The 72,089-nt window shown below is 28.1% G+C and overlaps 1 protein-coding gene across 1 annotated transcript; it reads right to left on the minus strand.

Moving 5' to 3' along the window:
* Positions 1 to 27,947: 27,947 nt before the first annotated feature.
* On the minus strand, positions 27,948 to 52,723 carry LOC107437853 (uncharacterized). The gene is made up of 22 exons (XM_071180385.1): positions 52,588 to 52,723; positions 47,854 to 47,927; positions 44,214 to 44,272; positions 42,922 to 42,986; positions 42,512 to 42,529; positions 42,312 to 42,403; positions 41,411 to 41,464; positions 40,920 to 40,998; positions 40,733 to 40,814; positions 39,282 to 39,485; positions 39,130 to 39,193; positions 38,065 to 38,238; positions 37,129 to 37,232; positions 36,889 to 36,925; positions 36,459 to 36,772; positions 36,307 to 36,370; positions 35,242 to 35,415; positions 34,273 to 34,363; positions 33,825 to 33,966; positions 32,212 to 32,356; positions 30,823 to 30,906; positions 27,948 to 28,353 (listed from the first exon to the last, which is right to left on the minus strand). The coding sequence occupies exons 1-22, from the start codon at positions 52,721 to 52,723 to the stop codon at positions 28,207 to 28,209; spliced, it is 2,403 nt and encodes an 800-aa protein (XP_071036486.1). The 3' UTR covers positions 27,948 to 28,206.
* Between the last annotated feature and the right edge of the window lie 19,366 nt (positions 52,724 to 72,089).

Here is a 72,089-nt window from a genome sequence, read left to right on the forward strand (position 1 = left end):
TAATTAAATGTTTAGAAGAAAGAAGTTTAAACTTTGTTATTGTTAGATATGAATCAGGTATTATATTTTTCTTTTTTCAAAAATAATCTTTTCCTTTTATTCATACTTTAGCAATAAAGGAAGCTTATTGTGAAAAATGTTACACTCTTAAACACTGAACTAGTAACAAAAAGAGTGCTTTTCATAACTATTTGATATATGTTCTAAATTGTTGTTACTAATAAATGCTTTAAATCAAATTTAATTCAATTTTTAAAATTCCATAAGTTTTTTTAATAAAATATAAATAGTTTTTTGAATTTTGCGTTAAATTTGATATATTAATATTAACTAATTTGTTGTCATTTCAGATGATTTATGTAATTCGTTATTTGAAGCGTACGTTTTCATCACATTTAATAATAAAGAAATTTTATCGTAGAAATGTTTCTCGCTCGACTGCTAACAGAAAAAGTACTTTTCATTACTGTTAGGTAAAAAATCAAAAACAAATTTAATTGAAATTTAAAAATTCTATGAGTTTTTAGGCAAATAATAAATTGCTTTTCACGTTTATTGTTTACTAATATAAATAGTTATTAATAAATAGTTACTATAAATAGTTACTAATGTAAATAGTGATTTTTATTACTTTTTAGTAAATGTTTCAAAATAAATTTAATTTAATTTTAAAAATTCAATATTTTTTTAGGTAAAATATAAATTGCATTTTGAGCTTGTTGTTTATTGCTACATAAATGTTAGCTTAATATATTAGGTGCTATTTTATTATTGTAAATGAACTATGTAATTCTTGTTTTGACGCGTTCCTTTTGATCACAATTCAATAAATAGAAATTTGATATTGAAAAATGTTTTACGCTTGACTACGAACAGAAATAGGGCTTTTTATTATTTTTTAGTAATGTTCGAAAATATATTTAATTGAATTTTAAAAATTCAATGAATTTGTAAATAAGATATAAATTGTAATTTGCGTTTGTTGTCTAATTTGCTACATAAATATTAGCTGATAATATTACTACTTTATTGTTACAACTGAATTACGTAATTTTTGTTTCGACGCGTTCCTTTTGATCACATTTCAAAAATGTTTTTCGCTTGACTACTAACAGAAATTGGCTTTTTATTACTATTTAGTAAATGCTTGAAAATGAATCTAATTGAATTTTAAAAATTTAATAAGTTTGTAAGTAAGATATAAATTGTAATTTGTGTTTGTTGTCTTCTTTGCTACAGAAATGTTAGTTCATAATATTACTACTTTATTTGAATATTTACTACTTTATTTGAATTTTGAGAATTCTGTGAATTTTTAGGTAAAATATAAACTAAATTTCAAGTTTATAGATTGATGGAGCTTTAATTGAGTTTGTTTAGCTGATATTATCCCTAACCTAATTGTTATACAAATGTAATTCTCGTTTAGACGCGTATCTTTTGATTAAATATCAATAAAAAGGATATTTGATGGAAAAAACTCTTTCATGCTTGACAACTAAGAGAAAAAGTGCTTTTTATTGCTAGTTTGCGTTCAAAACCAAATTTAATTTAATTGTAAAATTACGTAAGCTTGTATGTAGAATAATAGATGCCTTTTGAATTCATTGTTTAATTTGCTACATAAGTATTAGCTTAAAAATATTTTAACTTTATAGCAAATAAATTGTGTGATTCTTGTTTTGATCGCAATGAAGTAATTTGATGAGGAAAACTATTTCATGTTTGTTATTATCAGAAAAAATGCTGTTATTATTTAGTAAAACGTTAGAAAACATAGAGATTAAAAAAATTCTAAAAGTGTTCTACATTAAATACTAGCTGATAATACTATAATCTTGTTATTGTTATAAATGGATTGTAGATTGTGTATTGTTTTCATGCGTATTTATTAATCATATTTCGATAATAAAAAAAAACTGACAGTGGAAAATGCTTCACACTTTTCTCTTAATAAAAAAAATTTTTATTACTAATTAGCAAGATTTTAAAAAAAATGAATCGAAATCAAATTTTAAAATCTCTTATCGAAAAAAAAAGCCGATGATAATGTGAATATCATATTAAATATTATTCGAATTTCACATTTAATAAATGTACGATGAATTTATTTTTGCCAGACAAAATTTTATTTCAATTTATTTCTCCATATGCAGAATTCATCAATTTTACAATCAGTTCCGGAATTATTAAACTTTAGGATTGCACAAAACTTTTTTTTAATTCATCGTTTTTAAAAGCATCTTAACGAAAGCGTAACTAACGATTTAAAAATCCCATGCAAATATTGTAATTCCATTTTAGAATTAAGGAATAACTAAGAAGATATAAAATGGTTATTGTGAAGGATTAAATTTGTTCTTTTCATTTCCGGATATCCTACATACTTTTGCATGGCTTTTGGAGTATTTATTTAAATTACTTCAAAATAAACGAAGTTCTATTTATCCATCAAGATAAAATAAAAGTAAATAAATGATGTAAACATTATTTATCTGATCAAATACCTAGATATGGTCGATCTAATCGCAGATTCGTACATAAAGTAATTCATAAAGTAAGTCATAAAAAAAACGAGTATCAATTGCGTTTCGGGAGGTTATTTTATGCGATGATTGAATTTTCCGAATAACTGTCCAATATTTGTTTTTAGAAATAAATATATTTATAATGATCTACCGTTATTGGGTTTAAATAATACACTTTCTATTTAACGATTTCTGATAATTCAGATACAATTACTTTAGAGATTAATTAATTGTTTCAATTGACGAAAGTGGTCATCTCCAACAAAACTAATTTTATTGGAGAGACAAAAAACTAAATAATTGAGTATCAACTTGATAAATAGAGATTTTTTTTTATATCTATAATAATGGTAGGTTACAAAATATTTTATTGCAATTGTGAGATAACAACACTTAATCTAAGCTCAACAATAAATAATAAAGTTTTTAAAGATTCCTTATAAAAGTTTCTCTTTGGTTCCCTTTTCAAGAGCTCTTATGTCAGACCAAAAACCAGTTTGTGGAAAAAGTTTACTTGCTTTTGCCACCTCAGACAGGAAATAAATATGCTGGCATTTGTTACCTCATACAGGAAACAAAAATGAATTAAATAATATTGAAAGTGTCAAAATGGAGATATAAACAAAGTTGTTTGTTGTATCTAAGGACAAGTGGACAAGCCAAACTCACCAGCCAATGACTCGCGAGTTTAGTTAGGAAGGAGCGTCTAACAAAAGAGCACCGCTAGAGTGCGACTTAGCATAGAATTCCCCAGATAAATGGCAGCACTACGCATTCGAGAAGCCACTTCCACAAGACCTGAAACGGAAGAAAGGCATAGATCTGAAAGGGAAGAAAATTTTCACCCGATCCCTGTACCCATGGTACTTCTTAGCGACCGACCAAAGCTCTTTCAATTGAACTTAAACTGTATAAAACATCAGGGCACCTGAGGCCGCTTGGGGCCCTTTTCCCATTCATCTTCAGCTTGATCATTGTGGTACTTTGATGAGGTTGTGGAATGCAAATGAAGTAAAAGAGTATTCATGGGATTATTGAGGATCTGGCTGAGTAATTATATGCAGTAGGGTGAAAAGACTATATTGTAAAAGTATGAACTTTAGCTAAGCTGATATGATGAAAATGAGGTTATATATATGCTATTGATATCGGGAATATGATGCATCAGTGCAATAGTATGCTGCTATTGGTCTGATGTTCTGCTCCTTCAATTGCTCAGATCTCACGAGCAGATATATCGCATGGAATTGGTAGGTCTTAAAGGATCAAACCAGGGTCCTTACAACCAAAGTCCAATATTCTAACCATTGAGCTACCATGACCTGAAGTAAACAAATAATAAAAGTTCGCTTTGAGATTATGCTTAAAAATGTATGGAATAATTTTTACTTCAAAAAGGGAATTAAGTGATTTTGAAATGTATAAATGTATCATAAAATTATCTTTTTTCTCTTCTAATGAAATAATCTTACCTGTAAATTACATAGATATATATTCCAAAGCTAAACTAGAAATATACTTATAGAATGAAAATTAACAATCAAACAAAAAATAGTGTTACTAAAATAAACATAAGACACATAAAATTTGGTATCATTTGAAGTAGATAGGAGAATAATCAGTCCCATTTAATCAAAATACGAGTAACCAACAAAGCTAAATATAACCGACACAGAAAACTATTTGCTTTTACAGAAAATTTGCCCTCATTCTAATGAATTAGTATAAGGAAATAATCAGTCTGAATTAATCGAAATATGAGTAACCAAATATGCTGAATGTAAACATCACAGAAAACTTTTGCGCTTACAGAAAATTTGGTGTCATTCGAATTCGAATTAGGGAATTATCAGCCCTAATTAACCAATATGTGAGTAATCAAATGAGGTGAATATAACCAGCACTGAAAACTGTTGCGCTCACAGAGAATTTCGTACCATTCGAATTCGATTAAAGGATTATACTCAGGGTTAAAAAGAGTTGTTTGCAATATTTAGAATAAAACAATAGACGAACATGTCTGAAAAATGAGCCGAATAAAAAATAAAGCGTCTGACCTTAAATAAAACCTTGAAGAACAAAACGGAAATTCTTAACCCAGAATAAAATATTCATTGGAAAGAACTTTTTAAAAATTACATATTTGTAATACTAGGTCGTTTTATTACTGGTTTAAATTTTTTTAAATACATAGAAGAATCGGGCTGGAGTTCGATATTAGTTTTTCATTTTTTTTTTTTTGTCTGGTTCCAGGCTAGAAAATTTAAAATTAAGTGCGTAGAATCTTTCTACTACAGTTTTATCCTTTTATTAACTCAGTTTTGAAACTGAAAATAGAAACTTTTGAGAGATTTTCTGTTTTATTTGGATAAAAAGTAAGGAAAATGCAATAAATTTTAGTTTTCTTTCAATTTTTATTTTATCCATTCAATCCATTTTTATTTTATCCACCCCATTCCTTCTCATGTTTTCCAAATGGGCATGATTTTGTTTTCTGTTCTAGAGATTTTCCCCAATTATTATTTAAAAAAAAAAAAAACAAGTATAGACTTAATTTCTGTTTTAGTAAATAATCTACTTATAAACAACTATTACTTAAAGAATTTGTTTGGTAACAAACTATCTACTAACTCTTGACGAAAGCAAAAATGTGATTCACAAGCTTATGCAATAAGATGTCAGTTAAAAAATAATTTCTCCAACCAAAAAAAAAAAAACTTAAGTTGTGTTGCTTAAAGGGACCCCAAACCGCGAGAGAAACTTTTCATCTCAAATTCTGTTTCACCTTCGTAACCAATTTAAAATTTTAAGTATTGAGAAAGTGAGTTGAGGCAAACCTAGAATAAGCAATGAGTATAAATTGCTGAAAAAAATTTGAAAATATTGAAATACAAACAAATAATTGAAAGAGAACTTTTCCATTGCGTAATTTTAAGTTATTCTATCATAATTCGTTTGCTGCTGTTTTTGTTGTTGTAGTTTACTTACGTCACACTAGAGCTGCACAATGGGCTATTCGCGACAGTCTTAGAAACACCCCTGAGGATTATCCGAAGACATGCCATCACAATTTTGATCCTCTGCAGAGGGGATCCTCTTGGCAACCTCGCTCGATAGCCTGATGACCTGCGCGTGAAATCGAGCACTATACGATAGAACAGTTTAACTAGGACTAATACCGCACACCCTTGGTCCCTTCGTTGACTGATCCAAGTGGTCATCCACCTGCACACTGACCACAGCCAGTGATGCTTGACTTCGGTATTCAACTGAGAACCGTGTCATAACGATCAGTCCACTGCGGGACATAATTCGTTTGCATTTAAATATATTCAGAGTGGTCCGTTTCTTTTTTTTTTCTCCTACTTAAAGTTGACAATGATTTATAAGACACATATTAAGAGTGGTGGTTACAGAATTCCCTGCTATAAACGATATTTGGCAAAAAATTTTAAATTAATTTTTTTTTCCGCTTCAGCATAAAATCTTTTTTTTTTTTTTTTTTTTTTTTTTTTTTTTTTTTTTTTTTTTTTTTTTTTTTTTGTAAATTTTTCTTTCAAGTGTCTCACAAGCACTGTGAGATTTAGATTTAAATGGATTTGTTTTTTAAGAACAAACACTGAGCACACACTTTCGTTGCACTCAATTAAAGAAAGTGTGCGAAATAACTGTAAAACAAATCGATAAATAAAACCGACCACGCATTCAAGTCACGCGATTTACCTTAGCACAAGCTAAAATTATTCTCACGCCCTTCAAAATTTTGGAGTAAAACTGAAATAGGATGTAAACAACAACGGCGTGCTTGAATGAAAGAGCATAAAATTTTATTATGAAAAATAACATTTTAAATAGAAAGTATTTACGTGTAGATTTTTTTAAATTGTGAGAATGACATCTTCAGAACATACTTCGTGAAAGAGAACAGCGTCACATTTGATTTACCATAAATCATTCTCAATAAGGTGAGCAATCAAGCAATAAGATCTAAATAATAATTTTAAATCAACACACTAAATCAAAATCAATGTCTCATTTTATTTCTCATTTTATTTTTCCAAGTAAAAAAAAAAAACAAAAAACTATTGAATATTTCTTTCAATAAATTAAAACTTAATCACAAACGTTTTTCGTTTTCAGAAAACTTTTTTTTCTTCCTAACATTTATTTATATTTACCAATTTTATAAAAAGCATGTAGTTCACTGAATAGAGATTAGACGAAATTTAATTTTAACTGTTAGGAATAACTGTTACCAACTTAAAAAAGCTTTAAAAATGACATATTGTTAGCTAATAATGTTTTTCATAAGACTTAAAAACCTTCGTAAAACTGCATTAATTTTAAAGATTTCCTTTTTGTTTCAAAAAAATACCAACCATATCTGAAACAGTCATATCTTACATTGATTAACTTTAAGAAAATTAGGAAATTTTAAAGAAATTCTTAAAAACTAGATCCAAAAATATTGGCTATACATACAACACTAAGAGAAAAGTATGGTCAAAACTATCAGAATATGGTAAAATTTACCCTGTTTCTAGCTGTATGGGAGCGCCAAAAATCCCGGTAATTTTTATCGAAAAGCGTTGGCAATAATTATGGTAAAATTACCAATAAAATAAGGCTTTATAATGTATGATAAAATTTGGTAAATTTGGAAAAATTTAATAATTTCCTCTTGTTGCCTTAGAGTATGGCATAAAAACCATTTTTTGGTTAAATTTACTTTTCAGTTTTGCGTTTTAAACTTAAATTTATGCTAAAAAATAACTATGATTTTGAAAATCTGATTTTTCGGTAAACCGTAAATCATACGAACGGAAAAATTACCAAATGATTGGTTTAGATACCGTATATTTTGGTTTTATTAATCAAAATTATGATTTTTTCCTTTCTTTCTTTTAACCTGAAATATCCTTAGTATAATGTACGGTAATGGCTGGTTTTTCATAACCCGCACCTGGCAAAAGAATTTAACAAACCAGTACCGGGCTCCCAGAGCCCGTTTTTAGTCTCAAAACCCGGTTCCGGGTAACACAACCATATCGAACAACCTTTTCGATGCAACCATATTCACAATTATACTAACCTTAAAATAATTTATTTATGTAGTTTTGAGATCCATGTACTCAATATTTAATAATCAAGCTGAAATAACTGTTTAACATACTTTGCTTTTGTGCAGAATTTTAATTCAATAAAATCTTGATAAAGTGGACTCATCTTGAACAGTTTTCCAAAGAGAAGTCTCCGTTTAGAAGGACATTAAAATTCCGAAATCAAATACGGAAAACCATTTTATTTAAATTAACATGATAATTATATAAATAAAAATAAGGAACAACGTTGATATATTTTTAAAATTAATAAAATCATAATGAATAAAATTGAAATATTACGGTAAAAAAATACGATACATATATTCTCATATATACGATATTCTCATACTAGACTTTCCTTCAGAAAATTAGTAAATACAGTAATATATATTTATTTTTTGTACTTGCAAACTTATAATTTTATCGAAGTGTAATAAAGAACAGTTGCAAAAAGAATATTAATATTTTCTTACAAATAACAAATTAATCATTCTAATGCTATTATTAATTTTAGCATTATTAAAGATCAGTTTCATAACAAATCAAAGAATTTTTTTAAACCGAAGCAGCTGTTTCAGCAGAAAAGGCTACTTAAATATTTGAAGGTAGTTTTTTATTTTAAAAACAAGAAACAACTTTTTATCTTTACGTAATTCAAAAGCAAAAAAGAAAAAAAGAAGGAAAAAAACTCATTTTGAAATATTTTATTACATTTTTAGTAACAGTTAATTTACGTTTAATATTGAAAAGAAGCAGGTATAAATAAAATTGGTCATCGGTAACTTCAAACTAAATTTTTAGTAGAAATCGCGTTCCTTACTCGTTATAGTTTAATATTCAATTCAATCTTTCAATATAGTTTAATGTTCAATTCAATTTGCTGTTCTTTCAATTTCCAGCGTTTTTCCCCGTGTAACGTAAATATGCGTTAGTTAATAGATGAAGTTTTTCTTGGAGTTAAATTTGACCTTTTTTGTTGCTTGATATAGGAGTTATTTTCATAGCAAAGTTTCTCATTAATCATTCTACATCCGAATTTCGTTTAGAATTTTCTAAAAATTCTATTTTTAAATTAAAATCTAAAACTAAAATATCTAATGGCTTTATTTATACGCGCAATAAATATCCAAGTTCTGTGTTGTTTTTTTTTCTAAGACAAACACATGTCAAATCTAAATAAAAAGCTACTTACTTTTACTGAATTTTCCTTTGTCAGTTAAAACGACTTATATTTTGCACTTGCTACGATTTTAGTTAGTAAAATTAGTACATTTAAGATAAGGCTATTGAGAGGCAAAAATGCAGCGCCAAATTAAATGTGAACTTTCACTAAAAAATAGCTTGTTGTTGCTTGAAGTATTGTTTGGAAAAAAAAATTGCTTCCTTGAAGTTGTGACTAATAAAATTAGCACAAAACCAGAAGGCGCTAAGAAAATTTGGAAGGAAAAAAATATGTAATACTTCTGCCAGAATTCGTTATTAAAATTGTACTTTCTTTTCATTATAATAAAATATGAAATGAGGGTATCAATGATTATTGATTTTAGATTTATAGCAAAATTTTCTTAAAAATGGCCGAAATGCAAATAAAAGTAACAGTAGAAAACGAATCGATGAAAAACACCTTACTTTTTTTAAATTTTGATCGTGTAAATATGAAAAAAAGTGGAAGAAACTATAATAAATATTATAATTAATAATAATTAAATTATGTAGAATGTATTTCATTTCATTTTCATTACTGTGTATTCGATAAAACAATCCAATCCAAATTGCAAATTAAAAATAGATTTGCGAAGTAATTTTTTTATATGTTATTTCCGTACACAATTTCGATAATAAGGTACGCAACATTTTTTTCTAAATTAATAAATTCATTTTAATGCCTGGAATATTATGAATTATCCCTTTTCCTGAGGATAAATTTAGAAAAGCAAATTTTTGCCATCAAGAGACAAGTGGCACGGGAACAGTGAATATTTGAAGCCATCCAGAAATTCAATTATATAGTTCAATTCAATAGTTCAATTTAATGTCATCTTCCTCATAAAGAGTTTTGACCTTTTGGAGCATCGAGTGATAAAGTTGAAGGAACTTGAAGGACTGATTATCTTACCATGCTGAAGTAATTTCTATTTCCTCACACACAAAAAAAAGTACGATTTCATATTGAATATTGATTTTCAAAGTTAATAAGGGCAAGTTATTGAACTTTTACATTAATACTTATTATATATAATTACTCTTGTAACTGTTTCTTCTCTTCAGCTGAAGTGTTTATTATAAATTTGGAAGATTTATAATTGTTTTAGAACAATGTAAAAAAATTTTTGGTGAGTGTAGCTGCCTCTATTTTTGATGTTGATATAAAATAAATACAATTTTAAGTACAAAACTGTAGTTATCTTGCAACAATTCTACAAATATGACGAAATAGCAATTGTTTGAAAGAATTACTGCGAATATATTATTAAAAATGTGTCTTGCTCTTTAAATGAAATGTTTTTGAAATGAAGCCATTAAATAGATTCAAGCATGAAAATATGTATTGACAGTAACAATCAAACGAAAAATGAATAAATAAAACTACAACATTTAAAAAGTAAATAAAAATGTGACACTTCAGGCAATGTAAAAATTTTTCATTTAACTTCACCAAAATCATTTCACCAAAAATAGTGGCAATTTATACACCCAACTTTTTTTACATACAGAGAAAAAAATTCTGGTTAAATTGCCTTATTACATGGTAATGACATTTCTGGTAAAAACAAAAATCGTTATTCTGGTTAATGAAACAAAAATGTACGGTATTTAAACCATTTATTTGGTAATTTCTCCGTTCCTATGGCAACAGTTTACCGGAAATTCCGGCTTTCAAAATTATAGTTCTTATCACCACTCATTTAGGAAAAAATTCAGAATTGAAAAGTAAATTTAACCGAATAAATAGTTTTTATGGTTCTAAGGTATCATGATAAAATGACCAAATTGTATCAAATTTTATCCTATTATAAAACCATATTTTGCTGTTAGTTTAACCAAAATCATTATCAAAGCACTTCGGTAAAAATTACCGAGCTTTTTGGTTTTCCCATAGAGCCAGAAAGACGGTAAATTTTTACATATTCTAGTAATTTTGACTATACAGTGTAGTGTACGAGTCATATTAGATTCAGGCCTGTGGAGTCGAGGAAAATTTTGCTTGTGTCAGATAAATTCCTTCGACTCCAGTTAGTTCATGCTTGTTAGATCCTAGCGATAAAAGAAGAAGAAAAAAGTGATTGTATGAGAATTATTTAGACAGTTACTTATAATTTTGTAAAAAAAAAATTTTACTCAGTTAATTATTGCGAAAATTATTCGAATTCTAACATATCACAAACCTAATTTATCACATATGAACGTTATAGAGCTTAGGATGAATTTATTGAATTATTGATATGATTAAAGTATTATATAAATAAATAAACTATTGATATATTTTTATTCATAAGTACCAAAAACCAATTTTGTTTAGCTGAAATAAAAATTTAATTAAACAAATATGCAAATGTATATAATATATCATTTGTTATAGTTTCTTATTTGATGAATATACTGAACAGTCTTGTTGTAATAAGATGTTTTTACAATTTAAAAAATTCCCATTCTTTTTACAAGCTTTATCTGAATATTTGACGGTTTAGAGCCGGTTTTTATTGACGATACGGGTTTTTTCTGATTTTCATCCTAATCATAAATGGATCAAATGCCATGCAGTTTTGTTTACCATACGATAACTCGCCTTTTTTCAAATCATCATACGATTACTTTTCAAACTTACTCTTATATTTCAGCAATTATTTTATGGTTTTAAACAAATGAAACTGCAATTCGATTTTATTGTTAAACTGATACTTAATCTGATTATTTCGTTAGATATAATTTGTTGGTAAGTTAAGTTACCAGACATTTTTGTAAGGGTGGGCCACTATAGCTTTAAATGTTTCGATACTTAAAATTTACTTAAATAAGTAACTTTTAAGACAAAAACAATTTAAGATTTTTCTTCATACTTGAGACGTTAGAGGCTGGTGACTCAAAGAGCAGAGAGCAAGCCTCCCATTAAGGTGGCCCAGGTTCGAATCCCCGCATCGGCTGTGCGTACAAAAACGGCTCTCGGCGTGCACCGACAGCAATGCTGACATAGATTTTTTTTAGGCAATTATTTTGTTAAAATAGAGTTTGTTTGATTAAATAATTGGATTTGTTTGTTAAAATAACAATACTTATCTACTAAAAAAACCGTCGTCTCTTTTTAAATGACAGTATTTTTCTGTGAAGAGTAAACGGTTTTATTCTGACATATTAGCTGACAGATTTTTTTAATTATATATGTGAGAGTATGCGTTTAAGATAGTGGTATACACCTCTTTTCTTTCAATAGTTCAGCAGTGAACAGATTTGTTTTTTTTTTTAAATTTAAAAATAGTTATGTCGGAGCCGGAGTCTAGCATTTCAACTACCGACTCAACAACTCTGATGAGTGCATGTCCAGTTGAAAACTAAAAGAAATACGATACGTTTTCAAAAAGATTAAAATAAAATAAAAGTTTCAAAAATACGTTGTTTTAATCAGGCTAACAAAAGAAAATTACTTTTGGTACATCGAAAAAGAAAAACGTTTGCCGCATCACATTCTGAAAACGTAGAAAAGGGGGATAGTCAGTGGTTGCAGAAGTTAATTATGAATCTGATGGACATTATGTTTTAGGTCTAACAAAATTTACTCCCAATCAGTTTACTTGAAAAATGTAGTTTTTAAAATAATTAATTTGTTTCGATAGTTTCAATATTTTAGTTTTCCGTCTCGCTATCAGTTTATGTATGTCAGAAAGTGGTTGAAAATTTGGTCGGAGATAAAATGGTGATAAATTTTGACTACATATAAGAAACAATTCTTATTTGGGTTGGAATAGGGTCGACAAGAGAATAAAATGTCGATATAAAATTGGATTCTATATCGACCAGGAAACAATGAAATATTATATTCTAATTCAGCAAAAAGCTCAAGTTATAGTTTGAGAACTCCAATTAGTTGAAAAGATCTGTAACTTTGATGGACGATAAATTCCCATTGGAGCAATTTCGCTTTTAGTGGTCAGGGAAAGTTTAAAACCTTATATGTCATACAGCAAGAGAACTACAGTAAAATTTCAATCAATAGCTAGCAAAAAAGTGGTCAAATTTTGATTGATAATAAATTCTTTTAAGTGATACATTCTTTTAATTATAGTGTTAGTAATAAAATTCTGCTAAATTCTTTGAAGTGATAAGAAATAACATATAAAATAGTGTCTATTATCAAAACTAGGCTACTGAAAAGCAGAAAAGCAAACAAACTTAAATGGAAAATTTTTATTAAAAAACTTAATTGAACAACTTCTTAAAACGATAAGTCCAAATAAAGTTCAGCAGCATTCACCCTTACTTGAGTTTTAAAAAAATTATACTAAATTATTGTGATTTAAATTATTAAAATTTATACTAAATTATATTCCTAAAAAATTATAAAAAATTATACTTTATTTATACTAAGTTTTTCTTTTCAGCAAAGGAACTAAATTTAAACAGGAAATTGTAGTTCCGCCGTACAAGAGAAAAATGAGCACAGAAATTAAGATAAGCAGAAATTTTTTTTATTTTATATAAGAGCAATTAATATTTAAAAAATAAAACATGTTCGTTACATTTTTATCTAAGAGTTTTTTCAGAAGATGCAGCTATCCCCTACTAATCAGTCTACCCAGGTTCGAATCCCAGCTGTGACTGGTGCATACAAATTCTGCTCCCGAGTCGCACCAACCACAGTGCCCTCAGTGGTAGACGAATCATGGGCTGGAATCCCGTTGCCATCGGGCTAATCGTGGAAAGTTTTCATACTCTTCCTCTCCATGCTTCGCAAATGCGAGTTAGTTTCTATTATGTCTTTCCACGAAGGCTAGTTTGTCCCAATGCTTGATTCAAAAGTCTTGTCTTCTGGGTTGGGTTCAAAACTATAAAACTACGGAGTTGAACATTGATAATCGCAAATGCAGAATTGTGTCGGCTATTCAAATTAGAATTAGAAAAATAAAATAGAATAATAAAATTAGAAAAAAAGAGTTTGTTATAGTTGTATTTAAGAAATCAAACATGAATGTTATAAAATGTTTGTTTATAGGTCAAAACTCTCATTCATTTCCCCACAAAATCTTTGCTAAAAAAGTTTGTTTTGCTGAAAAAAAAGTTTGTTTTGCTGATAAAAGCTTTTTTTTTAACTTAATCAACATAAAACCTAACACACCATTTCTGGTGTTGTATAAGCAGTTTCTTAATAAAATTTCTAAAGAATCTTCTTTTCAAAAATAAACTCTAGTAGAGAAGCAGAATGTTTTCGTTAGAAACATAAATATCCCGAATAATTAGGGTAAAAAAATGAAAACATTTTAGCAACTGAGTTTCCGGAATCAATGGTCCATAACATTTTTTTTTCTAAGTTGTGTACAGAAATTTTCCAAATTTACCTATCAAGTGACCCTTTATATCTTATCTTTTGTTCCTAAAATAATATAAGCTTTTTAGTATGTTTAATGTTAGTGCTGATACGAGCAATTTCTGTGTTTGATAAGCGGAAAACGTCCATCCTCAGAAGAAAAAAATAAGAAGAAGAAAGATAGTGTAGAGTTCTTTATGATGCCATTACACATAATATGCAACATCTCATTGGTTTCCATCCCCTGCTCCCATTCTAAAGTGGAATTTGAAAGGAAACAAATAGAAGTGACACAATTGAAAAGAAATAAATGTTATCGATGCTTCAAGAAAAAAGAAAGAGAAAAAAAATTTTCTTTGGTAAATGGTTTTAGCACCGCTTGGTTAACCATTTGTCACTGCTCTATGATTGAAGTTTAAAATCGCCAATTTCATAGTCATTCTCGCAAAACTGTTAAAACTCATATCAAAATATTTTTTTATATGTAACTATTGATGCGGATGTGTAAGAGGGATCGTTTTGGGAGAAATTTGAGTTTATTAGCGGATCATTCACAGCATTTTTTTATCGTTAAAACGGACCCTTCATAAAGTATTTAATCTTGAACACGGTATCAAATATTTTATCGTAAAAACGTACCTTTCAAAACATATTTCATGATAAAAACAGAAAATTTAAAAAAAATTTTATCGTGAAAACGTGCTCTTCACAAAATATTTGATTGTCAAAACGGTTAATTTGCAAAATATTTTATTGCAAAAAAATAGTTAATTTATAAAATATTTTATCTTTAAATAGAGCCCTTCAAAAAATAGTTCATTGTAAAAACGGATCCTTCACAAAATATTTAAATGTAAAAATTTGTCCTTCACGAAATATTTTATCGTAAAAACCGACGAATTACAAAACATTTTGTTGTCAAATGCAGATCTTTCACAAAAATGTTCGTGGTAAAAACGGATCCTTCACATAATATTTTATCCTAGAAACGGACAAATTACAAAATATTTTATCATTAAATTAGATCTTCCACACAAAATTCATTGTAAAAACTGATTATTCACATGATATTTTATCGAAAAAACGTGTCCTTTACAAAATATTTTATCGTAAAAACGGATAAATTACAAAATATTTCATAATAAAAATCAGACTCTTTATAAAATAGTTCACTGTAAAAATGAATACTTCACGAAATATTTTATCTCAAAAAAGAGCTCTTCCCAACGTTCTTCATTTTAAATTGATCCTTCACAAAACTCATCTTTTGAAAAGTGGAGTATTTGTAATTTTAAAACAAAGCTCCTTCCATGAAATGAATTTTTAAAGAAAAAAATTTTTTTAAAAGAATTTACGGAAAAAAAAGAAAGGTCCTTATTTTTTTCTATATTCACAAAAGCAGAGTGCAAGCAGAAAGAACACATTCTACAGTAATTTTAGATAACTGTTATGAACAGCTCAAAATATTTTGAAGCAAAATTAATTATGAGAAATATCTGTTATTAAATAGGTTTCATGATTATTCATAATTTTTATTTTTTTGTTGGGAGATTCTTTTTCTACTCCCTGCTGCCAGACATCAATAGACTCAGTTTTACTAATTTTTAAAGGAATTTTCTTAGAAGGTCACTATCAAAAAATGTTAAAAATGAACTCTGGTTTTCATATTTTAATCGTTTACTTAAATTTTATTGAAAAGTGTTTTGAACTAAGGGAGTTTTGTGGGGGCTTCGGTTCAGATGTTTTCAGTTAAAAATGTATAGCAACAGAAAGTTTAAGAATTCATTTTAAATATGTAATTTACCTTGTCAAAAATAAGAAGTGATATTTTTTTCATCTTCTTTTGTTAATCGTTTACTTAAATATTATTGAAAAATGCTTTTGTACAGTGTTGTAGAGGCTTCGGTTCAGACATTTGTAATTAAAAAAGTTCTAAAAGAAGTTTAAAAGTTCCTTTTTACTGCATCTGGAAAACGTAGTGGTAAAATTAAATTTAGAAAGATATTGCCACTTTCAATTTTTCGCACAGAGTATGCCAAATAAAAATTAAAAAAAATGAAAAATAATAAAAAAAATCTATAAAGTTGGAAAACAATACATCAGTATGTCATACTTTTTGTCAATTCAGTTTTTCACTTCTATATCTAAAAAATTTGACGTTTTGTGAAGTTAAATTTCATTTTAAAATTTAACTAGACATTCGAAAAACAATTTTCACGATTTAAATTACAGATTTTAAAATTAAGTTATTATCGTTCTAATCGAAGAATTACATTTTTTCAATGAGTGCCCATGTATTCTAAGTCCGTTCTAAGTGTTTGAAAAAAATTTAATACGTATTTACAAGGAACAAAAAAGAAGGCTTTGTAGAGTTTTCTATTAACTATTTAGTTAAATATTGAATTATATATTTGAAAGAAAAAACTTGTTTAACTTTTCTGAAGAAGTTACATGGACTTTAAAAAGGAAAAAAAAATCTTGCCATATTTAAAGCATTATATTTTCTTTTTAAAAATGATGAACGAATTATACTACTAAAAGTTTGAACATTTAAAAGAACAACATTTGAACAAAGTTTTATAAAGGTTTTTTCCATAAATGGTTAAAATTTTGCTCGGAGAAAATGGTTTTCGGTAACCTCTAAGAAAAAGTATACTCACAATAGCCACGATTTCTCAAAACCTATATCACAGATTCTAAGGATGGTAAAACCGTATTTATTAATAAGACTTCCGGGTTTCTACTTCCTATTTATTTTAAGTTTAATCTTAAAAAACATGCCATTCAATATTATTATTGTAATTGTAATGTTATTTATAATATGACTAGTGCTATTTACCATTCAATTTCTAATTCCAATTAACTTCATACTAATTTCTTTAAATTGATTTATTTCTCACAATCTTATAGAATTCATGAAATTCAGAAAAATTTTATAAATGGTAAAATTATGTGTAAATTTAAATACAATTTCAAAAATAAAATTTCCCAAAATATCTAGCATGTGGTGGATAGAATCTTTGCCTACCACAGCTAAGGACGAGGTTCGCTTTTCTCCTGTCTAAAAGTTAGGTCTAGGCTGAACTTGATAGTAACCGTTGTACTTGATGGCAACCGTAACAATTAGAGGTTACGGATCTAGGTCTTGGTTAGGTATCTGATCGGATAGCCCTTTTTCCGATATACGAAGGTCGGAATTCACTCTAAGGACCCAGGCGATGTCAGAGATTTAAAAGTTCGCATATGATTGGCAGGTTGAGAAGCATGTGTTGAGGAGGTCAGGGGATAACTTCTTCTACCATTTGCCCTCCGATTTAAATTCTAGTAATATAGTGTGCACATGCATCGGTATTTTCTGTGGATCACCATCTAGAGTGAAACACAAATTGCCATCATAGCCTAATAGAGTAGCTTTAATACGATGTGACGCTAACAACAACCAAAACTAAACATTAATTTTTACTTTCGGCAGTGGAGCCAATCGCGAAAAAATTCCAAATGGTCTCACTCTGAAAGTTTCATGTCCCGCAGTGAACTGATCGCAAAGACACGGTTCCCAGTAGAACACCGAAGTCAAGCATCACTGGCAGCGGTCAGTAAACTGATAGCTGGCTACTTTGATCAGTCAGAGTAGGGACCAGGGGGCACGGTATCGGTCCTCGTTAAACTGTTCTACCGTAAAGTGCTCGACTACGCGAGGAGGTCGTAAGGCTACCAAAGCAGGGGTGCCATCCCCTCTGGAGAGGATCAAAATTGCAATGGCATGTCTTCGGATCATCCTCAGGAATGCTTCGCAGACCATCGCCAATAGCCCATTGTGAAGCTCTAGTGCGACGTAAATAAAGTACCTACCTACCGAGAGTTTTATTCTGATTATTTTACAATATTGGAAAAGTATTCTTTTCCAATAGTAATTTTTTAACTGGATTTCTCTTAGAGTTTTAAGTCCAAGTTTAAGTAGCTCTCGTGGCAAATTTTATGATGTATTAACTTTTTATCCTTTTAACTTCCCGATAGTTTATTTTCCCTGATACAAAGTATAAGTGTTAGTTCATTATTGCTTCATTAGCTCATAAAAGAAGCTGTAAATAAAAAATAAAAGTATTTTTTTTTTAATTCCAAAAAAAAAAATGAGGGTGAAATCGAGGCAACGAGGTTGGGTGTAGATTAGTTCAGCTTCGTAGAACTTAACGCCAGATGATGAAGAAGGATCTTTTAAAAAAGAACTTTCCGTCGCAAAGGATAATCTTAACCGATATTCATTTTTCACCCTAACGTAAAACATAAATCAGAATCTGGCCGAAAATTAACCATCCCTCCCTCACCTGAAAATGACAAAGCTAAAAAAGTCTCCATAATCTGTTTATTTTAATGACCTGTTCCTTCTTCACACTTTCGAATACAGTCACAGTTTCACAGCATTTTACCTTATTGTCAGTCAAGTTTCAAGGTAGCACTAAAAGTTAAATAATCTATTGTGAATTTTGTCATGGACAAAAATATTTGATTTTGATCGAACAATAAAGTGATTCAGAGCATTTTATCTTATTCCCAGACAGGTTTAAATGAAACATTAAAAATTAAATAATCCATTAAACGAATTTGGTTGTGGACTAAAATATTTGATTTTGATCCAACAGAGAAGCAACTCAAACACAGTTTTATAGCATTGTATATTATTGTCAGTAAGGTTTAAATATAGACTGAAATTAAATGATTCAGGATTTGTGGATTTAATCATGGACCAAAATGTTTGATTTGAACCAAATGTATTTATGTGTATATTTTGATATAAAAATTTTTTAAATCGCTAAATATATTCCAATTGCTCATCGCACTCAAATTTAATATAAACTGACAAAATGGTAGATTATTCTGAAATATTTGTGACTTACTTAAAACTGTACAAAGAACATGCCACGTTTTTGCTTCCTATACTTAAAAGATTGAAATAAACTACAATATCCTGATTATTTCATGCACACTGGTCGCACTATTTGTTTAAAAAAGGTGAATTATCTAAATTTTATACCAGTTTCCCGTCATTTCAATAAGTTTGAAATGGCAAGATTCTTGCAACTTTTACGGCAAGTATCTTGCTTTTTAATTAACTATATTTAGTAAACTGACTAAACTCGAATTAACTATATTTAGTAAACTGACTTTTGAATCGTCAACAATAGAGTCCCGAGAGATTTTCGTCAGAGTAAACAATCGAAACACGAATGTTTTCTTCTAAGTTATTTTCAAGAGAGATTTAGTTTGTCTATTGAAAGGAATATCAATAGAGTAATTTTTTTCCTTAATAAAAGCAAGGCCAATAGAATAAAATAAATAAAATTCTTTCAGAATAAAGCATCCAGAATAGTTCAACTTATTATGGTTTATTATAATTCCTAGGTATTTGTACGACTCTGATAAAGGCAAAGATTCGTTCAAACAGAAATTAGACTTGCAGCGTTTTCGCATTTGAGACATATCGCTGGTTCAAAACTAAAACGACACTTCTGCATTCACTTCTCATTGAAATAACAAAAGAAGTGAGTGCAGAGTGTTTTAGTTTTGAACCAGCGATATGTCTAATGTGATCAATAGGATTATAACAGATTAAAATAACAGTTCAGAAATGGTGTTCTGCGAAGCCCTATGATTCCGTAGAAAGTTCACAAGAGTTCCGAGAATTTGGGCATTTTCTTAACCAGTAATAATTACATTTATGTCAAATCAATAATCGATTATTTGTTTAATATTTCGATTCTTTAAAAGAAATTATTAATGTAAATAACCAATAAAAAAAGTAGCAAAATTTTAAAAAAAAATTATTTTTTAATAAAAATTTATTGAGTTATGAAGTTTATAAGTTATGAAAAAAAATGCATTGATAAAAAAATTTAATATGTATTGCTAATCGAATTAAGAATATCTCTGTACTCTCAACTATTAAAACAGTGGAAACCATAATTCAGCTTATTTTATTCATTTTCAGCCCATGCAAAAACCAAGAAAAAGTTTAGAATTTAAAATATTTCCTTCTTAGAATTAAATGTTTATAAAAAGTTAGCAGTCTTTTTTTTGTTTTTTTTTTTTGTTAGTAGTCTTTCTTTGTTGCAGCAGCTAATGAATTTTTTATGTATATATAAAGTCAGAGTTCCGAGAGAAGAAACTCCATCATTTAGGATTCCGATTCCATAGTTAAAAAGATTTCAAAAGATTAAAGTGTGTGACGATAAAACTTTTCAAACTTCTCTCATTAAGTGAAATTATTTATGCAAATTAGCAACAAAAAAAAGTAAGAATATTTAAAAAATATTTTTTAATAATAATTTATTAAATAAATTATGAAAAGAATATGTATATATATATATATATAAAAAAAATTCGTAAGTATTTCTCATCGAAATTTTTGATTCAAAATATAACCAAATTCTAGAATTAAGAATATCTCTGAAAACTACTCTCCACTTTTATAACAGTGTAAACCATAATTCAGCTTATTTTATTCATTTTCAGCCCATGCAAAAACCAAGAACAAATTTAGAAATTAAAACATTTCCTTCTTCGCATTAAATATTTATTAAATAACTAGTAGTCCTTTTTTGTTAGTATATTTGCAACTGCTAATGAACTTTATATAGATATAAAATCAAGCTTCCGCAAAAAGAAGTTCCATCACTTAGGGTTCATTAGTCAAAAAGATTCCAAAGGATTAAAGTGTAAAACGATAAAACTTTTCAAACTTCTCTCATCAAGGCTCCAGCAAAATGAAATATTTTTGTATTTCTAGGAATCATGAATACTTCTATATTATTAAAAATATTTGTTTAAGAATATATATTTTAAGAATCACTTTTCTCATTCGGTATATTTCAAGAAACAAGGCCTTTTCCTTCTTTAAATAAAGTGCATAATATTGCCCCATTAATTCTTAAAAGATACTTTAAATACAGCTTTTAAAACATATTTATTCTTACTTTTACAGTTAAGCTGAACCTAATACACATTTCTTCGGCGATTCTAATATGTATGCTAAGTTAAAACGCTATCAATACTATGATAATAGATTAGAGTGTATAACAAAAACCTTTTTTTTCTTCAGATTAATAGAAAGATGTTATACCATGGTCACATACTTACCAACTTATTTTCGGTAAAACTGAAAAATAATAAGATCTCTTGGAATAGGCTAAAGACTCCCTTTTCTGGAGTAAAATTTATTTACTATTTTTTTTTTTTTAAAAAAAGCATAAATATAAAACAAATGTAAAACTTATGCTGCAATAGTGAATCAGGTTATATACATAAAAAATGTAAGAATTGAGTCTAAATGTTTCATAAGGTTTTAAGTTAAAATCTTCATTTTCTTTAGCAAATACGCATATTTTCTTTGGATGGTTTTATTTTTTATTTTATAACAGTTGTTGAACAGCCGACCCAATTTTGGGTTTACGACTGCCAATGTTCAACTCCGTAACCTTGTAATTTTGAATCCAATCCAGAAGACAAGGGAACTCCTGGATCAAGTAGTGGAAGAAATTTGCTTTCGTGGAGGACTTTTTGATGTAACTAACCAGCATTTGCGTTACATGGAAAGGAAAACCCCGAAAACCTCCCACGGTTAGCCTGACGGAGAGGGGACTGTAATCCATGATCCATCTACCAAGGAGGATATTTCACATCAGCACTGTGGTCGGTGCTGTAGGTTCGAATCAATCGGCCATTGCCGGGATTCGAACCCAGTTCACCTCATTGGGAGGCGAGCGCTCTATCCCCTGAGCCCTCACGGCTCTCTATGGATGTTTGACCGTATGAAGCTAATGACAGGTTGCGCTAGGGGTTAAATCTCACCGAAAAATTTCCCGGTTACTACTTTCGATTTATTTTTACGCCAAAGTTTGAAAAAAGCGGGCCATTCAATGTTGTTATGCTTCCAGTGTTGACAATAAAACGCGTTCTTTCGATTTAACTTTTAGTGAAACAAACAACAAGTGAATTCGAAAGACTCCGCAAGCATGCATATGATGACACCCAAACAAAAAAAAATAACAAACGGTGATATTTTACTAAAATATAGCCAAATAGGAGATAGCACTCAAAACATGGCAAACCTTACGTTTTATTTATGATGTGATATTAATTTTCTCAAATTTATTTACAAATACCTTTTGGAATTCATAAATTTCAGAAAATTCTTATCAATGGTGAAATTACACGTGAATTTAAACAAAAATCACAATAAAACATCCTAAAATATCAAGAATGTTGACACATCGCCTCGTAGACATAACATATGTGAAGGAGTATACAGGAAGTTTTCTAAATTACTTCCGGTTTTAGAAAGCTTGTTATTGTTTACATTCAGTCAACCATACATTTCAAACCGAAATTTTTTTGTTTTCCGATTTTGTTATGGGTTTTCATTTAAATTCCGGAAGACCATAAAGTGACATTTTACGCAGAATTGTTTTCAACCGTTACTTCACATTCTCAATCTTACATTGGTATGGACTGACCACAAGACACGGTTCCCATTTGAATCACTGAAGTCAAGCATCAATGAATAGAGTTTTTAAGCGGAAGGGTAACCACTTTGATGAGACTGCGAAGTGACAGAGAGTGCGTGGCATCAGTCTTCACCCAACTGTTCTACCCTAAAGTGTTCTAGTTCACGCGATAGTCATTGGGTTACCAAGTCGGGGAGGCAGATCCAAATTGCGATGGCATGTAGACTGTTGCCAACAACCCATTGTGCAGCTATAGTGAGACATAAAAAAGAACTACTTACATTCTTAATGTTATACTTAGGAGCTTTTGTCTGATTTTTCGAGCTGCCTACTCGTTACATCATTCAGGGGGATAAACTAGCACAAACGAAATTTACCACAAGTTTTTAATTATGTACAGAATGGAACAGTGACATTTTTTTCCGCTGCTAAGTACTCTGGCTTCTGAAGACAAAGTTATTCCGCTACTCAATCATCAGTAATCAAAGAAACTTCCTAGTGGCAGGCAGTATGTAGTCCCAAGGCCTTTAGGTGTTGTCTGATTTTCCTGGCAGCATGCTGCTTGTAGCCAATACGAGTTTCACAAGTTCTTCTCAAGATTCTTAATCGAAAATTGGCTTTCTTTCTGTTGCCATGTAATTTTTCGGACAGCGAAATATGATTTTATTTTATTTATCTCCAGCAGTGCAGGTCAAATGAAATGGAAAATCAAAGATAAGTGAAAAGAATGGAGATCCTCCAATATAATTAAAATGAGATTACATTAGTTTTTTAATGTTTCATTATGCAGTAAGTCACCTATCAAAATTGAGATATGACAAGACAAAATGTTCTGCTGTCACTAAATCGTTGGATTTAGTGACAGCAGAAGAATCTCAAGAAGAGGGTTTCTCTCCTTCCCTCTATACATATATACCAACCGGGGGCAAATTATCTGAATCTCCCAAAATGGCAAACAAGAATTTGAAGAACAAATTGTTTTAAAATTAAAACAAAATTAATAATCGAAATTGTTTACTTGTAAATTATTTAACGGTATATATTTTTTAGTCTGTATCACTACTTTTTTTCTTTGTTTGCTGTGACATTTGAAACCAAAAATTTTCCCCATCGTTCAGTAATAAGGACATATATTTCCTCTGCAGGGGAGGGGGGATTAAGAAGCGATGATTTGATAGCAGTTTTCACCAAGTAAATTTTAAAGCTTGCTTGAAATAGAAGCATTTTTTTTTTAGAATTCAGACACGAAAAAATGATCTATTTTTTTAATTTAATTTATATTTTTAATTACAGAACTTTAATTACACAATTAAATCAAATTTAAACTTAACTACACAAATATTGAGTGAAAACCTGTAATCATAGATTGGGCTGTTTCCCTTTATAAAATGTAAGGGGGCTACAGCCTTCTCCCTTTGATTAAGCGGTCCCTAGTTGGATTGTTCGACATATATTTTTTACTTTCCGCAATATAGTTTGCTGCAATGACAACAAAGAGTAGAATGGCTGATCTGTAATAGCACATGATGTTTTAAAAGAAAAAAAAAAGAGTGTATATTAGCATTTTTTATAAAAATTTTGGGACTTTTTGGTTAGCCAGAAGCAAAGAAATTAATTTTTTTTTATAAATATAGATACAGATTTCTTAATTTTTTTTTATTTTATTGATTTTTTTGTGAATGTCCATTTTGTTCACTGCTTTAAAAAAATAAAATAATAAATTGTTCAAGATCTACATTTTGTGGTGATTTCTCACTTGTGCTCAGCTAACCAATAAGAACCAAAAAAGTTCAAAAGAAGGAAAAAAAACTAAAATGATTTTTTTCACCATTTTTTCAAATGTAATAACTGAATTTACAATTTCTTTGAAAACACAATCTACGTAAGTGGCGCCATCTATGTTTATTGAATACTAATAATTATTTATACTTATTCGTACCTATATTTACAAGTTATATATAAAAAAGAATAAATAACTAAAATTAAAAGTCTTTTTGAATTCAGTTCTAACAAATAGAAAAATTTGTTGAATTATTGATGGTTCTAATTTGGGATGTACCAAAAATTTCAAACATAATTTTACTGAATTTAAGTACTTTTAATATGTGTAATCAAGTACTATGTAAAAGATATGAGTGAAACTTTAAAAAAGAATGACAACACATTTAAAGTACCAGTTTTCTCAGAAAAATATTTAAAAAAAAGTCTAAAAGCAAATGCAAAAGAGGCAAAATGGGTGTATAATTTGATCCATGCTGATATGTATGTGGGTGCACACACATGTTATAAATACAGGGTATCTGCTACATTCATTTTAGATTTTCAAATCCATGAATTTTCATGACTTACTGAAGTTACTATTTTCCCAGGAAAAAAAAACACAACAATATATTTAATAATTCTCCGTTATCTGCTCAAGCATGCAGCATCAGCATTTAACCACTGGATATCATTGCTGGCTACTCTCAAAGCCACGTAGCAGAATCGCGGCCAATATTTTCACAGAACGCAAATGAGTTTTTGCAGAGAGGCAAAAGGATTTTTATTTTGGGAAGTTAAAAACTTTGGTTTTCTTTTCTGCAGAATTTTTTAAAACGTTTTTTTTTCTTTTTTTCTGCAGAAATATACTCTAAAGATATTTTTCTTGTTCATCGGTAAAGAAAGAAATGCTCATAATTTTTCTGTTCTCATTTCGGAATAAAAAAAAATTTGCTAATGACTGGCTTGCTTCAGCTAGAATTTTAAATTGGTAAAAAAAAAATTATGAATAAATAAATAAAAAAATCGTGAAATAGCGGAAGTTTAAAATATAATTCGCTCTAGAAATGATCTTTCGTTCATTTTTTGAAAGAACACCATAATTTTTAAAAAACACCATAAGAACATTTTAATAAAATGTAACTGTGAGTGGGGATCTTGTTATGAATTCAGATATTCAAAATACTTTGAAATTGGGGAGGTAAATTCCATTTTAAAAATAAGATTTTTCGGCGACCTAAATCCATGACTTTCCACTATTTTCTTTTTTTTTTTTTAAAAAATTGCTAAAATCATGACAAATTTTGTTCAATACCGAAATCCATGACTTTCCAGGCGAGCAAATACTCTGTAAATAATATTGTGTCAGTTCAGATAGAAATGTTGTTAAATATAAATGCTGCAAAAATGAGTGAGAAAATACACAAGCTTTTGCAATTTATTTTGCTGGACCCAGTATTGTCAGATTATAACCGGATTTATTTTGAAGGTATTATGTTGTAGAATGAAAATGCTGTACTAAAGTCCAAATATGTACAAAAATGATTTATAATATGAATGATTAGGATTTCTTACTTACAAAGATCTGAAATTTGAAGGACGAAAAAAAGAAGAATCAAAAGTACATTGTAAATGTTGAGTGTGTACAATCATTAAAATGTTAAAGNAGATTTTTCGGCGACCTAAATTCATGAATTTCCACTATTTAAAAAAAAAAAAAAAGTTTAAATCATGACATTTCATGACAAATTTTGTTCAAAACCGAAATCCATGACTTTTCAGGTGAGCAGATACTCTGTAAATAATATTGTGTCAGTTCTGATAGAAATGTTGTTAAATATAAATGCTGCAAAAATGAGTGAGAAAATACACATGCTTTTGCAATTTATTTTGCTGGACCCAGTATTGTCAGATTATAACCGGATTTATTTTGAAGGTATTATGTTGTAGAATGAAAATGCTGTACTAAAGTCCAAATATGTACAAAAATGATTTATAATATGAATGATTAGGATTTCTTACTTACAAAGATCTGAAATTTGAAGGACGAAAAAAAGAAGAATCAAAAGTACATTGTAAATGTTGAGTGTGTACAATCATTAAAATGTTAAAGAAGAAAAAATTGAAACAAAAATAGAAAAAATAATTTTTATTTATCTTATTATTTAAATTAAAAATGTATTATATGCTATCACAAGCAGAAAATTAAACATCAGGCAATGTTTTTTCACAAAAGAAAAAAAAATAATACTTAATTTATCAAAAAGTTATAAATAACCAGATTTTAAAAAAAATATTAGATAAATTTATTTAAAGTATTTCAGTTGAAACTTGTTTTAAATAACTGTAAATATTTTTTTTGAAGAAATATAACTCCTATAGCTATTAAAAAATTAATACTATAAAGAAAAAATACTCTCTCCAAAGTTTGTAATAATGTATGGTCCCTGAAAAAATATCTACACAACATACAAGTAAAAAAAAAAATCAAACAGCAATTTACAGGAATATTACAAAATTATTCATAATATATATAGTATATACAAAGCAAATATCCAGACAGTTGGACAAAAGCAATTAATTTCATCAAAATGTGTGCATAAGTGCTAAGATATTTAAATTTTAAAATGTTCTAAATTTTTGTTTAAGAAATTTACTGACTGATCAAATCAATTTATTGAAGAAAAAAAACTATATTTTCGGTCTATAAACTTTTAACTTCTTAAATTAAACAAATAAGAATTTGCAGTTCACTTTTTAATGAGTATTTTAAGAATAATCTCTTGAAAATCCATAGAACTGTTTTTATTTGTTATATGTTTCAGTTTTTAGATTTTTTTTATTTTTAGATTCAGTTTTTAGATAATCTTTCGAAAATCCACAGAACTTTTTTTATTTGTTATATGTTTCAGTTTTTAGATTATTTTTTTTTAGATTCAGTTTTTAGATAATCTTTTGAAAATCCACAGTACTGTTGTTATTTGTTATATGTTTCAGTTTTTAGACTATTTTTTTAAGATTAAGTTTTTAGATAATTTTTTAAAAATCCATAATACAGTTTTTATTTGTTATATGCTTCAGTTTTTAGATTATTTTTTTTATGTCCAAAAATTACTAACCACTACTTATTATATGAAGAAAAAAATCACCCACATGTAGGACAAGTCACAAAACAAGATACATTTAACAGAAGCCTGTATGTAAAATAATACAACATATTTTAGCCTTAATTGTAGTATTGCTAATACTGTTAATAAAAATATACAAATATCGATTGGTAACACATCTTTTTTTCAGAATTTCAAATTCAAGACCAATAAAAAGAGAATGTAATGGTGTAATAAGATAATGATCACGATAATAGCTAGATATAAAATGGGACTTTACAATGAAAGCTCAGAAAATTTCCACCTTCAACAGTTCATAGATATTTTCCTTTTATGAATCAGCAAAAGCACACGAATTAATGCTAATATATTAAAAGTTATTTGCATAATTTAATATATATTTCCTTTGTTATGAAAGTTCAACTTGTTTAATAAAAAAAAAAAATAAACGTAACAAGAAAATCTAAAAACAAGAGTGGAAACTCTTGGCGTGCGCAACAAAACAACTAAAAATCTGTGTGCGTTTCTTTTTCACGTCCATCAACACATTAAAAAAAAAAACCCATATGAGATGTCAAATGATTTCCAAACACTCACTGTTAATGTTCTCAATGATGAAAAGTTTATGGAAACAATCTCAGATCTTTATAGTATGTAATGACAATGAATTCCTCAAATAATTCTGAAGTAGTCCTAGGAATTAGAATTTTGAAGGCACATTTTGGCAGCACATTCAACTGACTCTTCTATGCTGTCAAATACCGGGATACCAGCACGGGTTGCAAGATCAGATAAATATACACGGCCTCTGTTGTAATCCTTGACAGCTTGTTCAGAAAGCTACAGGGAAAAAATTATTTTCATTACTTTTTTTATGTAGCTAGTTATACAGGGTTAAATAAGAAAATGCTTTGTTTATTTTTGTGCCACAATAAAATTATACAAAAGGATGAAAATGTCTAATATTTCTCATTGATTTAATTTTTAAGATTATACTAACATCAATAAGCATCTAAAACTAAGTCACGGTGGATGGCTGATAATAATTCTCGACTTGTACCGACCACAGTGCTGATCTAACACATCCTCAGTGGTAGACAGGTCATGGGTTAGAATCCCGTTGCCATTGAGCTAACTTTAGGACATTTTTAGTGGTTTTCCTATCCGTGTAACGCAATAGAGGGCTATAGTTCCAAAATTAGAAGGCTATCGGGTGGACTGGCAAATGCCGGTCATAAAATAAAGTTTAAAAAAATATCTAAAGCTGCTATTCAAGAGCTAAAGTGGTTAAAAAGATATGGGTTATTCCATATGAGGAGGGCAATCTCAGAAATTAATTTTCGTAAATAAGTGTACTAGTCAAACAAATTTCTGAGTCATACACTAAAAAGTTAAACTTTTAATTTAAAGGAAAACAACATATTTGGAAAAAAAACTTAGATTTGAATTTAGCTTGTATTTAAATACCAAATTTTGCTGCTACCTATAATTTTAAATTTTTTGAAGGAACTTTTGAGTTATTTCAAAATAAATTTCATAGCCATTATTTTGCTTATATTTGAAATATTGCACATTTGAATAAATCAATTTTTACTTCTAAAGAATTTAGGTAAGTTAAAACTTCATAATTTTTCAGACAAGTGGTCCTTTATTTTTAAAGTCCAAAACAGTATGTTTTGATAAATAAAAATATATAATTTTAAATTATTGATAAAAAATTATGTTTGATTTTTTTTCCTACATGCTAATCTATAAGTCTTGTTAAATTATTTGTTTCTAATTTAAATTGAAAGAAATTAAGAAATGCTTTTAAAAATATCATTTTTTTTTTTATGATACAACAATATTTATGCCTAAAATAAAGATAAAATCTTAATTTATAACAAGTTTTGCTAATGCAAATTTACACTCCAATTTTCCTTATTCAGAAATAAAATAAAAAATTTTAATGCAGCATGGTAAATATGAGCCTTGTATACTCATTTTACCCAAATTGGAACATTACAAAATACTTCAAAAATTTTTTTGCAAAAAGTTCCTTTTTGTGAATAATTATGAATATAGTGTAAAATGTAGTATGTAGTAAGATACAATTTTGTGAATGAGTTTGTTATTTATTTCAATGCCCTATTTGTTTGGCTAAGGATCACAATTTGAATTCAATAGGAAATGAATAGCAGCAATTAATTGCAAAATTCTAAATGAGTAAAGAACTTAACATCTGTGATAATTATGTATATACTTCAGTGTGTATACATCATTATTAAATTACTGAAACTTTTTGAGAAAAATATCTNTCCGGTTTTTTGGTTTTCCGGTTTTCTGATTTCCGGATAACGGGTTCTGTACTGTACAACAATATTTATGCCTAAAACAAAGATAAAATCTTAATTTATAACAAGTTTTGCTAATGCAAATTTACACTCTAATTTTCCTTATTCAGAAATAATAAAAAAATTTTTTAATGCAGCATGATAAATATGAGCCTTGTATACCCATTTTACCCAAATTGGAACATTACAAAATACTTCAAAAAATTTTTTGCAAAAAGTTCCTTTTTGTGAATAATTATGAATATAGTGTAAAATGTAGTATGTAGTAAGATACAATTTTGTGAATGAGTTTGTTATTTATTTCAATGCCCTATTTGTTTGGCTAAGGACCACAATTTGAATTCAATAGGAAATGAATAGCAGCAATTAATTGCAAAATTCTAAATAAGTAAAAAACTTAACATCTGTGATAATTATGTATATACTTCAGTGTGTATACATCATTATTAAATTACTGAAACTTTTTGAGAAAAATATCTCTTTATAAACATTCAAATTCTTAACATTTACTTTACCTTAACACAATAATCAATTATATATATTAACTTATGAAGAAAACAAAAATTACTGCTTAAAAGTATCTTAAATAATTACATAATTAAATTATTTATGTTGTCTTGCACATCTATCATAATATATAGATAAGTAAGTTTTTGCAGATAGAAAATAAATGTAATTTTCTGCAACTACTTAACTTTTTTCATCGAACATTTAACTCTTACAGAATGTTAGATCTAGACGCTATAAGATTATTTTCTACTATTTCTAAAATTTAACCAGCTAATGACTTTGGCAAAATAGAAAGAAACAAAACATTTGATACTTCATATTTTGATAACAAAGAATGCATGGCATGAACAATGATTGAGAAGCTAAAAAGGTGGATATATTAAACCTTGATTGATATTTTTAAAGTATTCACACAAATTTAACATCATATTTAGAATGCATGTACATTTAATACTAAATCAATTACCTTTTCTCCATCAATTTCAGTGCCGTCTTCAATGTACTGAATGCATAAAACTACTTGGCACATCAAACCAACATAATGAGCAGCCTAAAAAAAGACACTTTTGTTTAATAATAGAAATTCAAATAAAAGTCAATTGCATAAGAATTAACTCATAAAAGGTGAGAAATATTTTTGTAACAGAATCTATAATTTATAACATAAAGGACAGGGATAGCCTGGTTGCCAGGGCGCTGGATTAACGCTCGTGAGAACGGGATGATTTAAAATCTAGCCGACCGAATACTCCCCCTGTTGTAAATGGTGACTGGTGCATGCTATATCTGTTGGGTTACAAAGGTGATGGGAAACAAATTGTATCTCTGGAGGTATTGAATTGGAGATTAATCATTCTCTGGTTCAGGACAGAATTATGATCAGTGAATGGATGTAAGAATGGGTTTACCCTATAAACAGGTGTGACAGAAGTCAAATTCTCGGCCACAGATGGTGCCACTGAGTAACAAGAACAATTGCACCCCTTGCCTTAATGGCGTACGACAGCAGCAACATAACTGAATGGGTGATGATTCTAAATGATATTTTATTAAATTTGAAGATATTAGATTTTAAGTTAATACACTAACAATTGGAAATTAAGATTATGCCTCTCATTTGTCGGTTGCATTATAGATTTCCAATTAACGAAATCTCTTACACTGATTTAAACAGTGCACACCACAGTGTTTGCATTCCTGGAGTTTTAATTTGAAATAAAAAAAGAGACTTTTCAATGTCTCTTTTTTCTATTATATATTTCTTTAACCCACTGGCAGTTTAACAATCTGACAAAATCGAGAGAAATATTATAAACATTAATTTCAATAATTGAATAGAATCTTAGACATATGATCAGAATTTATTAGGACAAAATGGTCAAGTATATACTGATAACCAATAACTTGTATAAAGAAGAGAACTAAGAAAATATTAAATATGTGAATAAAAAAAGATAAATATCATGAGTAAAATAAAATGTTGACTTTTTTTTTTATTTTTCGCTCCATAAATCTATTATATTTTTCTTCAACCCACTAGCAGTTTAACAATCGTACAAAATCGAGAGAATGTTACTCCCAAATACACTATTTCCCTATCTAATAACATGGAAAAACCGGCTATGCTATGAGGAGAAGACTGCTGGTTAAAATACGACTTTATAAGTTCAGAACCGTCATTTGGTCAAATAAATCTGTTATATATACCATCAGCCTACTTTGAGATTAACTATGAAGCATTTACAAACATCAAAATAAATGATCTTAACTTAAAAAAGCTAATAGTGTCAAATAAAATAAGATTAGTTGATTAATATCAACAGACAGAATCCAAAAAATATGAAATGAAACGTACAACAATCATGTCTGCCAAAGATCTGGAATCTTTGCTGATGACAAACAACAAAACTTGGCTATTTTCCATGTTTGTTATTTCCATTGGTATTAATCTTTCACTCCAGATACCATCCTGAGGTATGAAGTAGGTAAGTCCTTGCTTTCTGAAAAAACAAATGAATAAATAATTAAATGATAATAAATTGCAACAAGTTTTTACCATGCTTAAGTTCAATTTTTTGGGACAAAGATCAGTGCTAAAATTCGCAGTACACTCATTTACTTTTTTTATAAATTTACTCATTACAAATTTTTACTTCAAGAATTTCAATTTGATTATTTCGAAATTTAGAGAATTTTAAAATATTCAAATAAACTGAAGATTATTTAGAATTTTTTTTTCAAAATAATAAAAATTATTATTAAAAAAATCAATAAAATATACAAGCAAATGATGCGAACGATGATAAATGGTCTCAGTGTGAAAAATCTCAGAATAAAAAAAAAAAATGCTTCAGTGCATAATTTTAATTATTATGCTCTTAGAAAACCACGCAAAATGTGTAAACCTTATTTTTAAATATTTGTAGTTCAACAGATTGGAAACAATAAGTTACTTAAAGACACATTAGATTATACTCGAAAAGGAAAATTTTAAAACTAAATGCTAAACAACTAAGGATCATCAAGTTTTAAGAACCTTTACCAACAAAAAAGAAGAAAACCAACAAAGGCCAATAAATATCGCTCCCTCCGTAATTAAACTGTTTGAACTATTTTGATGTGAAAGAAGAGAATTAGTTGAAAATGCAAATGTATCATCCTTATTGGTTTTTTCATTGTCATAGTTAATGGTCATCTTACATATATATATTGTTGGTTCAAAATTAAAACGAAAACATAATACGCTCTCCTGAAAAGTAGTGATTTGCAGAAGTGTCATTTCAATTTTGAACCAGCGATATATTCTTATATGAGATATTCAAGATTAAAGTTAATTATTATAATTAAATTAAGATACAAATTTGCAGAAAATCCTTCTATCTATACAATTTCAGACAATTTGAAATTTAATATAATTTTCAGAGTACAAATTCTGTTTATATCTGTAGTGATTGGCTCACCACTGGAGGGCGTGTTAATTACTAACCGTATTAAAGAATTAAGATAAAAGTAATTGAAGAGGAGCCGGCGCGCTAGGCTGGTCTTTCCTCTAACAGAGCATATTTATATATATCTGTATTTTGGCCGCTGAGGGCCCTTATGATTTCATAATTGATTTGTTTTAAATATTAATAAATAGATTTTTGTTGCTGCTACGTTAGTGGATATCTTTCGAAAGGGATAATACACCTTACAATATCTAAAAATATATAAAATCTTATTTTAAATTTAAGCTAACATTTTAATTAATTTTGTTTTGGTCACAATTCCTAGTATTCTTTTTGGCATTTTATAATTTGGATAATTTGGATAGAAGAAAACTAATAAAATAGATCCATACAGTTTCTACAATTAGTCAGTAATGATAAACATAAGCACAGACATAGTATGAAATCTCTCTAATACATGAACTAAGACACAGTATTTCGATTTAAATAGATAATATAAATTTTTCTATTGTGAAATTACTTTAATAATGGAATAGCTATATCTTCTCGCCATGTGGAAGATCTTCTTGTTCCTCCCAGATATATATCTCGGTACGTAGTCTCATATATAATGTCATGGCTACTATTTTTATCATCGAGTCTTGTTTCAGGACGAACCCAATCTAAAATAGTTAGACAACATATGAACAAACTGAATAAACAATAAAAGTACAAACAGCTGCTTCAGTACAACAATAGAACTAATTTGTAACGATCACATAAAATAATCAGAACAGAACATTTAAACAGAAACACAAACTATTTACTAATTAAATAGTAGCTTATTTTTTCCATTATTTTTAAACAACAAGGTATAGAAAACATGTTTTTAAAATCAGAGATTTGAACTTTTTTCAAAATGTAATTTTATAAATCCATAATATAATATAAAAATATGAAAAAAAGTGATAATTATATAAAAGACTTACCCACAAGTTTGGCTAAAGGAGTTAAAACTGAACACAAAATATCTGAAGCTTTGTTCTTCAAAGCAGATAAATTAGGAAACTGACTATCAGCCTAAAATCAAAGTTTTAATAGGAATTAGTTATTTAATAACATGAAAGCATAAAAAACAAATTTGATAGTTTAAGCTTACATATAGGAAACAAGTTTTCAAAATAAATTTAATAATAGTACTATTTTTAAAAATTACTTTTTATGAATGCGTATGCAATAAAAAAGCAGAAAAAAAACTTTTGTAATAATTTACAGTCTATTTAAGTTAAAATTGAAAAAAAAATTTTTATAAGACAAATAAAATTTTCATTTTCATTTTTTTCCTTCAAATAATTTAAGATGATGAAATGCCAATAACAGACTCAAGATTTTGAGAACTAATATTTATACTTCTAAAGCAAGAAAAAAAAATAGACTTATACTTTCTTGGAGTAGTTTTTATATGTAACTAAGCATATTATAACAATTAATTTGCTTATTTATGGCTTTATTTTCAAATGTAACAGTTGAAAGATTCTATTTTTACAACCTTTATGGGTTAAAGACCAGCCTGGAATTAAAAAAATTTTAGAATATTTTATTAATAAGCAAATAGTTTGCAGTAGCTTTTCAAATTCTTTGGGAATTTTTTAGAATTCTAAATAATATTGTATGCTTAATATTGCTAGAAGAAAAATTATTTACTAATTTCTAAATTTTGTAACCAACTTTTCAAAATCTTTAGATTAAAATTTGATTACAACAATTTTTATTGTTTCTTTTATGCATGATATATTTTAAATCCTATATTTTTTAAAGAATTTTGAGCCGTATTATATAAATATTTACACATTTAAAAAAAAAAAAAATTCTAATTATAAAAGATCAAATAATATCAAATCATAATGTTAAATACACCAAGCATGAAAGACTAAAATATCAAATGGTATTAAAATTACCTGTTTTCTAAATTCCGTCATAATACAACAAAACTGGTTAAAATCAATTAAACAATTGTCAAAAGCTTCATCGTTTAGATCATCTGTGCAGGAGTGCTTATGCTGATTTACTATAGATTTTAAACTATCCATATGCATTTCTTTATCTGTGAGTATTTTGTAAGCCATGCAAACCTAAAATAAAGAAAGAGAAACTGAGTTTAGAATTTCAAACTAACTGAAATAAAAAATTATCTGTATGTTTTTGGTAAATTACATTAAACTACACTTCGATAAATTACAAAATCGATAAATTATCTTAGATTTGGAGATATATATTGTGCCCCTTTGAGGTGGAATATGTACATAATATTATGTATCACATTATAATTGTTCAGTTTATCTATCTTATTTTAGCATTCATGCTTAATTAATATTAAGATATTTTTTCTTAATATCAAGGAACACTATCAATAAATTATTTAAAATTATTTTCTATTAAGCCTGATAACAAGTACTACAAGTGATGAACAAAAATTTAATTCTACATGAAAATATTATAAAATAAAGATGTGCAAACATTGAAAAATTAATGACAATGTATAGGAAATATTAATATGCAGTATACCAATATGCAACTATATACAGGGTAAGGATAGCCAAAAATTTACATTTTTTGAATCCTTGTTAAAAATAGATTTAAAAAAATAACAGGTGCAAATCCGAAGTCACAAATTAATATTTACAAATTAATATTTACATTTAATATATACACATATATTATTATATTTCTAGATATTAATAATATTTATTTATTAATATCTAAAAATATCAAAACCTGCTTTATTGATGGAGGAAACAGAAAGGTGAAAAGTGATCACTAGAAACACCTTCAAGTTTCATTAGTCAATCCAACAGGCTTTTGTTATTTTCAAAGATTTTTGCTTTTTCCTTGCTTAAATATTAATTTGTGACATGGATTCTATAGTATGTTAAAAGCAGCAATTACAGAACACTCTGCATATTTCTATAATAGGTCTATTGTGTTAAAATGTAAAATCAAAGCCATTTCTTGTCTATACTTACATCTTTCAAAGTGATGACGCCACGATTGTCACAGTCTAAATCATCAAATACTTCACGTAATTTTCTGGAGAAAAAAAAATAGTTTTGTTTAATATAAGAAGATTCATTAGTTGTAACAGATTAATGATGAAGGTTTAAAGAGAATAAATTACATCAATTTATCTCCAATTTGAATGTATGCCATTTTCACCGGTTGAGCAGCATCCTCAATTGTAAGATCTTGGGGTTTGATATTCTTCTTAAGAATTGTAGCTGTGCACTGAACAGCGTGGTGTATGTTATCAAATACCGGGATTCCTTGCCGTTCTACCAGGTCCTGAAGATATCGCTGCCCTTGTTGTAAGTCTTTAAACTCTCTGAAAATAGAAAACAGAGATATTTTAATATTTCTCAAAACGGAGGAAAATAAATTAACTGAAAAACTGTGTTTAGGAATTAGGTGAGATTTAGAGATGCAAAAAAAAATCTTCAACGAAAGGGAAAAATATTATTTAGCTAATTATGATGGGTTATTTATCTATTTCCTTGTAATATCATTAACACATTGAGTGCCATGTCAGTCAGCAGTTCTTGACACTAAACGAACTGTTTAGTCCTCGGTAACAGACATGATATAAAACTAAACAATTTATATTGTTTTAAGTCATTAATGAAAATTTATTTAAAATTAATTTAATTTTTATTTATTACAATTCAAATTTTAATTTACTTTAATCTGTTAGAATCTGTTTACTTCAATTTGTTAGTATCTTCTTTATGACATATTCGAGTCTTCATATTGTTGAACTTACTTACTTACTGTTGACACAACTTAAACNTTACATAAAAGACTTACCCACAAGTTTGGCTAAAGGAGTTAAAACTGAACACAAAATATCTGAAGCTTTGTTCTTCAAAGCAGATAAATTAGGAAACTGACTATCAGCCTAAAATCAAAGTTTTAATAGGAATTAGTTATTTAATAACATGAAAGCATAAAAAACAAATTTGATAGTTTAAGCTTACATATAGGAAACAGTTTTCAAAATAAATTTAATAATAGTACTTTTTTTAAAAATTACTTTTTGTGAATGTGTAGGCAATAAAAAAGCAGAAATTTTTTTTTGTAATAAAAAACAAATAAAAATTTCATTTTCATTTTTTTTCCTTTAAATAATTTAAGATGATGAAATGTCAATAACAGACTCAAGGTTTTGAGAGCTAATATTTATATATTTAAAGCAAGAAAATAAATAGACTTATACTTTCTTGGAGTAGTTTTTATATGTAACTAAGTATATTATAACAATTAATTTGCTTATTTATGGCTTTATTTTCAAATTCAACAGTTGAAAGATTCTATTTTTACAACCTTTATGGGTTAAAAGATCAGCGTGGAATAAATAAATTTTAAAATATCTTATTTATAAGCAAATAATTTGCAGTAGCTTTTCAATTTCTTTGGGAATTTTTTAGAATTCTAAATAATATTGTATGCTTAATATCGTTAGAAGAAAAATTTTTTGCTAATTTCTAAATTTTGTAACCAACTTTTCAAAATCTTTAGATTAAAATTTGATCACAACAATTTTTATTGTTTTTTTATGCATAATATATTTTACACCCTATACTTCTTAAGTAATTTTGAGCTGTATTATATAAATATTTACAAAAAATTTTTAAAAAAATTTTTAATTATAAAAGAGCAAATAATATTAAATTATTATGTTAAATACACCAAGCATGAAAGATTAAAATATCAAATGGTATTAAAATTACCTGTTTTCTAAATTCTGTCATAATACAACAAAACTGGTTAAAATCAATTAAACAATTATCAAAAGCTTCATCGTTTAGCTCATTTGTGCAGGAGTGTTTATGCTGATTTACTATAGATTTTAAACTATCCATATGCATTTCTTTATCTGTGAGTATCTTGTAAGCCATGCAAACCTAAAATAAAGAAAGAGAAACTGAGTTTAGAATTTCAAATTAATTGAAATAAAAATTTATCCGTGTGTTTTTGGTAAATTACATTAAACTACACTTCAATAAATTACAAAATCGATAAATTATATTAGATTTGGAGAAAAAAATATTGTGCCCCTTTGAGGTGGAATATGTACATAATATTATGTATCCCATTATAACTGTTCAGTTTATCTATCTTATTTTAGCATTCATGTTTAATTAATATTAGGATATTTTTTCTTAATATCAAGGAACACTATGAGTAAATTATTTAAAATCATTTTCTATTAAGCTTGATAACAAATACTACAAGTGATGAACAAAAATTTAATTCTACAGGAATATATTATAAAAAAATGTGCAAACATTGAAAAATTATTGAAAATGTATAGGAAATATTAATATGCAGTATTCCAATATATACTTATATACAGTTTAAGGACAGACAAAAATTTACATTTTTCGAAACCTTGTTATAAATAGATTTTTAAAAAAAAAACAGATGCAAATCCGAAGGCACAAATTAATATTTACACAAAGAAAAAAAATGAACATACTATCAAATCACCACTGACGAAGGCTGATTTAAAAATATCAAAACCTGTTTTATTGATGGGGGAAACAGAAGGGTGAAAAGTGATCACTAGAAACATCTTCAAGTTTCATTAGTCAATCCAACAGGGTTTTGATATTTTCAAAGATTTACTCACTCGTGATTAGACAACACTTGCCGGGTTTTTCCTTGCTTAAATATCAATTTGCGACATGGGTTCTATAGTATGTTAAAAGCAGTCATAACAGAACACTCTGCATATTTCAATAATAGGTCTATTGTGGTGAAATGTAAAATCAAAACCACTTGTCTATACTTACATCTTTCAAAGTGATGACGCCACGATTGTCACAGTCTAAATCATCAAATACTTCACGTAGTTTTCTGGAGAAAAAAAAAATATTTTGTTTAACATAAGAAGATTCATTTGTTGTAACAGATTAATGATAAATGTTAAAAGAGAATAAATTACATCAATTTATCTCCAATTTGAATGTATGCCATTTTCACCGGTTGAGCAGCATCCTCAATTGTAAGATCTTGGGGTTTGATATTCTTCTTAAGAATTGTAGCTGTACACTGAACAGCGTGGTGTATGTTATCAAATACCGGGATTCCTTGCCGTTCTACCAGGTCCTGAAGATATCGCTGCCCTTGTTGTAAGTCTTTAAACTCTCTGAAAATAGAAAACAGAGATATTTTAATATTTCTCAAAACGGAGGAAAATAAATTAACTGAAAAACTGTGTTTAGGAATTAGGTGAGATTTAGAGATGCAAAAAAAAATCTTCAACGAAAGGGAAAAATATTATTTAGCTAATTATGATGGGTTATTTATCTATTTCCTTGTAATATCATTAACACATTGAGTGCCATGTCAGTCAGCAGTTCTTGACACTAAACGAACTGTTTAGTCCTCGGTAACAGACATGATATAAAACTAAACAATTTATATTGTTTTAAGTCATTAATGAAAATTTATTTAAAATTAATTTAATTTTTATTTATTACAATTCAAATTTTAATTTACTTTAATCTGTTAGAATCTGTTTACTTCAATTTGTTAGTATCTTCTTTATGACATATTCGAGTCTTCATATTGTTGAACTTACTTACTTACTGTTGACACAACTTAAACACTTATTTTAAAAAAATTTCACACAAACATAGTAAAATAAAACTTATGAATAATCTTGTCATTTCCTTTTTTGAGTTTTTCCATATTTATTTTATTGCTGATTCAGGATACTTAATTTCTACTCTGATTAACTCATTTTTATTTTATTTTACAATTTATTCATAAAAGTGTTTCATTTTTCTAATTATAAGCAAATTACAACAAAACTTTTTCAACATTATAGCGTTTTAGTTGTATTCAAAGTAAAACAATTGCTATTTTTTAAGTCCACCTAACAAATAATTTTCTAAGCTTTAAATACAATTTATTAAAACTAAATAAAGAAAAAAAACTTTTCCTGTTTCCTATTTAGTGCTATTGAATTCTTTAGTACATAAGCATCAATTTTGCATTAAATTTTTCATACAGGTGTTAATTACAAAATTCTTTTTAAACATTTGACTACAGAACATGTGGAATTTTCTAGAATATTAAGCTTTCTATTTTAAGGATATTAAAATTTTGTCAAGTAGATCAAAAATAAAAGTTGCAAGAGTGTTTGTGTGTGAGTAGCTGAACACATTAATCATATCTTTACAGTAGTGTTTTTCTTTAAATGTTATCTTGATCATTTGTCAAAATTAAAAAATAAAATGTATGAATTTAAGCCTTTACATTTTTTTACTTATTTCTTGATTAAATGAACACAATTTAACAGCATTTAAGCCTTCCAAAAAATCAGCATTAGCATACAATAGCTAATATCATTATACATTTATTTTAAAAAGACATAAATATAATGCTTACTTTTCAGTGATTTTTTCTCCCATAACAACAGATCCAGGTTTTTCAAATTCATGCACAACAAGCATAAGTTTTCTTTGAGTTCCTGAATAACAACAACAGATTCATATTATTAATTAAAACTAAATGAAAAAAAGAAAACTAAATCTTTAAAACGAGTGTAAATGCAACTGAGAACTTTTTAACCTACCAGCAACTTGGGCAGCTTCAATCATGGAGGCTACAGATCTAGTTTGATTATCAATAACGAAAAACATAACTTCAGCATTCTGAAAAAAATAAATAAGAAATTTTTAATAAACAAAATTATAACTGAAATGTTATAGTAAAAATTTATCTAAATAATAAAAATTAATTAAAGCAATAAAAAATACAATGCTTGAAAATAAAGCTAAACAACATGAATCAAACAGGACAAATTAAGAACTTTCCTCATTGTTGAAACACTAATGTTATAGCACTGAGGGATTTTCTTAATTATATAATTAAAACTATAGTATGTGGGTTGTTGTTGCTTTATATGTGTTTGACTCACATTGCCTAGCTTTATTTTCATAGAATATTATTTATTTCCAATAAATAATAAACTAAATATGTCATTTATTTCTGCTCAGTGTACCCTTTCTTCATTTGGATACAATATTTGTTTAAAGTTCACAAGTAGCAAAATAATCAACTAACCTGTTTGGCTTGATTTTCAAGTTCTATTAGTTGAGGGCCCCATTCAGCCACTTGCTAAAGATAAAAGATAAAAAAAGCTTGTAAAATTCTAAAAATATTTAAAACTTACATGAGCTAATGATGCTACGATTTAGCAAACTCTTTTTAAAATATAAATATTAAACACATACTCCCATCGTTTTATACATTAAAAAAACTGATACATTCAATTAACTACTTGGCATAGGCTAAATACATAAGATAATTGAAACTGACAAATATTGGTCAATACTAAATTTCAATTGCTGTTAGAATTAAGCATTGTTTGATATATTTATAGTACAGATTTTTGTTAGAAAGAATAATGAATATTTTTATTTTAATGAAAGCTTCTTCCTAAGTTGAGTTAACAAATTTTATATAATCTACGAATACATTGAGAACAGAAGAGAATAAGTATTTATTTCTTAAAAAATACAAAGTAAGAACTCATAACTATAACAATAATCACAAGAAAAGTTGTGTTTATTGGGCATTTCTTAATGCATTAGCACAACTCAACAGAAAATTAACAAGATTCTTATTCATTCTATATTTTTGTTATAGTATAATAAAAATTTAAATCTATTTTAATTCATTGAAACAGATAATTCTTGTGTTTTTAAACATTATCTCAATAGCCAAGTGCTTTGCAAAATGGAAATTTTTCTCAATACAAAACTTTTTCTTTGTAAAACAGGCCTTAGGTCGTCTTCAAGCATTGCAAATGCTTAATCTGTTAATAGCATCTCACAAATCACTCTTAAAAGTGAAATTATAGTATTATAAAACTCCTTGCATTGAACTATTTTGATGAATATATCAACACTATTTTGACAATAATAAAGATGCTTAAAAAGGAATAATAAGAATAAATACTTACAGGATTATAATATGAAATCTTGAGTGATTTAAATGTTGGTATGGCAATGTCTTTTCTCCATGTAGTAGGATTACAGGAGCCACCAAGAAATACTAAAAGTATAAAAGAGTGAATTAATCAAACTGTATTTAATTGAAAAATTTTAATAAAAATTTTAGATTTGTTATTTTGTTCCTAAAAATACTTTAAAGAAAACTTACCTTGATATTTTGATGAACCTGAAATTAGAAAAAAACATTTTTTAATTAAAAAGTAAGAAAAAAGATCAGTTTTTAAAATAAAAGATTACTACTTGATTTGTTTTTATTAAATAAATAAACATAAATTTAAAATATTTTTTACAACGTAAGTTATATTTTGATGTATATAATTACAAAGAAAATGCAGAAATTAATTTTAGTCAATGAATTTCAGTATTGGAAATAAAAGATCTAAGATTTATTAAAAATGATTATTTTGTGTTAAAAACCAATAATTAAACATAGAATTTTTTTTTAAATTGGCACTTCTGTGAAACAAAAGCTTTGTTTTGCGAATAGATCAAAATTGATATAAAAAATTAAAAACTAATTTTAAAAATAGAATGAAAGTAACTGAAAAAATAGCTTACGTTGTGGGACAGTATTTCTCCTTCTCAATCGTTTTGTTTTGGACAAAGGTGTAGGGCGAGGAATTCTAGAATAAAAAATTAATGTTAATGCAAGATTAAAAAACATACTCAAAAAACTTTTTTTTAAACCATTTAATATTCCAAATACATTGTAATAGATATTTTACAGATATATTTTTATCAACAAAAATATATTTAATATTTTGTGTTGTTAACATGCTTTTTAATTTCAGAAATTTAAAGTTACGATTAAAATTTTAAGAAATTAAAAAAACATTTTAATTAATACTAAAAAAAAAGAATTATTTTTTAAGGTACTTTACTTTGAAGAGAGAAATATTTTTAAAGCAAAATATGCATTATCCAAGTATTAAAAGAATAAATTCAAGAACATAAAACTTGAAAGAAATAGTTTTCAAATACAGTAGCAGGAAACTTAACAAGATGATTAGGTGATATTTTAATTATTGAAATTTCTNCCATCTTTGCTCTGATGGCACTGGCAGAAAAAAAAAAATATATATATATATATTTTTTTAAATTTAAGCATTTAAAAATTGGTTATTTTCACAACATCAAAATTGTTTAAAGAAATGACATAAATTACATATAACATTTCCTAATTAAATAATGTGTGAACAAAATTTATTTTTTTCAAAAATACTGCAGTTAATTTTAATTTGTTTTCCATCAGGTAATAAAAAATACATAAATTCCTTTTTGGCCAGCATTTAAATTAAAGCCCTTTTTAATTATACACAAATTGGGTAATTCAAAAATGATTTTAAACTTACTATAACACATTTATTTTAGTTCTAGCGCAAGCAATGTGTTTTTAATACATTTAGTGTTATTCACTTTTATCAAAACTGCTTACATAAAAAATTAAGATTTTAAGTGATTTCTGCAATTTTAAAATAAATTATTACTTAAAATTTTTTAAAAACCAAACATTAAAATGTAAGAATTTATTTTTTTTGCACGATTTGTCAGATGATTATACAGTAATTTGATTTACTTTTGATTATCTAAATAAAAAACTATTTTAGTTTTAAAAAAAAGAGGACATAGAAAGGTAGATAAAAATAAATTTTTTATAGTAATATTAATTGTTTTTCCTAACGGATTTAATTATAAATAAATAAATAATCATATAACATATTGAATTAAAAAGTGGCTCTGTATTAACGAATTTATTGAAATAAAAAAGTGCAGATTTTAAAATAAAAGTATTGAAAGCAGATTAATAAGGAATTATTACTTTTTTAAATAATGTTGTTATACAAGCTTACCTTGTGATGATGAAGGAAATATATCCATATCGTGAAAAGAGTGAGGTACAACTTGTGAACTCATTTTATTTAATGAGTCTGCTCTTTCAGTCCATATGAGAAACAGCTTGCTACATTGACACAAAAAAGATGAAATTCAGATGAAATTTATATAAAACGACTTATATAACAATAAATTACAGTAGAAAATTATTGTCATAATTAAGGGTTTCCTTCAGACAAAAAAGGGATTCAATTTCCTCTACTTCAACCAATAAAGGCTATTTATATGAAAGCAATATATTTATTTATTAAGTAGCTAATTAAAATTTTTTAATATTTGTCTTGTCTGATTTTATTCCTTGAAATGTATTATATCGAACCTATTAGCGGAAATCTTAAGTCAAAAATATTTCTAAAACTTGAGAAAATTTTCAAAATATTTAACATTTTAAAAAATTAAATTCGTTTAATAGGCTCACTAGAACATATTTCAAAGAATTAAAAGAAACAAAAAAATTACGAAATTTCAATTATTTCCATAATAATTAAGAACAATGCGATCATATAATTCTCCGTAAGTTTACACAGATTTGAATCCCTTTTCTGATTAAAGTGGAGACAAAGGGAGAAAAAAAACCCACCAATATCTACTAATTAATTCAATTTCAATGTAACTAAATTTTAATTAAGTTAAAAAAGGCTATAGTTTATTGTACAAATATATTGTGAGATGTTATTGAACTAAGCAACTATACAATAAAAATAATTAAATTACTAATGTAATAAAAAATTATATAACTCTTCTTTTTAAATTTTTTTTCTTAGTTTAATTTTTTTATCTTTTTCCTTGATTTTTATACATTTTAAGAGTTTATGTTAGAATAAATGACTTAAAATTACTGTGTCTCTAAACAGCGACATTTATTATTGTGTATAAGAGGAAATTATATGAATAATTTATTCCAAATGAAATTTCCAATTAATACTGAAATGAGTATGAATCAAATCGTAATATATACAAACCAAAGTTATTTATTATTTTTAATCACCTATTATGAATCTATATTACTATTCAAATTTTAAAAATGCACATTTATCATAAATCATAAAATAAATTAAAGATGACACAAAAATATTCTTACGCAAATGCATCAAATGAAAATTGAACGCAAGATGACATATTGACATGAGGATATGACAAAAAGAAATCCATTGTCATAAATGATACTGGCAGTACAGGATAGCGAGTAAATGAAAGCACGTTATAAAGTTATCACAAGTAAAATTCATAAAAGGTATAATAAAAAAAAGTATTTTTTGTTTTTTTATTTTTTTAAAATAAATAAATAACAAGTATAAAAACCGTCGTCACCGCTTCATTTTTATTCGGATCATAAAGTCGGATGATCGAACATATTTCATCTTTATAGTAAAAAATTATCGCACACTATTAATTTACATATTACGGTTTGAGAGAATCGACCAATGAGAAGGATGGTAGTAATCGTTATTGTATTTCATTATCAAACTTATTATTTTTATTTTATTTTTTTAATTCATTTCTTATCAGGATGAAAAGAACTTTCGAAATTCGGAAATGTGACGTCACTTTTTTTTTTCTGTCTTTTCCTCACGTCAGTAGGACAGAGGTAGGCTGTTGATGTTCAAAAATAAAATTGTATAATAATAATCATTTACGTTCTTTTTCTCCCAAAATAAAATATTTCTAAGGCAACGACTTTTTAAATTATTATTATTATTATTATTTTTTTTTTTGGGGGGGGGGNTTATTTTTTTTGGGGGGGGGGGATATGTGAAAATGCTACAATACAATCTAAAGTTAAAGAATAGGTTTTTTAGATGGAAATTATAAAATTAATAGCTATAAAGTTATAATAAAGCTTTATCAGAAAAGAAACGTAGTGAGAAAATTTTCAGAAGCCTTAATCATACTGAAACATAAATCTTTAATAAGTTATCGAATTTAAATATTGTTTTTTTAACTTTTATTCATAGTGTTTTCATTCTCTTTTTTCAAAAATAGCGCTGTTATCTGAATTAGTTTTCGATATTGGATAAGTTAAACGTCACTACCGTTGTGTGCCAGGAAAACAACATTTTTGGTTTCGTACTTTTAAGTTATGGCCAATTTAGTTTGTTACAGACATTCTTTGATAGATACTTTAGATTGTCATATCGAAAAACTGCAGTTCATCGCTTTAGGCAGTAGCTATGTAATGAATACAATGTTATCTATCACTGTCTTACGAAATTAAGTTATATTACTTAAGCTAAAAATATGTATTTTATAAAATGTATTTTCGTATTGCGTATTTGTATGTCATATATCTATGCGTATTTTCTAATTTAAAATAGCCAGGATGAGAATTTTGTCCCCCCCCCTCCATCTAATGTAGCTTGCAAACTTTGGGAGATAAGTTATTTAAATTATTTATATTATCATTAGAGCTAGAGCGTTTAGAAAAACTCCAAGACATGTGTTAGAAATATATGTAAGAAAATAAACACTTGCTTTTTGTAACTATATGCTTGCTAAACTTTCTAAGATTTTTATACTTAGAGGGGTGTGTGAAGCCTTATCTTTCTTTTTCATACGTCCCTAAATTAGAACATAATCGTGTTTTTTTTTTCCATATTCTTTCTCACAATTTTTTTTTTGAGGTATACGGTCACATTATATTTTATTTAAAAATATGCCAAAAAAACACGATTAAAAAGTTACAGAATAAAGTCGTCATAAACTACCTATTATTTCTTCAAATAAAATTAGAAATTTTGGAATTAAATTAAAATTTAGAAGGACAGAATTTTTTTTGCTGGAACTTTTTAATTGAAATAAGAGAAAAAAGTTTAAAGTGAAAACTTATATTTAATGGATGCTCGTCATATTTAGACAATGACGAAGAAAATTAATGAATTTAAAACAAAAATAACAAGTGAGAAAATTTCTAGGGTACAAAGAGAATGATGAGTCGATTTAGTTCAGAACAATTAGTTGCGATGATAAAAAGTAATAACCAGAAGAAGGAAATATAATATAAATATTAGCTTTTTCATTTTTTTCTTCTTTTGGTTTAAAATATTAAACGAAAAAAATTCTATCGTTCAACGTTCAGAGGCTATTTATATAAGCTCTCTAAAAATCTTAATGCATATCATAGGTAGTAGTTTATTTAAGTCGTACTAGAACTGCCCAATGAGCTATTGGCGACGGTTCTTGGAAGTTTCCGTGTGAATGATCCGAAGACATGTCATCACAATTTTGATCCTCTTCAGATGGTATGACTTCTCAGCTTTGGTAGCACGCGAAGTCAAGAACTTTACGATTGAACGGTTTCCAGAGGACCAATGCCTGGGGCCTTCGGTTCCCTCGCAGTCTGATCAAAATGGTCAACCAAACACTGACCGCAACCATTGATACTTGACTTCTGTGATCTACTGGGAACCGTGTGTAGATAATAGGAAACCTATACACGCAAAATACAAAAAAAAAAAAAAAAAAAAAAAAAAAAAAAAAAAAAAAAAAAAAAAAAAAAAAAANGGGGGGGCGTTACATTTAATGCTTTCAATATACATAATAAATAATCAAAACAAAAATAAAATGTCTATAACAAAAAATAAGGAAGTGAGAACTTACCGTGTGAATTCTCCATAGGTGGATATGGACATGATGCAGCTGCGAGCCCACCCAACCACGACGATGGTTTTGCCCTACAACACAAAATATAAAATAAGTACATATTTCTAACAAAATGTGTTTTTCAATAAATATATCGTTAGTAATGTGTCCTCATGACACTAAATTTATCGAAACAACAATAATAAACATTTGTGGTAATTAAATTTTAAAAACTTATTAAAGGAAATGGTATCAAATGTAACACGGAATCTTGATATTTAATTTTCATTTCTTCTTTTTCAACGCATTTTTAGGTGCTGGATTCAAAGATGATGTTTATTCTAAAGCCTCCAGCCGAATGGTTTTTAGGAAATTAAAAAAAAAAAAAAACCTTTTGCTTGGTTTAATTACTATTTTCACAAAACGCTGTATTTGACACGACAGTTCCCAGTTTGGAATGATACGCGTTTATAAATAATTTGTCGTACACAGCAGTAAAATATAGGTTTGGAGAATTTCAGTCTGATTTCTAATGTGTTAACAAGCAATATGGAATTAAGAAATTATAAAATCAAAATAGAATTAAGAAAATATTTAAGCGCAGTGGCGTGCTGAGAGGGGTGAAGGTGGTTAGTAAATGCAATATTGAAGAGAGTATCGAATCAACGATTAAATTATATTGAAACTTTTAAAAATTTGTTTTTATGAGATTAAATTTTTTAACAGGTTAATATTTGGTTCAAGCAAAATTTTTCACGAAGTTAAAAGTGATTAAGTTTTAGATAAGATAATGTTAATAGTGAAGTCATTGCAATTTAATGGAAATCGATCGATTATAAATCGATCTTTACTTCCAATTTTTATAACTATTATTAGACATTTTTTATTAAAAATTAAATTGGCTTTCATATTTCTGCAATGATTATAATTCTTTTCTTTCAGGGGCATCCAACATAACCTCTAATCGGAAAAGTTTAGACATCCAAACGCCTCAGCGAGCCATTATTTAAATGCGATTTATTCGGATAAACAAAAATCCATAAAGAAAAAGTTTTTATTTTTTTAAATGTGATTCACGTGATTATTCCCACCCCTATACTTTACAAAAAAAAAAAAAAAAAAAAAAAAAAAAAAAAAAAAAAAAAAAAAANAAAAAAAAAAAAAAAAAAAAAGAAGAGGGTAAACGATTTTGAAATTAACGGGTGTACAACATGTAGCTTATTATTGCGCATGATTGGTCTGTGGGGGCCTCCCATTTTCTAGTAAAATATGATATAAATACGTAATTTGTACTCTCGAAAAAATGTTGCGATTTTGTTTTTAACTTATGACAAGAAATTTTGAAAAAACCTTAAAAATTATGTCATTTTAAAACACACAATGCAATGCAGAAATATTTTTTTTTTAAATTTTTAAGCGAAATATTAAAAGAAAAAGGTAAAGGATGAAAAAAGAAAGAAAACTAATTAAATCATCTATCTGAAGGAGGAAGTTCAAAATCTGCAATAATTTAGTTTTATTAACAAAGGAAACATCAGCAACCCTCTTAATTTTTTATTTGAAATATACATTTTTTTCTCTTCTTCAACTTATAATATAAACTTAAATTACTTGTCGTATAGACAGGAGCAAGGACATTCAAATATTTTTTATTATCTCGATTTCATTTAATTTAATTTTTATGCGTTTAAAAAAATAAATAAATTTTAAAAAAAATTATGTACAGGTCTACATTTTTGGCGATTTTTCGTTCCGCCCAAAAAAGTACCAGATTTAAAGCTACTCAATTTATTTTACCGCGTCTTTTGATTAGTCAAATGAATTGAGGTTCGGACAAGGTATAAATAATTTATAATTGACTCTTAACTTATACTTCGTGGAAACGCTAAGCCTAAATTATATTCAAGTATTCCTCTCATGAAAAAATTAATGCACCCACACATGTTTCGTGACCTAGATTTAAATTTTGTTTATACACAAGAATATTTCGGTTCAAAACAATTAAATCAATCGGCAGTGGATTAAATGTTTTTATTTTTTTATAAATCGAGACTACGTGCTATCGCGAAATACGAAAACGAAACACGGTGAGGGCGTAATATCACATGCGATGCTAAGTTGGGAAATATAGATAAAACAGAAACGAAAACACGTATTAGTGGCGTACAATTAAAAATCAGTCTAACTAGTTGTAGTTAACATGCGGTTTCTTGGTATTTGTACTAAATTAATTGTATTTGTATTAAATGAAAGCACGTGTAATGCTTTTAAATTAAATAAACGAGTGTAAGGAAAATACAAATGATGACCATTCTGAAGAAAGAACACCGAGACCAAAATCAAATATTTCCATTAAACCTTTTTTTTCCTTCCCCGCTGCTCACGTTTCTAATAAAACACGTTGTTCTGTACATGGTGGAGAGATAAGAAACAGATAAGTAGTAATTACATATTTGTCTGACGCTAATCTATTTGATTCGGTAATTCGATAGAAATCCATAAGTAGACAGAATCCGATTTATATCCATTCTTTTTACAGCCAACCCGATTCTGAGTTTACGATTATCAAAGTTCAACTCCGTAGCCCTGTAATTCTGAGCCTAATCCAGAAGACAATGGAACTCATGGATCAAGCATTTTATTTTATTTTATAACCGTCGTTGAACAGCCGACCCAATTTCATGGGTTTACGACTACTTACGTTCAACTCCGTAGCCTTGTAATTTTGAACCAATCCAGAAGACAAGGAAACTCCTGGATCAGTACCCCCAGAGGTATTGATTTGTTGTGGGAACATGGAGGACTTTGAGACTCGACAGATTTAACTTGCATCAGTCACCATTTACTACACGGGGAGTCTTCGGCCGGCGAGGATCGAACCCACGACCTCTTGGATATGGGCCCAGCGCCCTACCGACCAGGCTATCCCTGCCCTATGGATCAAGCATTGAAAAAAAACTAGCCTTCGTGGATGAATATTTGATAGAACCAACCCGCATTTGAGTTACATGGAAAGAAAAAAAACCCGAAACTCTCGCACGGTTAACCCGATGGCAAGATGATTAAAACACACGAAGATTCATTCTACTACTGAGAATATTTTATATCAGCACTGCGGTCAGAGCAAGCCGAAATCAGATTTCGTATCGACCAGTCAAAGCTGGGATGCGAACCTGGGTCACCTGCATCTCATAGGGTGGCGAGTGTTCCATCCCCTGAGCCACCGCGGCTCTGTGACAATTTTAACTTGCAGAGAGATGTGAAATGTGAACACATCTAATTTCTTATAAATATCAAGAAACGACACGCTATAGATAAATTGTAATATAAACTAATTTATAAACTAGTTTTTAATTAGTTTATATAACAATATACAGTACTGTGTTAGTGTATATGCTATTTTTTCTTTACATTTAAAAATAATAATAGTTTTAAAAATAAAAACTAATACGTTCGGAGAACCTAACGAAGCAAATTAGTTGTAGAGTTATAATAAAGATGGCCATCATGTGAATCAGTAAGTTCAAAAGATAAATGCGAATGTGAATAAGTAGCTGTTTTTTTAATTTTATTTATTTATTATTATTACATATATTTTTGTGTGTGTGTGCTCAGATCAGAGATAGAAAAACCGCCGTTGTACCGAAATAAAACTGTTTTTCACATTAAAAGTATCAATCATTGTTTGAGTGTTACTCATTAACACTATGCTCCACTACGAAATCTATAATTACTTAAGATAAGTTTCACATCTAAAAAACGAAATAATTATTTTCTTTAGATAGTTACATATTTTGATAATTCCTATTATCATAATTTAATAAATTTTCGAACGTTTTTAAAAGTAAAGAATAAATTTCAAAGTTTGGCTTTTGAAAGATAAAATTAAAAACATGAGGGAAGTTAAACTTAGAACTTTACTAGAATTGGATAGTTATAGTCTGGAGTAAAAAAGAATTTCAATATTTAGAAAAAGTATAAATTAAAAAAAAAGTTAGACTGAACTGCGAGATTGTAAAAGATGATGATCATGATGATAACGTAAGATCGAACAGCACCTTACAATTTTGATTACATCACGATGACGTAATTCTGTGATCCCATATGAACGAAAGAATTTCTTGATAAATTAAAGTAAAAATAATTACGAAGATTGCATCACTTTTACAATGAACATGCATGTTTTAGACATAGAATAAACATTAACAAAGATTTTTAATTTCATTTTAACGTTTCAAACAACAATAGCTTGCTTGATAAGGACCGAATTTCAGTGTATTGGCCGACAGTTTTGAAAGCATTTGTTATAAAAGCACCGCTAATAGCTTTTTTATGCTAAAAACATTTTAAAAAAAGATTAACTAAAAACTGTCACCGAGTTGTTACACTTATGATATGACACATTTGTTAACGAGTTGGAAAAAAAAATGTTGCGCAATTTTAAGAAATGTCTTCATCTTTATTGGACGTTAAGAATTACAAGTTATAACTTGATATACTTCTTTTTCCTTTGAGCAGAAAATTTATAAGTGGTAAAACTATCACGTACAAGTTTCTTATTTTGTGTGAAGGGGGGAAGACAAATAATTTTGCTACGAAATTTATTTGCTTCTTTAAGAAAACGAACTATATAGGCTATTCCAGGAGGTTGATATAAACAAATACATTAAAATAAGTCGCTTAAAGCTTGCGGGTGTCACATCTGCCAAATAGACCCTACTTTCTTGACATATAAGATATTCAATTACAAACCAATGGGAACTAGAGTTAGAGGTAGGCCTAAAATCAGATGGCTTGACTGTGTGGAAGAAGATTTTAAAATCCTCAGAATTACTAACTGGAGAACAATCGCAAAGAAGGAAGGCTCTGGCCCACAAAGGGAAGTCATGTCAATAGAAGACGACGAAAGCAGTGCACTATGTTTTAAAATATTTATATTTAAAATACTTATGTAATTCATCAATGTTTTACACCCCTCTAAGATACACCTCTTAATAAAACACAATAATTGATAAGTAGTTGAGTTTGACCTGCAGAAAAATATTGGTATATTTGTTCACGTCTTAAAAATGTAACAAACAGAAGTTTAGAGCTCATTAAAGTAACGCTTTCGCTGGAAATGACTGCAAATTAAATTAGATAAGAGTTTGCCTTCATTTTTTTATAGGATCGCAAAATTTAGATATAAAAATTAAAATTTTTAAATTCTTTTGACTTCTGGAAGTTTGCTTTTTTTCCCCCAAAATAAATGAAGACCTCGAGGAAAGAATGGTATATGTCCTTAAAAGTTTTTTCCGAGAAGAAAATTATTTTGCGCACGGTCAGGAAGGATTTTTCGACAAAACGACCCGTCTTCACTGTGTAATAACTCTCGGGGAGAAGCGATTTTACACGTTATTGATTTTTATTTTATATCTAATATCCGTCGTTGAACAGCCGACCCAATTTTTGGGTTTATGACTGCTAATGTTCAACTCCGTAGCCTTGTAATTTTGAATCAATACAGAAGACAAGGAAACTCTTGGATCAGTACCTCCGGAATTATTGACTTGTTATGGAAACATGGAGGACTTTGGGACTCGACAGATTTAACGTGCATTAGTCACCATTTACTACACGGGGAGTCTTCGGCCGGCGGGGATCAAACCCACGAATTGTTGGACATGGGCCCAATGCCCTACCAACCAGGCTATCCCGGCCATGTTATTGATTTGTCAAGACTCATTAATTCTCAAAATCTAACATATGGTGATTTATAACTATTAACGCCCTAAATTAATGATCAGTGTTTGTAAAATTATACCAATAGCTAATGCACAGTGAAGCGTGTTTCTAATTTCTGATTGTGACTACGACCCATCTATTAACGCTATAAATAAATGATAAGTTGTTATAAAATTATGCCAATAGATAATGCGAAAAACGCATTGAACGGATTTAACTAACTTTAAAGATTTGGTTTTCATTTAGTCAAATACTTAGGTTCTACTCCACGAAAAAAAGGGTCGCAGTGCATACATTTATATTAATAAATAAAGTACTGATTATTATAATTTTAATCTACATTTATCGCTTATTTAAATTGAACAAAGTAAGTTTTACGAAATTAAGACAGATTTATTCAATCTATCCTATCTAATGTTTTCAGATCTTATCTAATATAGAATCAGTTTTTTAGCTTTACTTGCCAGTTATTATCAGATACAACAAGCAAAGTCGTTCTAGATGCCATTTTGTGGTTGATAAATTCCATTTTACTCGGCGATCGTATCTTATCAAATTTCACTCTATTTTGAGTTGTTTACTGATCAAACGGGCTGTATTCTTTCAGGCGGTGACCCTGTGCTATCTTCATTATTTTTTATAAATAGTGAATTTCATAAAAACGATCTTTATTCCACAAGGAGATTTAGAGGTGCTTCCTCGTATTGATAGTTTTTTTTTATTATTATTATTACAAACCAAACACCAAACAAATACGATGGCCATCAGAGATAACATCAAAGGACACTGATTTTAGCTAAGCGCATGTTAGTAAAAGCAATTTAATATCATTACTCACTAGTTGCAGGTGAAATATTTCCAAGTAATATTATGAAGAAAACAGAAGTAAAAATTTATCTGACTAACTTAATATTGAGCGGACACTTTCTTCATGATCACTTCTCCCACTATCTTGTTAAAAACCTCTTCTTAGTCTCTCTTTTCTCTCTTTTCAGTCGCATATTTGCAATTAGCCACCAGTTTCCATTGAGTATCAACAAAATACCACCGCAAAGACTTGATTTTTCTTGAAATGAACTTCACGAGATGATGAAAGGTCGTAGAGTCTGTATCAAGAAGAATCAAGTCATTGATAGTCGTGACTGGATGGTAGAGGATGGCTCATCCAGTTTCATCTCATAAACGTCCAATAAGAATGAGATCTGGGGATTTTAGAGGCCAATGCCACAAGTCTCCATCATGTTTCAACAACAACAATATAATAGCAAGAATCATTATCTAAGTTGAAAGTTCTCCTCCATGTTACGATAAATCATCAAGGATTCTTCGTCCAAAATTTGTCTTGACATGAACTCGACAAGGTGTTGAAAGATTTTAACTGTATGGTTGTTGGTTTAAATGGCAGATACCTCTATCAATAACATCTCACAAATGTTCAGTTCAACTGGCTAGAGATCTGGGCATTGTGAGGTACAACGCACCGAATCAAAGTCTCCATCATGTTCTACACACCAGCAATATAGCAAGAAGTTTTATTACATTGTAAGCTCCCGACATTGAGATAAATCATAAACCATCAGCATTATTATAGGATTGGTCAACAAGAAAATTTAGGTAAAAGGTATTCGACTACGTTACAAAGTGAAGAATCCAAAGTATGTCAGGTTTATACTAACCCTGAAGAGCGGCAACACTGTCACACGAAAGCTCATTTGCTCAATATCATTTTAAGTTTACAAAACTCTGCCGCTAACAATGTAAGTAAAGTTATATGAAATTTCAAGATCAATTGTAAACGAGAGCTGTTGTTGTTATTTATGCCACTTGGCAATACCAGCAAGCCTGCTTGAAATCAAACGAATTTTTAAGGCAGAGGATGCACATCCTGCTTTTTCAGTTGAGTCATTTATAGCCAAGAATACGACTTCAGCCACACATACGTCACAGCCTATTTTACAAGAAAGATCTAATCATACCCCATTCATTCATCCACAGATCAAAATTTTGACATGTTCCAGAGAACGATCAATCTCCAATTCAGTAACCCCCATAGATATTGATTTTTAATGGAAACTTGGAGAACAGACAGATTTAATGTGCCCAGTCACCATTTAATATACGAGAAATTATCGGCCGGCGGGATACGAACTCACGTTTGTACGATCACGCCCACAACATCCTACCAACCAGGCTATCGTACAGTAAAAAGGATAAGTCGCGTGAATAAGGTGGTATATTTGAGGTGAACGGAGAGGGGGGACTAATTTAAAAAAAAAAAAATCAGAAAATCTTGCCACTTAGATGAGCTCTCGAACATCCAAAATTAGGGGCTTGTTTTAACGGATTCCTATTTATAAGATTTCCAAATGTAAGAAATATTTCAATGTAATTACAAAAATGAAGCCAAAAATCTATGTTTAAAAAAAACCTGTAATTGATTAATTATATCTATAGTCCCAAATTACAGAATTATTCTACGGACAAAAGTAATTTTTTTATTAGTTCGGCTTAGAAAATATTAGATAGATAGCTTTCGCTGATTACGATTTTACAAATAATGCCCGATTTATCAAATTAATTTTCCGGTCCTAAGCGGAGTTAAATTAAATCGGCGTTTGACTGATAAAAATGTTGCTTAGATTTTTATCAATCATTTCAAGTGCTAAGTTTTCATTTGGCATTTATTAGAAAAGACGACCATTAAAGTTGCTTTAAAGTTTAAACACATCTTCAAGAAAAAACACATGACTATAATATTTTTACTAATGTAGAGAAATTTAAATAAACAAACTTTTATACTTGTTTGGGCCAAAATGTGTGACGGATTGTTTAAGAAACATAAACTATGACATATATAACCTATTTTGAATTCCGGTTCCTCTGCCCCCACAAATATTTCTTCTTCAACAGCGAGGTTAATATTTACATATTTTTGTAAAGGTTGTTCTCTTCTAAACCCTTCACTCTCAGAGTATACAAATTATTGCAAATAAGTTGCAAGATATGGTACTAGTTTTCAACAACTTTTGTTAAGTAAAAATGATCAAGTTGTTAAGTAATTGTCTTAGCATACTATGTTATATTAATAAAATAAATATTTTCATAATTAATGAAAATGTAAATTGATACTTTTATTAGTCAAGGAAGAGAGTTAACTACATCAATCTCTCTCTTCCTTTTTTTAATGAACTTGAAATAACCTTTACTTTTAAATTTTATTACCCTATTATTTAAATTTTTAATAAGAAAAATTGAGCAATACGATTCTTAGTACGTTTTTTGATTTTTAAATTTCTTCAATGAAACAGTTAGCAATTATTGCACTGATATACTAAAATGTATTGAATAAAAAATAGTTTAGTGAAAACTAATGAATTTGACTCAAAGTAAAAGTACGTCAGCAACAAACTCACTAAAATTTTTAAAAAATGCTAAATATTAAAAATTGCTTTGCCCTTTGACAGTTGGGATATTTTGGGAAGTTAGCATGATCTTTGCCAAATAAATGAATAAAAAAAACAGTAGCTTTTTGTGCGGAAAAGCAAACCACTGATTGGGTAATCCTTCGCGATAGACTCAGTTGAGACTAGTTGGGAGTAAAAAGTGGGAGAGAAAACATTAAGAGCGTAGTTTTGGAATTAATTTAAATTCAAGGGAAGGAAAAGATAATTAGAAGCTGGAGACAGATGTAGAAAATGCAAAAGCATTTTTTTAAAAATATAACTTAATGAGACAAATACTCTCAAATTCATATTTTTACAACAAATTTTAACATTAATATTATCATTATCCCAAAACTCAAATCATATTCTTGGCCATAGAACTTTTGAAATTGAAATTCATGGCCATTGAAATTGAAATTCATGGCTATTAAACTAGTGAAATTCATGGTCATAAACATGGGGGGTACGCCTCGAGAAAGCCATGGGTGATAAGGGAAACCGGGAGTTATATTCGGATTTAGAAGGCTATTTTTTGATCTAAATCAACAGGAATGGCGAAGAGGGTGATTTTTACGCAGAGGAAAGTAATCAAAATCACATTAATAAAATTGTTGACCATGCATGTACAAAACTACAAAAAAAATTCAAACTAATAGCAAAATCTCTTTAAAAAAGATCATTCTAGAACGGCGTGTTTAAGTAGTGAATAAAGTGGAATTTATTTTAATAGCCTGTCTGATAAAAATACGCCCACGAATTGAGATAAAAGCGAGTGAGTACAAAGTCAAGATGCAATACACATATCAATTATACTTTTAAGCAATATGTACGTGAAAGTGTGATCAATGGACACAAATTGCCAATCAATCAACAATACGACAAAATGTGATGTTGTTGCTATGAGCTCGTTCACCATCACAATACAAAGGCAAAGCCGCAATCTGATTAAATTTGATATATGTGGTTTAAGAACAAAAGAAAAGACTAATGGCAAAACAAAATTAAACTACAACTTATCTAAATGATATCAATCGATTAGTAAGAGATGCGTTGAAAGAATTAGGACATTTTTCTTAAAGATAAGCTTAAAATTAATTAAAAAAATGTCGCAAATCTATAAATATCCGATTATCGTTATAATCCCTGCTTCCTCGTAATTTGACCCACAGATATATATTTTGAGTTAATTTTTAATGTTTATATTTCTCCTAAGTTTTAGATGAAACATATAAGCTTGCTTGCCAGTAGACGTAAACAAAACCTATTTATAAATCAGCAAAAAATTATTACTTATTTTATCTCCTTTTATAGACTCAGGACTTTTTCCCTAAAAATAAGATTATTTAAAAATTAATTAATTTTAAAAAATGTCATCAATCTACAGATATCCAATTATCATAATATTACCTCTTTTTTCAAGTTTCGTAGCTTGAATCATAGATATAGTTTTAACTATTTTTCTGGTTATGTTTTTTTTTCTCATAAGGTTTAGATGAAATCATATATACCTATCAGTAGATAAAAGAATGTTATTTTTAAATCTGTAAGAAATATTAAACTAATTCAGCTTCCTTTACAGACTAAAGACATTTTTCTTATAGATGAGCTTAAAATTAATTAGAGAACATTGTAAATCAATAAACACCCAATGCTCATTAAATACCTTTCATCTTTGCTTGTTTGAGACATTGAGGTAATTCAAATTAATTATAACGTTTATGTTTATTTTCCTTCAGAGTTTTAAAAGGAAAGATAAGTTTTTTTTTAAATATTTAACCTTTATTAATAAATCTATTATAATTATAAATAATTTTAGCTCTATTTGCAAACTTGCAGATTGTAGTTTTTGTAGGTAATTTCGTAATAAAATTTGTATCCTTATCTGTCTTTTGCCTGTAGTTTAGAGCATGAAAAAAGCTATGTATTAATAAAAAATAAATAAAAAATACAACAACGGAAAGTTTCCTAACATGCTGTAAAATGTATTTAATTTTCCAAAAGTTCTTCTTTCAATTAAAAAATATACTTATTAAGTAGCGTACAATAAAAAATTAAATTTCTACAAAATATTTTTAATTTTTTCCCTTTTATGTTGCTAAGAACATTAATAAATGAAATAATCAAAACGTAGGAATTACTGGATTTGCTATGTAAATAACGATTTTAAAACCAAATTAAAAATAGTTGTAAAATAATACTACGGTATTTTAAATGCTGAGTTAAGTTCAAAATATACCCTTCTACATTTGCAGATAAGACGTAATTATTGGAGTTTTTAGCCTGTAATTATTTCAAATAAATATTCCATTTTTCTCTTCAGTATGCAACACTTGTTTTTCCTGTTACATAACGCTGTTATTTTAGTGTAGTACAAGAAGTTCAATTTTTATGATTTCATGATGTTTAATCAAAAAATGGCATCATTAGAATAAAGGTCGAAAGCAATAAAATAAAATTTAAAGAAAGTGCTTTGTAAAAATAGAAACATATTCCATTGTGAAACAATCGCGCAAGCGTTTCACATTTCTTTTTTTAAATATAAAGCACGATTCTGGACATAACATTGCATTGTATTGTCAGAGCATTGTTTATAAATAAATATAAACCGAAAAAGGAAAATAAACTTAGCATTCTTTAAAACAAAAGACGATTAGCAGTAAAGAATGGAGAAATCAATGATTGCACACTGCCGTGAAAAGCCAATACAGATTTAAATTAGTAGTAAAAAATACAGAAATATAATTAGAATTTTATTTTTAAAATGAACGATACTTTAAATGTAAATTATTTTTCTTATGTTTTTATTGAATGAGAATAAACAAATAACATATAATAGAAATTTGTTTTTAATCAAGTTTTAAGTGAAATAGATGACTGATTCTTTGCGCTAAAAATAAATCAAATTAAAAAGTATTTCAAGTGATATAATAAAAGACACATAATTGAATTATTAAAATTCATTAACATCGAAAATGCATAATTAAAATAATTTAGATTTGGAGTATTCCTTGTTTAAGGAGTAATTTGAAACGTTTCATGAAGTCGTCATTCAATTTAGTAAAATGATTTTAATCTGAACAATGGATAGATTTGCTAAATTAGCCCAAAAAATTCTATCAAAATTATATGACCATTAAAAAAAACCATTACTTTTTTTTATTATAAGCACACAAAAAAGTATAAATCAGTATATTATTAAAAAGTATTTAAATCAGATTTTAATGAATAACTAAAAACATTTTTTTCCTTACTAACACATATTGAAAGCGATAACTGCGTAACAAACAATGCCAATGTAGTAATACTCTTATCTCAAAAAACAAATTGAGATATTTTCAGTAAACGTTGTAGTTACATTTTATAAGAGAAATCCTCTAAAAAAAACTAAAAATTCGTATATTACTACTATAACAAAAAAGTTTCGATGATATCTTAATTAAAAATGAAATAAAATACAATTTTTTTTATATAATTTATAAATATAATTTTTTAGAAACATTAAAAAAATGAATAGAAATATTACTAAATGCAAAGTAAATATTGTTTTTATGCGTTTTTTTTTCCAACTTAAAACTATATTATTATTTTATAGGACTTCATAGCAAAATCTAAATAATTATTTCGATACTTATATTTCGATAGAGATACTTATGCTACTTAATTTTTAATTCCATTGGAAGTTATGATAATAAAACTCTTGCAATATTTTTGATTGATGGAAAAATGGTATTATGATAAAATTTAAATAGTTTCGTTTTTAACAAACGAATTAAATAGAAAATTTTAACAAATAGAAAGATACTTAATTTTTAATTCCATTGGAAAGTATGATAATAGAACTCTTGCAATATTTTTGATTGAAAGAAAAATGGTATTATAATAAAATTTAAATAATTTAGTTATTAATGAAAAAAAAAATTTGTAAATTTTTTTTTAGAAAAGAGGTAATTTAAAATTGAGCATCCTAATTGACACATTAGCCCAAATAAGCAATTGAAGGGTACAGACGGCAATATTTCTGTGACCTCTTCTGACTAGTTCAACGAACTAACAAATAGAGAAAACAGGGAAAGTAAAAGCAAGAATGCAACAATTTCCAGTATAAGGTAAACGCCAATAATTTATTCCATTGCGTAATACAGTAATCAAAATTTCACCGAAGGAAGCAGCAAATCTTTTAACAACAAAGGAAGTAGAGTCTAGCTTGCACTTTCCGATTGCTTTACTTCGAATTTCCGAGAAACATCGAATAAAATTACATTAAAAATTTGCAGATTTACAGCCAAGCTTAAATAACTCATGCGAAATATTAATTACATAAAAAAGCAAACAAATTAATATTGTTCCTTAAAGCTTTCCTTCCAACAAAACAAGTATTTAACTTATTCTACGTTAAAACGTATTTTTTTCAGTTATTTAATAATTAATCATATTTTTGATTTCTACACCATTGAAATGTGTTTCATTAAGCCTAGTTAGTGAATATTGCATTTTTAAAAGTTGTAAGTATTTTTTAAGCCTCTTCAAGGTTCAAGTTTAAATAATACCTTCATCCTCATAATTTGGTTAAGTTCAATCGAACAAAAATAAACAAAATGAAACGAACAAAAAAAAAAAAAAAAAAAAAAAAAAANAAAAAAAAAAAAAAAAAAAAAAAAAAAAAAAAAAAAAAAAAAAAAAAAAAAAAACTCAACAATATTAATTTATGCTAAATAAATAAGGAAAGAGCTGTTTTCAGTAGTTGAACATAAGAATTGAATTCCTTTTAAGACTAACTTATCGTTAGTATGGTTTATGTGATATTGTGAATTGACTGCACATCAAAAATTTTCACAATTAAATCACGTGATAATGCCTTCGAAATAAGTTTACACCATCTTTAATAAATAGTCATTTACAGAATAAATTATATTAACAGTTTCTCAAGGCATTGAAAATTAATATGCTATTTAGAAACGATAAAAATCAAGAGGCGAAATGAAACGGCTTTAATTTATTTCACAAAGTTGTTAACTGGTTTACTGATAAAGAATGCAGATTAGGAAGATAAATGTATTTCATATCGACAGTTTTAGTCGGACATATATTAGGTGGTGATGTTTTTGAATCAACGTAAAAATATCAACATCAAAGAAAGTTCAGAAAAATAACGTATTTCAGAAATAAATAATTAGTTTTTGAAACAGTAAATTTTAAGTAAAGTATTTAAAAAAAAGCAGAAAAACTATTGAAGGTAGAAGGGCTAGCAATTTCAACCATTTATCCCTTTGACGTAGATATGACACCGGTGTCATATATATATATATATATACAGTAGCTCTAATTAGAAGCAAAAATATATTTTGGTATTTTTTTTATAATTAAAAACAGTCTAATAGTTACAAAAAGAATCTGCTAGATTACCGGGATTATATTTGTGCTAAAATATAAAATCCAAAGAAAAAGAAATTAGTTTGAATTTTTTTTCATTCATATTCAAAATTTTTTCAATCATTGATTTTGTAAATTAAAGAAATTTCAATGATGAATAACTCTCGTAGATCTAAATAAGCGCAAATTTGAAAAAGATTATAGTTAGTAAGGAAGTCGTGTTTGAAAGATCTTACCTGTGACTCAGAAAAAGACATCATGCTGTACTTCATAAAGATAAATTGTTAAAATGCTAAACAGAATATTTTTCACTTATTTAGTCCTAAATTAATACAATATACTGCGACAAAGGGTTAAAACTTATATAAATAAAGAAAAACACTTTTGTAAAATAATTAAAATGATAGTTATTTTAAATTTAACTATGAAAATTTCAATTTAATTATTAATCTAATATAAATATATTTAAATTATTCAAGAAAAGCATATACCAAAGCAATAAACGAAGGTAACGGAACTTGTAAAAAGCACAGAGCACAACTTTAATAACACTTTTTCTGTAGCGTGAAAAGATAAACACTAAGTTATGTTTTTAAGTATAAATACACTGCTTTTATACCATTAACAACATCTAATACTTCGTACAACCATACGTAAGGAGCTTACAGCAATAGATAAATTTATGACGTAAATACTGTCATAAATTAACATAACAAAATATGGTTTCAGGAAACAGCAATAATACACGTATATTAAAATAAATGCTTATTTTTTCAGGGTCAAATTTTAAATCTACGTTTTTTTTTTGCCCACAACAATATATATTAAAAAGTAAATACAGGTGATTTTACAGCTCGAAAAATAAACAAGATAAAAAGTACAAAGCAAATACACAACTTCAGTTTATAGAAGTTACGTTTATTCCATTATATTGAGATGCAATATCGTCAGATCATATTGCACGCAATTTGTAAGTTAAAATAACAAAAAGATGTGGGTGGGAAAGCAAATAAAGCTAATATCGTGTGAACATTTATATTTATATTCAAAACAATCGTATTTAACCGCAATCACTTTACCGACAACAAATCTTACAAAGTATACGTTTGAAAACTTAAGATAACAAACAGACCTAAAGATAACATATGCCACCTTCGAGTGATTTATCAAAGAAAATGCTTTAACAGAAATAAGATCACTATTGTGAAGAATATATAGTATCTTAAAAACTTAAGTTGACACATCGTGGGAATATTGCTAAAAGTATGAATTTTGAATTAAAAAAAGAACTATTCACGATAGTGAAATTTGAAGAATAGAAACTAAACTAACTAACTAAACAACTAACTAAAAGTTTGTTGATAAAAACTCGATGTTGTTGTTTTCTTATGTTAGCTTCTTTTGTTTTGTTGTTAGCTTCTTTTAATTTTCAAGTGGCGCCATCTATGGTCAAAAATTCGATTTCTGCCACACTCATACGTCACAGCCCGTTTTTGAGGGAGAACACATCCACACAGCATCCATCCGTAGATTATAATTTTGATCTGAACCAGACCATAAAAACTAGATAATTTTAAACTATTAAAACTTTTATGACGCTACATTAAGTGTTTACATAATGAGCATAATCGCATAAAAGCATTTTTTGGAACATAAACGGGAAAGAGGCCTTGTGCAAGACAAGCGACAAATTTTTCTGTTCAGTTTGAAAAGTTATATTAAATTGAATAAGTCACATTTCAAAATGGTTTAAATTACACACATATATATTTCTATATTATTTTAAATATAACTTTTGGGGCCGGGATAGCCTGGTCAGCAGGACGTTGGAGACTCCTGTTCGTGAGAGCGGGAGTTCGAATCCCTCTGGCCGAAGAGATCCCGTGCATTACATAGTGGGTGGTTAAATCTGTCGGGGTCACAAAGTCCACCAAGTTCTTATAAAAAATCAATACCTCTGGGGGTATTGTATTTCTGCTTCAGGTCAAACTTAGGATCTGTGGATGAATGAATAGATGTATGAATGGGTCTGCTCTGTTAAACGGGGGCTGTAACGTGTGCGTGGTGATATGGTATTCTTGACCATAGATGGAGCCACTGAAACACAAGAAACGCACACTCTGATCTTGGTTTTCCAAGCAGGCTTGCTGGCATTGGCAAGTAGTAATGGAAACAATAACAAATTGACCAAAGCATAAAAAATACATTTTTTTTTGGATCATAAATGCAAATACTTTGTGAGGTCGGCTGCTTAACGAGAGTTATAAAAAAAAATACTTAGTAAAAATCAAACTTGCTTGTCATTATGACATTGACTATATCAAATGAGTTTTTCTTTAATTTCTAAAGTGAATACACTAAACATGAAATAAATTAACAACATCCATTTATCTTTCATTCTATTATCATCTAAATATTATTTTTTACTTTTTCTTCGAATTGTATATAAATTAAATACCACTTGAAATTACGAATATAGATTATGGTTGATGAACTATCATCGATTTTACTTTTTAATTTATCATTACAGTAAATAGGCTAAACACGATCTAAAATTATTAACATCGGTTTTTCGATATTCATTGGCAAAATCAAGAAATTTAATTGTTATTTTTTTTACCATCATTGAAGTTAGAATCATCGGCTAAAATTATAATCAATCGGTAAATAAAATAAACATTGTCAAGCTAATCACCGATTACCTTTCTTCCTTTTACATCACTAGAATCGGATTTTAATGACCTAAAAAAATCCCTAAAAATGCCTTTAAAAATGCAAAAAAATGTCCTAACAAATGTAAAAAACGCCTTATTCTTTAACTAAAAATATTAAGTTAACACAATCTTTTTCTTTTTAAAATTACTTTCATCAGGGGTCTGTCTAGGTTTTTCTGAAAGGTACCTATTTTGTGAAAATTTAGACATAATTTGTGAAAATTAAAAATGATATTAAAAAATCAGCACAAAAAATGTTAAAAATATGGCTTCATCGTTTCTTATGGGATACAAAAATAAAATTTTAAGAGAAAGTATTTTGTGAAACTACCGTTTTTCCTAAAGTTGAATTTGTGAAGGTACCGCTAAACGGTAGTAAATTTGGCCTGGACAGACCCCTGATCATTCACATCAAAACATTTAAATCAATGCAAAACATGTTCAACATTCATTACAGTTCGAAATAAATGTAATGTCTAACTATATATAAAAATGGAATAATGGTGTCGCAGGATCCAATGAAATTGACTACACAAAATTCTTATGGCCCCCACTGCTAAAATAACCAAAAAAAGATACAGGAAAATATATTGACTTATGAATCTTTTATTTTTTTCTTGCATTCAGTGTTATAAAAATGACCGAAATAAAAAATAAAGAGTACTCCCAAAACTTAAGAAATGCTACTTGCAAAAAATGCCCCAAAATTTAAGAGAAAAATAATCTTAAACAATATATAATTTTAAAAAAAATGCATATGTCATTAAACGCCGGACATTTATCATGACCACTAAAATAGATTAAATATGATCTAAAATTATAAACATCGATTTCCTGAAATTCTAAACCACAAGCAATGGGAGAGAAATATTTTTGGAAGAAAAAAAAAACATTAATTGGGAAGAGAGATCAAAATCGATGACCGAGTATCCCAAAAATGGTGTCGGACTCAATATTGCACTCTCATTTCACAGTAGAGATTACCTCTGAGATGTCAAAAAAAAAATACTGCTTTCAACCATTTAAATGTCGGCGCGTCAAAGGAGCACCTAGAGCGCGACGGAGATCAAGAGAGAGGAGTAAGAAGGAAGAGGTAAAAAGGATTCTTTCTCCAACTCTTGGATCCCTTCCAGGCAAGAGTGATGAGTAGTTTTCGAGACCAGAGAAGTGCTAGTAGGAATCTTTTTTTTTTAAGAAAGAAGAAGAAAAAAAACTTATTTACGTATTCATACATTATGCAGGCATTTTATTTTATTTTTTTATAAAGTGAAATATTTGTGTATTACGCTTTACGCTAAAGAAGTTTTGTGTATTACGCTAAAGAAGTTTTTCCACATCAGATTTCAGATATACTACTATAAAGCATCGCTTATATGTATTTCAGACTTAAAAATCGACTTATAAATGAGAAAAAAAAATAAAATTAAACAAATTAATAGAAATTCATCATAAAATAATAATTTTGATAATGTAATAGCTTTTCTAATTTGGCACTTATTATTTATATAGAAAACGTAATAATAACGTTATAAATATAAAAGTTGAAAACAAAAGATCTGTTACAAAAATGAAAACAAAAAATTATACCTTTAATTCAGATATTAAATAAGCAAATGTAATATAAATATTTCCATACAAGTAGCAAGTAGACATTAAAATAAAAGAAAAAGTAAACGCCAAATATTAATGGACTTGAAAGAAGAAAAGAAAAAAAAAGACGCATAACTGATAATTATGTTTTTTGCCCTATGTTATAAACGAACTATTTTAACATAGCAAATGTTCAAATACGTGTGAGAAAGTAACATTGGTATTTTGCTTAGATGTTAAAATTCAATAAATTACCTAAATTGTTTTAAATAATAATTCAAACGCGAAAAAGGCTATAAGAGAATGAATAAAACGAAGCTAAATTACCATTTTAATAATACTTGAAAGAATATTACTGTTATGAAACAAAAATTCAAGTAGAATGTATGAAGTGATCTTGATTATAATATCTATTGATTATTGAAATGTGAGATAAAAGCCACAGTATTATACTTAATCACTTTCATCAAAGTCCGAAACATTTATTAAACATTATTATTTCATACTTACAACGGCAACTATCAACGTGAGTGTTTTAGAAAATATCTTTCTTAAATAGGAACATTTCTCACACCAGAAAATGTTGACATTCATCATGCAATAATAGTGAAAGTTGAATAAAATATTAGCTCAACATCATTATTTCTAACTCAAATATATTTTTAATGTCTTAGCATGCACTGATGACTTTTTTTATTGAATTTTCACCAGAAGAATGACTGAAGAATAATGACGTTAAATAAATTCTTCGGCAATGCACCACACCGACGTAAACTACAATTCCAAAATTTCTAGTTATCACACAAATGTCTCCATAAAATGAATCTCTCAGATATTTTTAATAAAGATTATACATTTATCCGTTCTTCCTCGAAGATTAAAATTAATTTTGTTTACAGTTCACTTATTTGAAGCGAACTATCAACCTAAATGGTGGTTAAAATTAAGATGGGATACTATTTCAAAAATGCACGCATAGTTTAATTTTATGTAAGTTATGTGAAAAAATTAGTGCCATATTAGATGTGGTAGATCATGATTGCATTAATGTAAAAGATCTTAAATGAAATGATAGAAATCTAATTCGGCACTTAATTACTAGACTCTGTTCCTTGCCTGTATGCATCTAATGAATCACCTTATTTATTAAAAAAAATTTTTTGCTCTTTCTACCGGAAACATAACACAAAATTCTGCAGGAAAAAAATAAATATCAACTAAAAAGATAGTTAAGATTTTGAGTTGGAAATCACGATTTAGTTTTGAAATATAAAATGCAACCATGCATTTTATATTTCAAAACTAAATCGTAAAAAATAAAATGCACTATAGTTTAATCTTGCAATAATTAAGAAATAAAAAAAATTTCAAAATGGAGATGAGAAAAATTTATCGGATTGCATCCAAAACACCGAAAAATAGATCGTAGCCGAAAAGATAAAATTACAAACATCTAATTTGGCACTTAAACTACTTAATTGACTAGCACTTAATTCCCTCTCCGTAAAATAAATCACCGAATTAATTCCCAAAAATTATGTATTTTCCCATTCTACTTTCAAAATGATACAAAATTCTGTTTATAAAATAAAATAAAGCATTTCGTTCTGACGGAATAGCAGTTTTAAAAAAAGGTAATTAAGATTTTGAGTTGGAAAAATCACAATTTGATTTTAAACTATAAAATGCACGTAATCTTACAATACAAAAACACGCTAAATTGAGGAAGATCATCCAAAACACCAAAAGAAGATCTTACCTAACATGATGAGCGATGATAGAAATCCAATTTGGCACTTAAACTACGGCATTAACTAGCACTCCGGTTACTGATTAGGCTGCCGCTCAGTCCGATGTACGAGCTGTTAATAGCTGTAGTAACACATGAGCGTGTTTTAGAAGGAAACAGAACAGATGATGGGGATAGAGGTAAGTGCGTCGCTAGAGCTAAGGAACATGCCAAGAAAACGGCCTAGACCAACCTCCCCTTACCCCTGAGCCACCCGCTGGGCTGGCAGTAGTACCTACTTACCCCTACGTGAAAGTTGTGAGTGTGTGTATTCGAGAAGTTGCCGGTTCACTTCGCCCACGTTTGCCTTCTTTCTTTTTTTTCTTTCCTTCCTTCACTCTGAAGAAGGAAGATGATTCTCCGATTGTTTTTATTCAAGACGCAACAATCGTGATCGAAGGATAGATCTGTTGATACTTGATGCAAAAGTTTGGAAACAAATGAACGAGGCAGCAGTAGGAAAATGTGAGCATCGGTACTTGAATTTGAATATCGTTACTTAATTTGAATTTGAATATCGTAGAAGGCAAACATCGTCGAACGATTTTTTTTATCATTGTGAAAACAGCATCTTTTAAATACAGTGCAAACGATATTTTAAAGTTCATTCCTACCATATACAGTATATACTTGGTCTTACGATAAATCTAGATTATGAGATAATAATCGACAACGATAATAACGCAATAATTATCGGTAAGTTATTAATATGAACTTAGAAGCTGATGGGACACCGGTGTCTCTTTTTATACATTTTTTTTTTTTACTCAGGCTCAAATTACAAGCAAAAATATATTTTAGTATTTTTTAATTCTAAGAAACAGTCTAATAGATGCTGAAAAAAAATCTGTTAGATTATTGGAATTATATTTGTAATAAAATATAAAATACAAAAAAAAGCAGTTTGAAATTATTATTTTTTTTTACATTTATATTCAAAAATTTATCAACAATTGATTTTGTAAATTAAAGAAATTTCAATGATGAACAACTGCTTCTCTTAGATCTAAATAACTGCAATTTTGAATATTTTATTTTTGTTTGGAAGTGTGCCGTGTTTGTAAGATTTTATCTTTAACGCAGAAAAAGACACCAGTGTTACATGCTGTATTTCATAACCATAAATAGTCAAAATGCTAAATATAATATTTTACACTTATTTTGTCTGAATTAAAATAAAATAATGCAAAAAGTATGAAAAATATATATTTAATATAAAATCTGGGTTAAGTGAGAGCAAGTTTTCACCTAATTTTTTAAAATATAATTCAAATTAAGATAATTTTGAAATAAAAATAGATTTTCTCCTATAGGGCATCCAAAAAATTGTTCAAGGAAAATATAATTTAAATTAGTAAAATAAAAAATACATCACGATATATCATTAAAGATCTCCATATCATTCGAAATGGAGCTCTGACCGGTCGCCGATATAGGGATGAGATCCTGAGACCTATTGCAGTCCTTTACGCTGCAGCAATCGGAGATGACTTCATGTTAATGGACGACAGTTGCAGGCCACATAGTACTAACTTGGTGAATAATTACCTTTTGGAAGAAGGACGTGTTCTCCGGACATGAACCCAATCGAGCATATTTGGGACAATCTAGGCAGACGAATTGCTGGACACCTACATCCCCCACAAACTCTCCAAGAACGGGAAAGAGCTCTTCTGGAGGAGTGGGACAGGAGGAGTGGGACAGAATACCCCATTAATAACCTCATTGACTCGATGCATCAAAGGTGTTCAGCGTTGCTGGCCGCCCGAGGAAACCATATCCCCTACTAAAAACGATTTTCTTTTAAGAAAACACCCTTTTTTTAATTTGTTTTTCTCGTGTGCACAAACTGTGTGTGAGTGTGAGCGTTTTTTTTCTTCTTTTGCACCCAAATGCTCAATAAAACGCATTTTTTTAGTCAAACAAATGTCCTTTTTTTATCTCATATAGAATACTACAACGTCTGTCGTTAATGTGTCAATCATTCAAACAATTTTCCAGGTGCAAGATCAACACACAACCTCAATATCCTTTAATTGTTTTGAGCAGTGTATTAACTGCGCTATATCTATGGGAATACTGGTTCCTTGTAGGGAAAAACCGATTTCTATCGAATTTACAATTGCCTAATGCAAATTTTCGAGAATGCGTATTGAAAATTTTATAGATAAGAGAAGATTTAAATATTTCATCGTAAAATGCTTACATTCTAAACTTCTAAAAGCATTAAAAAATTGTGATGCTTCAATTAAGTATAAATAATAAGCCCATGTAAGGAAGAAACTTTTTTCCCCATTGTTTCACTTCGTGAAAGCCTGTTGCTGGATTATGAAGACATCATCAATCAGAAAATTAGATTTTTTTTTCCTTTGATAACAATGTTTTTTCAAATGATATTCAATTCTCCATTCTATTCATATTCGAATTTTTATGTCGTAACTCATTTTTTAGGGATTTTTAACTGAACAACCTAATCAGCGAGAATAGCAAAATTACTGTGTGAGAGAACAATTAAAATGTTTACTTGCAATTCTAAAATTACTATATGTTTATTAAATATTCTATAGCAGAGGTTCCCAATTTTTTTCGGGCATAGGATGAACCTTCTTTCAGCGGAACCCCAACTTTATAAATAAAGTAAATGAAGACAATTGCGAACGTATTTACCAATAAAAGACATATTTATAAAAACTCTTAATAGAAGGAATGGGGAATAATCTAAAGCCAGTTTTTATGTCCGACTATTAAATTCGAACTCACGAATCAGCATCAACTCTATAAATTTGTTTTTGGTGTAATGTATGCTTGTAGCTGAAAATGAATTAATCAAAAATATGGTTTTCTTTGAAACAAAGACTAAGACAAACTGCTGTAAATGTTGAAAATTGTTACAAGGGAAGCATATTTCTTTAGTAACGAATTTGTTAATTTTTATTTTCATTTTCAAAGCGCGAAAGTTTTTAAATGCATGTTTTTTTCATAATTTATGAAATATACTGTTATTAGAAAAATTATCAAAAATTAGAATTTATTAAAAAAATTATCCATTTTTTCCAATGGCATTTTATATTAAATAATTTCAAAAAGGCAACCGAAATATAAAATAAATAATGGATTGTTCATTGGACCTAACAATAATTAAAGGTTACAAATGTTACTGGTTAAAACAATCCGAACTCTCGAAACCACTTGATTGGAACACCCAGAAACACCATTTTAGAACTGCTGTTTCATTATATACAAATTGCAAATCCATTACAAAAGTTGAAGACAATAATAATTTAATTATAACAATGTAACGAATTTCAACATTGATTTCAAAAAATAATATTTAACGAATCATTTAAACGAAATATGAGAACTATGTATAGACTTTAAATATTTAAACAAATAATAACAATGCATATTTAAAAAAAATATATAAAATAATTAAAAATTAGTTGCAAACGCTCAAATATATATCGAGTCAATTTTAAAAACTGTATTTTAAATACAACGGAAATACAAAAATTGAGCTCGTCATGAAAAAGAAAGAAATTAAAATCTTACAAAAGTTGATAAAAAAAAAAATCTTTAATGCTAACTTACTTTTTTATCCTTTTTTGAAACCTCGAGTAACGGTTT

The sequence above is a fragment of the Parasteatoda tepidariorum genome, chromosome 4 (genome assembly GCF_043381705.1).
Source record: "Parasteatoda tepidariorum isolate YZ-2023 chromosome 4, CAS_Ptep_4.0, whole genome shotgun sequence".
NCBI classification, from domain to species: domain Eukaryota; kingdom Metazoa; phylum Arthropoda; class Arachnida; order Araneae; family Theridiidae; genus Parasteatoda; species Parasteatoda tepidariorum.

Excerpts from the sequence above, each read along its gene's own strand:
- LOC107437853 (XM_071180385.1), bottom strand. The coding sequence starts at position 52,723 with ATGACTTCCCTTTGTGGGCCAGAGCCTTCCTTCTTTGCGATTGTTCTC. Across the intron at positions 40,815-40,919 it reads TGAAGCTGCCCAAGTTGCTG|GAACTCAAAGAAAACTTATG; the intron begins GTAGGTTAAAAA and ends GTTGTTATTCAG. Across the intron at positions 34,364-35,241 it reads TGACGGAATTTAGAAAACAG|GCTGATAGTCAGTTTCCTAA; the intron begins GTAATTTTAATA and ends CTTTGATTTTAG.